The 72,089-nt window shown below is 41.7% G+C and overlaps 2 protein-coding genes across 2 annotated transcripts; both read right to left on the bottom strand.

Annotated features, from left to right (window-relative positions):
- Positions 1 to 14,804: 14,804 nt before the first annotated feature.
- Positions 14,805 to 38,551, bottom strand: LOC311590814 (cell adhesion molecule CEACAM5-like; the record flags this gene model as incomplete). The annotated part of the gene is made up of 9 exons (XM_084770082.1): positions 14,805 to 15,088; positions 16,088 to 16,441; positions 17,512 to 17,814; positions 20,225 to 20,584; positions 31,487 to 31,702; positions 32,728 to 33,084; positions 34,308 to 34,541; positions 36,994 to 37,353; positions 38,488 to 38,551. 9 exons carry the CDS (start codon positions 38,549 to 38,551, stop codon positions 14,805 to 14,807), a joined length of 2,532 nt encoding a protein of 843 aa, XP_084626208.1.
- Positions 38,552 to 45,857: 7,306 nt separating this feature from the next.
- Positions 45,858 to 62,174, bottom strand: LOC311590813 (pregnancy-specific glycoprotein 22-like; the record flags this gene model as incomplete). The annotated part of the gene is made up of 9 exons (XM_084770081.1): positions 45,858 to 46,141; positions 47,181 to 47,537; positions 48,751 to 48,984; positions 50,551 to 50,589; positions 51,394 to 51,753; positions 56,732 to 56,947; positions 57,972 to 58,328; positions 59,556 to 59,789; positions 62,048 to 62,174. The coding sequence occupies 9 exons, from the start codon at positions 62,172 to 62,174 to the stop codon at positions 45,858 to 45,860; spliced, it is 2,208 nt and encodes a 735-aa protein (XP_084626207.1).
- Between the last annotated feature and the right edge of the window lie 9,915 nt (positions 62,175 to 72,089).

Below are 72,089 nucleotides of genomic sequence, written 5' to 3'. Positions count from 1 at the left end.
GGAGGATAGATAGACTTGAAAGAGGACCATTGCTTTGTCTTGTTCTCTTATGCCATGTCTCACACAGGCAAGGACCATGGAAAGATATTCTTATGAAATGGCTCTTTTCTTTCTTTTAATTTTTTTTGTATTTGAATGAATATCTAGGCTGTCTGTGTGTGTGTGTGTGAAACAAAAACATGAATGGTACCCCTAAAGGCAGGAAGAGGACAGTGGATCCCCTGTAACTGGAGCCACAGGTGGTTAGGAGCTGCCGTACGTGTGATGTGTGTGGAAACTGGGGTTGGGTCTCCTACAAGAGCATTCGTTGCTCTTAACCACTCGTCTATCGTTCCATCCCTCCTTTGTGGATGTCTTCAGACATGGGTACGACCGGTAGAAGGTAGCGAGCAAGAACTTGCTTGAATTCAGGCTGGAAGTGAGAGGTGTGTTTGGCAGACTTGAACTAAGGGTATGGGACACTAATTTTCTCCATATGAAACCACTGTTATAAATACACAGGATCTAAGGTCAACCCCGGTAAAAATCGGTTCTGGAAAAAGCACAATGCAGTAAGATGAGAGGTAGATACTATTGTTTTAAATAAGTGACTCTTTTTTTTTTTTTACAGTTTTTTCCTTTATTAATTTATTCTTGTTACATCTCAATGTTTATCCCATCCCTTGTATCCTCCCATTCTTCCTTCCCTCCTCTTTTCCCCTTATTCCCCTCCCCTATGACTGTTCCTGAGGGGGATTACCTCCCCCTGTATATGCTCATAGGGTATCAAGTCTCTTCTTGGTAACCTGCTGCATAAGTGACTCTTGAAACAGAAAGAGCCCTGTCTTATATGTGGGATCTACTAGCAGGGATAAAGCCAAGGCCTGTTCAGTATTTTCCATGAGGAGTGACAGTGGACCACCAGAAACCACATGATTTTCTTGTCCGGTAGGTGAGCTGGGGGTCCTGGATTTCTTCAGAAATTCAACATAGGCAGGTGACTTAGTTCTAGAGTCAACTTTGACTGTCCATTTGCTTTCAGTTCATGGATGAGATGTTCTCTTAAGCTGCTGTGATCAAGATTAACATCTCTAAAAACCGTCTGCTCCCTGCTGCATAGACAGCTGAGATGGCCCTCCAGGGTGGAGACACTGGATACGTGGCTGCAGACAGATATCTTGTTCTTCACATCTGCCTGTGTGAGCCTGAGGTGGCCGTTGTGTTTTCTGTGTCTAGTTTCCCTGTGATGGGACACCTGGTTAATGAATATTGCAATATCTATAATGTGGGCTTAAAGATGAACAGGGACCTGGTACTGACACAGGTCAGCTGTCTTGACCAGCAATGTCAAGTTACTACTTGACCGAAGGAGAGATTTTGTTATACTTAATCCTTGAGGACACTGAGGTGTCATCAGGACTTGTGTTCTCTCTTCCCTCATGTTGGAAGCCTACCTCTCCTGTGAAATCACAAAAGCCACCAGAACAGTTGACTAACAGCCTGGGCACCTGTGCAGCTGTGCTCTCCCTGCTGAGACTCACAAAGAGGAAAAACCCAGGAGACACAGCCTAGGTGTGGTTTTTATGACAGTGCACTGGCTCTTTCCATGAGCTAGGAAGGTTCAGGCACTTAATAAATCATTCTCTGTTAGCACTCACAGGTCATGTTTCAATGCTGCCCATACTCCCTACAGCTTACCTTGAGTCAGGAGATGGGGCAAAGATCTAGAGCCAAGATTTTCTAACAGTTCTGCTTCTAATATGACTTCAAATTGCCCTCAGCCAGACCTTGCCTGAAGCCTGGAAAATTATCTTAGGGATACACTTATGGTGAGTTTCCCAGAATCTTGGCATATTCAGATCCTTTGGTTGAGTTAACTCACATATATCTTTCTCTCAGCAGGGTCAATTTTAAATAAAAATTTCTGATACTGTAGTTTGTCTATACTCTGTGCATCATAAACTAATAGCTCAAACATACTTACAGTACAAAATACTTAAATTTAGTAGGCACAGACCAAACATGAAGCTCTTGCAGCCCAGGCCTTAAGGCCAATAATGAATAAATGGGACGTCATGAGGCTGAGAAGCTTCTGTAAGGCAGAAGACACTGTCAACAGAACAAAGCGACAGCCTAAAGACTGGGAAAAGATCTTCACCAACCCTACATCTGACAAAGGTCTAATATTCAAAATATATAAAGAACTCAAGAAATTAAATACCACCAATCCAAATAAACCAATTGAGAAATGGGGCTCAGAACTAAACAGACAATTCTCAACAGAGGAATAGTGAGTGGCTGAGAAACACTTAAAGAAGTGCTCAATGTCTTTAGTCATCAGAGAAATGCAAGTCAAAATGACTCTGAGATTCCATCTTACACCCATTAGAATGGCTAAGATAAAAAATCCAAGTGATAGCACATGCTGGCAAGGATGTGAAGAAAGAGGAACACTCTTTCACTGCTGGTGGGAATGCAGACTTGTACAACCACTTTGGAAATCTATCTGGCACTTTCTCAGAAAACTGGGAATAGGGCTTCCTTAAGACCCAGCTATTCCACCCCTTGGAATATACCCAGAAAATGTTCCACCACACAACAAGGACATATTCTCAACCAGTACCTACACACTTAAGCTGGTGATTGCTGATCATACCTGCTCATTAGTCATGATTTCTTTCTATTCTCTTTCATCTCCCTTTTAACCTGCTGGCACCAACCTATGGCTGTCCAAGTCACTGTTAAATTAGTGCCAGTCCAAGTGGTCACAGGAAAAAATGTTCTTCATCTTGTCCACAATCTGTCAGAGAATCTTATAGCCCTTTTATTGTTCAAAGGTGTGTCAAATATGAATCTTGGATGTGCCTGCCCTCCTTGGTGGAGATTAGCAAGATGACGTTCATTCTTTCAGAGCTTTTCACTGTGCCATTAACTCTCTAAGGTATCTCTGCTCAGTTGTCTACCTGGATTTCCATTTAGTGTCTCCATATATAGTGTGAGGATGACTCTCTGTCCTCTTCCACTAAGAGGTCTCACTTTCTGACTTTTTTCTTTGTTCCCTTTGTGATACCAGTGAATCCCTAATATCATTTTCTGGATACTTGGTAGTCAGGTTCACTAGAACTAGAGTTTTTTTTTTGAGGATAGGGATTAGTCTGACATTTTGGTAGTTTCAGTTCCAGGAAAATAATCAGACCAGTCAAAAACAGGAAACAATTAAGGAAGAAAGAAAGACAGTTAAAAAAAGCAAGGAAGGAAAAATGAAGGAAGGAAGGAAGGAAGGAAGAAAGAAAGAAAGAAAAGGGGGAATAATGTGTTTCCATAGGTTTATGACATAGTGTCCATGTTTGAGGCTAACAGCAACAATGGTACTCAAATGTTATTTAAATGTTTTTTACAGTTCACTATGTATTATGTATGTATATTTATGAAGGCAAGTGTCTCATTGTGTGTATGTGCATGTTCATGCCTCAAACTTGTATGAAAAGCCATAAGAATATGGAAGGCCAATAGGAGTCTGTTCTCTCCATGTACCATGCAGGAACTGAAGACTGAATTCAGCTTGTCATATCTCCCCACACTGTCATTGGCCCACCTCTTTGATTTTTATGTGGAGAGTCACCCTGCTTGGTTGGGTACATCAGTCTTCAGAACATTGCAGCCAATATGATTGATTTTGAATAGGAAGTGGTTGAAGCTTTTCTCTTCAGATCACCACCTCAACTCAAGGGACAGCTATTAAGCTGTTGAGCATCTGTCCCTCATTCTACTTTCTTCCCCATGATGGCAAACAAAGACATTAAATCTCCTCTTAGACTTCTGTCCTATTTAGGGGACTCTAGCCAATAGGTGTGTGTTGTTTTGTTTTCTTCTACTTTGTGAATTCTTAGTATATATGGATGGCACTGTATTTTCTGATGTGCCTATAATTTTTGTTTGATCATGAAGTTAAGGGAGTATTGCGTCAGGCTCACTTGAATGTGTGGATGTACAATGGCCAGCCCATGTGAAAGATAATGTTGTGGAGTCCACGTAGATCTAAGCAGGCAACTCAAACACCAGATCAATGCAGATGACAAAAGTTTTTTTTTATTAAGCCACTTCTAATCAATCAGGTCCACAGAACAAACTTGGGAGCTTAATCCTGAGCCAGAATGTTACAGAACTTTTAAGCTTGAAAACCACAAACATCTGTGCCAAGTTGCAGTTACATTTTTTTTCCCCACTTACCAGGCTTTTCTTATGTGGTTGATCTATGTCAACTGATACAGAATACAGGTTTTACAGTCCAGTCAATCATATTTATTTGTTCTTTTACTGTAATGAACAGTCATTATCTTTTGAGGATCAAAAACTTAATACTGGACTTTGTGGTTATGGGGAACCATAGGTGAATAATGGAAGTGTGTCAGCTATCGGAAAAACCTCATCTCTCGTAGGGCCTGGGAACTTGGAATCATTTTCATCCCAGGATTAAAATGAAGTAAAAAAGCAAAGCATGGTGGCACATGTACTTACTTCCAGCACTTAGGGAGGCAGAAGCAGGAGGATCTCTGTGAGTGTGAGGCCAGCCTGGTCTACAAAGTGAGTCCAGGACAGCCAAGGCTCTACAGAGAAGCCATGTCTTGAATCCCTACCCTCTAATTGGAGTCTAAAAGCAAAATGGTGGTACTTAGGAAAATTTTTTCTATGCTTGATTCCAACATTCCTCCCTTGTCTTTGTATCTCATTGAAATTCTTGACTATGTGTTTCTAAGTATAGGATATATTGTCGTGGGTTCTTAGGACCATCTGCATAACTGAGTCAATTCTTGACGTTTTTATCAGTTTATCAGACCTCCACTTAATAATGTAAGAGTTTTGAATCCTTGAGATCTCATTGCAGTCAAAGGCTAGGCATTGGGGCATTTTTTTTACAGCAGCTTCCAGGAAGTCTAGTGATTAGCAGCTTGCAGTCTGTACGTGTTCTCTGTATGACATCTATCAGCCACATGGAGACTTATTGAGTAAAAATACAGTCTAGGAACAGAAATAGAAATTTAGGAAAATTAAGAAGTTAAAATTAAAAGCAAACCTCACATTTGGAATTTTTATTTGTCTGGAGTCCCTCAGACCTGTGACAAGTGAATTCAAGCCTTACGATGTTTCAATTTTTCTGAATCTCACACGAGTTTTAGTTTAGAGAAAAAGATATATTAGCATTACCATCTTATTGAGTAGACTCATGCCTTTTTGATATATAATTAGATAGATATAATTAGAAATAAATATACCTTTTTGTTGTCCTTTAATATGAAGAATATCAAAGGCCTGTGTATCAATTAAAATGACAGAGACTAGTCCATAGTCCATTACCTAGACAGTCATTACAAACTTCTATTGTCTCCATAGCTTTGGGGGCAGAGGCAGGTTTCAGGTGCATGAGAAGAAATGGTTTTTTGTGAAGGAGGATTATAGAAGAGAATGACCTTACTATGTCCAGTCAGAGTGGGACAATCAAGTCTCTAGAGTCCTTATTCATAACTTTAAAGAGCCTGATGAATCCAGTTCTCATGGTCAGAGTGATTCTGTAGTGGGACTAGCCACATGCTTCCTTCCTTTATCTGCTCATCAATCCAAGCACTGCACTTTGCTATCACATGTTGCCATTGAATTTCAAGTCAGAGCTCCGGTTTTGCCACAGTATCAGCGTCAACAACAATGACAGATCACTTGGACTGAGCTTCCTCGGCTTGATCTTGTCAGGAGGTAGGGCTACACAGTGGTGCTCAAGTCCTAAGCCATGGTGCAGTGCTCCAAGAGCAGAGCCAGTCTTTCAGTTTCAGTTGTCCAAATTCAGCCCCTCTTTCTGAAAAATTCCTGAAGTGAGTTAACACTAAGTCAAGGAGTGAGCAGCCATTAGATGAAGTTTGGTCTGTTTCTCCAAATATGAAACACAGAACAGCGTTCAAAGCAAAAGGAACTACAGAAATGGACTGATTGGTATGCTGAGGACATCTAGTGGAGGTGGGGAGCAGACAGAAGAGAACCTGATGTCTTCTCCAGATGGACCCAGATATCCCATCAGTGGGAACAAGAACAAAAATAGGCATTCCTCCAATGGGAACAAGAGGGTAAGTGGAATGTCGTCTGGACCCTCTGACCCTAGGATAAGTTGATCCTTCCATTGGACCCAGACAGCCACCAACAAGAAAATAGAAGACAGGTTTACCTTCAGAAGTTTTGGGCTTTCAAATGAAGTCCATCAATGAATGATTATAAACCAGCATCCTGGATAGAGTGAATTGATTCCTGGTCCACACACCAAATGTCATGAGGTCCACTTAGATCCAAATAAACTCAAACAGTGGGTCAGTGAAAATGGCAACTATTTATTGTAGTTAAGAAACACTACAGATATATCAGTAGTGGCTTGATTACAATAGATTTTGTAAATTGATCAGGAGCATTATCAGTCACAATACTTTTTTTTCATTTGTATTAACAATTCATTTTTTCCTTTGTATTGTATTATCATTTCATTGTATTAACTTAGATCTAAGTTGGATCTAAGTGGACCCATATTAAGATTTAAAAATAATGCTTGTTTAAAAAGATGTTAAAGCTTCACCTCCTTACATTCATATACAAGATTATACCTTTCCAGTAGCCAAACTTTGCACCATGAGAGTCACTTGGGGGATATTGGATGTAAACACACAAAGGGGTCACGAATCCAGCTGGAATCTCAGAAGCAAACTATGTATGCTGCCAAGCATGGGGCCAGAGAGGTGACCCAAACACTAAAAGATTATGAATGAATCCCAGATATTGATCATTGCATTTATTGCACTGTTGGAGCTTGGTTTTGACTTGTGCAGATAATGGTTGTGCCCTGTATCTTCCCTCTTGAAATAAAAGAGTATTTTATTTTTAATATTTTGGGAGCACACAATTGGGAGGTTTTAAACTTCTTTAAGAGAAAATTGGAATTTTGTAAAAAAAAAAAAAAAGACTGAGAACTGGGAAAAATTAACCTGTAAGTCCTGCTTGCCCAAGTACAGATAACTTACAGGAATTGTTTTTCCTTTTCACCAGGAGACACAGAGGACAGTTGAGCATGTGGCTGCAGGAACAGAATGATGGAATAGAAGCTTGCCCTGGGAGTCATCAGATTGGCAAGTTTGATATTTATGTGGATTTTAAAGGCACTTGGATTAGAATAGCTCAGATTCTGCCCAGCATAGTGGTTACAGCTTAAAAATAAATTATTGTCTCTCTTTGTCTGTTGTTGGTGAACTAGCTGGTGAAAGAAAACTACTGTCTTAACAATTTACCTTATTAATTAATTTAGAAATAAATTCTTATTCGAACAAATATCTTGGATGCTATTGTTTACAGGAGATAGCAAATCAGATGGTTTAGTTTTGCTAAACAAAATTGTTTCCCTCAACTGACCGAGGTATACTTGATGACATGTAGGTGGGAGGTACACAAGCACAAAATATGTCAGAACGTATGCTGGTCCCTGACTGGATATAAGTAGGAGGTATGCAGGCAGGAAATATGTTGGATATATGCTTGCCTCTGATTGGAACTGATGGTGTGGGACATTTGAACCTTGGTACCTTGGATCTTGGCCTTGAGCAAGAGTGAGGTTGAGACACATCCAAGCCCTGAAAGTCTCATCTTGTGACTGGCAGGGATAAGGAACACATTCTTTCTGTTCTGGGCCTGTATGTTCAAGTGCACTTAGTCTTGTGATACCCACCTCCACTAACCCTGACGGTAATTGCATTTTCTGGTGACGAAGTTTCAGATTAACTCATAAAAATATGTCCATCCTGGGGTTCCTCTCCACTCTAACGAAGCATTCCTAGCACCTCAACCCCAACTGATGATGTACACTCGACTGATAAACCCTACCCATTTACCCGAAGGTTTTTATAGCCCTTATTCTCCCCCTGCCCCAATAAAAGAGCTGTATCAAGTCAACTATCCAGGGCACATAGAGGCATGTGGAGACTGAAGTACCAACTGCTTACCATGCATAGACTGGACTTAGGAGCCCTAGACAGATGTAGCTGATGGGTATCTCAGGCTGAATGTGGTTCCTGTAGCAAGGGGAGTGGGGACTTTCTCTGTCATGAACTCTGTTGTCTGCTTTTTGATCACTTCCCCCTGGTGAGACAGGGGAAATAACAAATTTGGGGAAATAACAAATTCAGTTCTGATGCAGCTTGATGAGCAGGGGAGGGTGGGTAGGGGAGGGAGGAGAGGAGGGGGAAGAGGGAAGAGCTGTGTTACTGAAAATGCTCTATCACTGAAGGAGCTCTAGTGGAGAAGCCTATCTCTCATACCCTGGGTATTCACTATGGAATTGACATCCTACAGGCCCAAAAGCTTCATTCCTTGGAGACAAGCATATATACCACTGGTGCCTGGATACCCCAAAGGGAAAATATAGACCCCCCAAGCTCCAGAATAATAACAGATGGGAAATATTTAGAATCATTATAACCTGAATATTGATTTGCTACATCATGTTTTCTTTGAACAGTGACATATATTCTGAAAGAAAAAATATAAAAATGGGCCTAACGGCCTTGAGAAGTATGTGTCAAAGGTTTTTAAGGTTAGCGACCATGGCTCCTGGGGCACTAGGTGCCTTAAATTTTCAGAGAAACCAAGGCACTCCTTCAGGCATTGCAGAATTCAGGCCACTTTGTGTTTCTCTATGTTCTCTTAGAAGACAACAAGGCATATGATTTGACATGACAATTAGTCTTGGAAACTAAGACTAAAACTAACATCAATCGTCTGTTTCCTAAATAGCTTTAAGACATCAGTGTATCCTGACAACTACAACTGTATTGACCCTGGAAATTGACATTATATTTTGTTTTTGAAAGGCTATAAAATATCTAATTACTCTCAACAAGATTGTGACAGCCTCAGTCTTGTTGTGGTTCCACCAACCTGAGCATGATTAATTCATTGAGCAGCTCTAACAGGAAACCTTGACATAGTAGTAAGCATGGGTTCTTATACCATGGGGGGGGATAGACAGGCTTGAAACAGAACCATTGCTTTGCCCTGGCCTAAAAACCATCTCTTACATGTGTAAAGACCATGTCAAGAAATTTTGTAAAACAAAAGTGGCTATTTTCTCTCTTTGGATTTTTTGTATGTGTATTGTCATATTGGCTTGCATGTATAACTGTGAAACACAAGCATGCCTGGAGCCCAAATAGGCAAGATGAGGATATTGGATCCTTTGTAACTATAGTAACAGATGGTTAAAACCTGCCATGTATGTGCTGGGAACTGAATTTTGGTCTTCCACAAGAGTGCTATTAGCCACTCTAGCTCTCCAGGGTGAATATTTTCAGAGGTGGATCTGTCTGTCAGGAAGAGAACTGATTTTTTCCCCCCTGAATTGACTAGGGCTTTGGGATGCTAACTTTCTCCATATGAGACCATTGACTCTAATTACCAAGGATCTAACTACCAATCCACGTATAGATTATTTCTTTAAGGAACACAATGAGGTAAAATAAAAGGCTGGTGGTTAAAGTGTTTAACATCAGTGACTGCTTTGCAGAGAGAGCCCTGTGTTAGAACCATAATCTGCTAGGACAGACAGAGCAGTGGCCTGTCCTTTATATTCAAGGTAAATAACAGTGGCACACAAGAGATTTCCTCTCTTGTACATGGGCTATGGAGTCCTGGAATCCCGCAGAAATTATCCAGAGGTGGGTGGCTTAGTTTTAGACTCAAGCCTAACTGTCTATTTGTTTTCACTTGGTGAGCAGGATGTGCTTTCAAGCTGCTGCTGGACGAGATTAGGATCTCTAAAAGCAGCTCCTCCCTGCTCCACAGACACTTGAGAAGACCTCCAGGGTAGGGACAATAGGTACGTGTCTGCAGACAGACAGATGTGCTGCGCGTCTGCCTTCCATGGTCTGTGTGATTCAGAGGATACTTAGAGTCAGGATCTATTGGAAGCGTCAAAGCAAAGTGAGGCCTTTTATATTCCTGCAGGTAAGATACCAGCACAGAAGACACATGATTTCCTACTTGGTAGACATGTTGGGAAGTCCTGGTTTTCTGCAGATATTCTCCAGAGGCAGGAGGTTTTTCCTCTATTTCCATTTCCCAGATATGGGATCTATGGTTAATGAATGTTGTGTTGTATATAATGTATCCTTAACTATGAACAAGGATCTGATATTGGTATGCAGCAACAATCCAATATCTGAAAATCCATCAATGTAACCCACAACATAAATAAACTGAAAGAAAAAAGTATGATCAGCTCATTAGATACTTAAAAGCCTTTTAGAAATCCAACACTCCTTCATCTTACAACTATGGGAGAGACCTGGGATACAAGCCACATACCTAACACTATAAAGGAAACATACGTCAAGCCAATAGCCAACATCAAAACAAATGGAACCAAACTCAAGCCAATTCCACTAAAGTCAGGGTGGTCCATTTTCTCCAAATCTATTCAACATAGTGCTTGAAATTCTACCTAGAGAAATAAAACAAGTAAAGTAGATCGAGGAGATACAAATTGGAAAGAAAGAAATCAAACTATTGCTATTCACTGGTGATATGATTGTATACATAAGGGATCCCCAAAATTCTTTGCAGGAGTCCTACAGCTGATAAACCCTTCTGGAAAGTGGATGAATACAAAATTAACTTAAAAATCAGTATTCTTCCTGTGTACACATGAGAAATGGACCTAGGAAAGAAATCACAGAAAGAACATCCTTCAGAATAGCCACAAGTAATATAAAATATCTGTGGGTGATTCTAGTCAGGCAAGTGAAAGACCTGTATGACAAGAATAATAATTTTTGAAGAAAGAAATTGAATAAAATATCATGAGAAGGAAAGATATCCCATTCTCACTGATCAATAGGATTAAAATAGTACAAATGGTCATTTTTTTTTTTACCAATAACAATCTGCTGATCCATGGCAATTCCCATCAAAATGCCAACATAACTCTTTACTGATTTCTAACAAGCAATTCTCAACTTTATATGGAAAAAAACTGAAGGTAGCTAAAACAATTGGGTACAGTAAAAGTACTTCTGGAGGTATGAAAATCCCTGATTTCAAGCTGTACTACAGGTAAACAATTAAAAAAATCTGCATGGTGCTGGTTGATCAATGGGATCTAGTCAAAGACTCAGATATAAACACACATATCTAAGGATAATTGATTTTTGACAAAGAAAACTGAGCCATACAATGGAAACAAAACAAAACAAAACAAAACTTCAACAAATATGCTTATCTAATTAGAAATCTGCCATGTAGAAGAATGCAAACAGATTCATTTTTTTATCACCCTGCACAAAATTGCCGAATAAATTCAGAGACCACAACACAAAAACAGATATTCTAAATCTAAAAAAAAAAAAAAGAAAAAAAAAAGAGCAAGTGATGAACATCTTTGAACATGTTGGCATAGAAGAAAACTTTCTGAGCATAACACTAACTGTTCTGTCACTAAGATCAACAATTAATAAATGGGGCCTCAGGGAATGATGAGCTCCAGCTTACACCCTCCAGAATGCCTATGATAAAAACTCAAGTGACGGCGCATGCTGGAGAGGATGAGAAAAAATGGGAACTCTCCTCCATTGGTAGTGGGAGTGCAGGCTTATACAATGAATTTTGAAGTCAATCTGGAGCTTTCTCCAGAAAATTGTTGATAGTTGTGCCTCAAGACTCAGCTATACCCTGTAAGGAAGTACCTGCCACTACCTGACAGTGTCAAAGGGCTGGAACCATCATTCTCAGAGACTCAGGATAGGAACTAATTCCTGAATCTCTTAAGAAAATGAAAATATTTTACCCCAAAGCATGATGCTGACAATTCAGTGTTCTGATTAGAAAGAACTGAGATTTTTCTTGGACAATGTTCTAGAGAAACTGGGGCAGAGTTCTGTACTTGGTCTGCTCTTTAGAAGTGGTATTGGGATATGAATTTTTTGGGGAGGCTAGCTCAAACTTGCCATTGATGAGATAAGAAAATTGGCCAGTTCACTTAGAGGCTCCACAAGAAGAGTTTGAAGTTTGTCCCTTGGTATGGCTTGAACGAGAAGTGACCCAATAGTTTTAGGCTTATGAACTTTTTTTTTTCGTCGCTTATGGGGCTGTTTGGTGAGGTTTAGGAGACATGACCTCTCTAGGAAGATGGCCAGTGTGGCAAGTTTTGAGACTAAAAAGACCTATACCATTTTCCCTGAAATCACTCTGCATTGTATTTGCTGTCTAAGCTGTAAGCTCTCAGCTTTCTGTTCCCACCGCAATACCCACAGTTTGCTGTCATCCTTCACTACCTTGATGAATCAAGAATACAAATAAATTATTTTCTTTATGAGTTACCTTGGTCTTGCTGTCTTATTAGAGCAACAGTCAAGAAACTAATACTTGCCCGGATGACTTCAGAATGGGTAGCTTCTGGAAGCACTAAAAAGAATGAAAGTAAATGTGACAATATCAGAGGACATCCAAATGTCCTGTTCTTTAGAAGGTCACAATTGCTCTGAGATATATGTCAGCCTGCATTAAATACCATTCAACCAAGAATAAGAGCAAAGTGAAGTTCAGAGGACTTGCATACCAATCACTGTAGCCAGATTTCAACACCAACACATCAAACATACTGAACGCTCCCAACCATCTAAACTCACATACATTAACTGAGCGTGAGTTTGAGACTACACATTTTTCATCACGTGTTAATCCTGAGTTTCTCCAGACAGGGGAAGCCAAACCATACAATTCTAGGCATGAGGCTTGGTCAGCTTCGATAGATGGGAACTAGCACAGGATGACATGGCCAATCTAGGTTTTTATATATGTGGTTCTGTGTCATGAAACCAAAGGGATTGAATAGTTTGTCTTTGGCCATGATGGTATACAAGTAATTCCCAGGTAACTTTTCGATTAATGGGTCATGTTGTTTTGCCTTCACTGGATTCCAGATTCCACATTTATGTGTGAGGCCTCAAGACATTGATTTAGGTGAAAGTTCTGTTGCTCTCAGACAGATTCAGAATGACACCTATGAGGACCTCTGACCAGTTATCCACCACAGTGGAGGCTGTATCATGAGTCTCAGTTTCATGCTTTCATGTTACCAAGTCCTCACCTTCCATCAGGATGGAGGTGTTGCTTCTGATTATGTTTAACAGTGCTACGCAGATAAGAAAAAAGACATTGTCCTGTGCAGGACTTTATTTAATATTCTTTTTAAAATTACATTTTACATATATTTTTGACCTTGGCAAGGTCCTATTTCCACTTATGTTGACCTCTCACCTCTGTGCCAACAAGACCCTGAAGGAAAAATGCATGAGGAAGATGTGAATCACAAGGAGATTCAGGAGGATCTGATCTCTTGTAGATTGTGGGGCTTCCTGTTTGGTATAGGAAAAACAGAGACTTTGTTTTTTCCCCCCTTTTTAAAAATTTATTCTTGTTACATCTCAATGGTTATCCCATCCCTTGTATCCTCCTATTCCTCCCTCCCTCCCATTTCCCCCTTATTCCCCTCCCCTATGACTGTGACTGAGGGGGATTTCCTTTCCCTGTATATGCTCATAGGGTATCAAGTCTCTTCTCGGTAACCTGCTGTCCTTCCTCTGAGTGCCACCAGGTCTCCCCCTCCAGGGGACATGGTCAAAGGTGAGTCACCAGAGTATGTGAGAAAGTCATATCCCACTCTCCACTCTACTGTGGAGAGTGTTCTGACCATTGGCTAGATCTAGGTAGGGGTTTAAAGTTTTACAGCCTGTATTGTCCTTGGCTGGTGCCTTAGTTTGAGCGGGACCCCTGGGCCCAAATCTGCCTATCATAATGTTCTATTTGTAGGTTTCTAGGACCCTCTGGATCCTTCTACTTTGCCATTCTCCCATGCTTCTCTCATCTAGAGTCCCAATAGGATGTCCTCCCCTCTGTCTCAGTTTCCTGGTAAGTGAAGGCTTTCATGGGACATGCCCCTTGGGCTAGTATGCAGATATAAGTGAGTATATACCATTGGAGTCTTTGTTGTGTGTGAGCTGGGTTGCAGACCTTAATTGCAAGCATACGTAGAATGGCCATGCAGCTCAGAGTGCAATGTCCCTCCAGATGCACCGACATCCACTACTCAGCATGAGCTGGTCCTTTCCAAGGCTTTTCTGTCTATGGCTGCCCTGCACACAGGTAGTGATGCAAAATTTAAATGTGCTTCTCTCAGAGGTCACTCAGCCAATCCTCAGGGCTCAATATGTGAATGAAATCTTCACCCAGGAGACCCCAAACAGGCCCGTATTTCATCTGAGTGGTCCAGATAGACCACAACAGAAGCTGCTCAAATCAGGGGGTTTTATGATGACGACACGAACCACTGATCTCATAAAGGTTTGTATGTAGTATTGGTGTTAGGTGAAAATATTGGAGCATAAAAAAATGTTCATCTCTATGCAAACACTGCACCATTTTAATGGGGAACTCACTGCATCTAGTAGTTTGATGCTCCTGAAATTAGCTTCCGTGGGTTCTAAGGGTTGGCTATATATTTAATCCACAACCTAAGTTCTTAAACAGCTCTTTGCAACTGTATCTACTATATTGATGTCTTTATTTTCCTTTAGAAATCAGCTTCACATTAAATCTTTCTACAGTTGGTTGTGTCAGAATTACAGGCATGAGTCACCATTCTAGCCAGAAATGAGTGGTTACTGACAATTTTTACCATATAAATTTCCTCTATTTTGTACTCCATCAATAAAAAAATGTTACTATTCTGCTGTAGAATGAGAAGAGAAAGGTCAAGCTCGCAGCACGGCCAGGCTGATTGGCATACTTTTCTTTGAACTGACTGGATTGGAGGTCTCACACCGATAGACTCCAGCATCTTCTGTCATGACAGGATCTATGGTGAGTCTGCACTTTGTACGGGACAGTTTCATCCTCTCTGTGAGCTGCAGAGCCTGCTCATTGAAGAACCAATGGATGGAGATCCTAGCGTCTGGTGAGTAGCAAGTGAAGGCCACAGAGCTCTGAACTGTGGCTACATGGTTGGTGACTTGTAGGAAAGGATTTGTCACAGGCTCTGCAAAGAAACAGAGGAGAGAACCAAATGACAGTAGCTCTTCAGAGAGCTCAAAAAGCCCCACTGTAATTCATGCCTTATAAAGCCTCTGCAGAGAAGAATTTGGAGATGTCACTATAGCATATCTTGTGCTTTTGATCTGCTATGCACGGCCTGTGTGACCTTGACTCTGCCATTATTTTTCTCTGCCTTCATTGCCCTATACTAGAGACATGGCATGATATCATTGCAATGTTAGTGAGCTAATCTTAGTTATGAGCAACAGGTTGAACTTGGGGTTGGAGAGCTGCTCATATCAGCATCATATTTTACTATTTGCCTGAAGAAGGTGATTCCCTAGGCCGAACCCCTGGGACAAAGGAGAAGTATCAAGTAACTGTCTCCACTGTTTTTCCACCTCCTGTGAAGTCACATAAATTCATCAGAATAGTTGTCTGGTGGTCTGGCCAACTGTCTAATTATACTCAGAAAAGGTGATCCATTTAACTGCCGCTTTCATGGCAGTAGACAGCTGCTCTGCACTTTGAGGTACTTGTACAGGTGGTGAGAATGTTTTCCTTGTCAGTTCTAACAGTAAAATCAAACCTAACAGTCACAGAAATCCTCCTAATGTCACCTGTATTCAAGCCAGAAACAGAGATTTGGAACCACGGCTTTCTGATGCTCATTGTGAGGACTCTAAGGCTTCTTCAAGCCAGTGCCTGACTTATTTCCAAAGAAGCCGTCCTGGGGCCATGTGCATGGTGAAAGTCACAAGAATCAGTGCTGACTCTGAGTTGTTTCTGCTGAGTGATGCCACACACATTGTCCTCTCTGCAGGCAGAGACAGGTAATGGATTCTGATCTATTGCAGTTTATCTCCCCAATGTGTGACCTTCAAACCCCAGTGTGAGAACATAATGTAGTGGGGAAGGAGTAAGTTCAATTCTTTCCAGACATTGCAGTATATGAAGTAGGAAAAGCTACACCAGCAGCTGGAGGTCATGGAGAGTCACTTACTGTATACATGTAGTAGCACACGTGTTACTTCAATTTTGAGATCTCTGTTTAAAGTTTGTAGTGTGTATACTCCCGCATCTTTCTCAGTGACACAGTTAAGCAGCATGGATCCATTAGTGTACACCTTTTCTCTTATGGTTTCCTCAGGACCCCAGGTGGTGGAATTCATGGCTCTGTTGTATTCTACAATTTTAAACTTATCTATCCTTTCCACTGATTTGTACCAAGAAAATGTTTGAAGATCTGGCGCATTATGCACTAGGAGCAGAACGTTTTCCCCTACAGCAACGTTCCGAGGCACTCGCTCAATCATGACTGGAACAGAGGTGCGACGGTAACACTGACTACGTGGGTCTAGAACAGAAAGAGAAAAGTCATTAATTGGGGAACATTGGATTGGTGGGAAGATGGTGACCTTTATGCTAAACAGATGGATTCATCACTGATCCTAGAGATGCATGGTACTCTTTGAGATGATGCATTTCCTGAGCTCTAGAGACCCAAGAACTTCACTTTCTGGCTTTTAACCTTCCAGTTTGGAGTATGGATCCAGTCGTCCTCTGACTTCACCTACTCATAAGCTTGCTGCTTTAGCTTGCAGCCCAAGGACTGTGGATGGGTGAGGGCCAGAAGATGTCTGATCTTCTTTACAGGATCAGTTCTTGAAGAAGGCTTGGATACCTGGAAGACTAATTTTATGTCAACTTGACACAAGCTAGAGTCCTTTGGAAAGGACTTAGAGACTCATTTTAAAATCCCACTACCAATTGGCCTATGGGAAAGCCTGTAGCATATTTTTTAAAATTAGAGATTAAATGAAGGGCTCGAGCCCATTGCAAGCAGTCCCTGGGCTCATAGTCCTGACTGTTAATAAAGGGCAGGTTTACAAAGTCATAAGGAGAAAGCCAGGAAGCCGATCTACTTCAATATCTTTGTATGGGATCCTGGATTGTATTTTTGGTACTCCTATATCTAGACCTAAAAATGGCCCCTGATGGATATGGACAGAAAAGAAATGATTTCCCTTCAGTTCTTAAAAAAGTAAGAAATGAGTCCTGGGGAAAGAGTGTACCACAGTTTCACTTGTAGTCAGGCCTGGAATGTGTGACCTCCAGGTCCTCACCTCTGTGTGATGACAGCATGATTTCCTTAAGTACATGCCTAAAAGTCAAGATACTGGATTGATTCTGACACCTTATGCTGAGTTACTTCTCATCAAGGTCATCCTTGATATGGAGCGGGGAGGAGTTAGACAAGAAAGTTGTATCTATTGCTGTTTGTCTCCATCATGAGTGTAAGTACCTTGTGCTCAAACCCCAACTTGGCACAAAGGGGAGAGAAGAGGGAGGCACAGGGCATGGATGTCAGTCCTGTGTGTCTATGCCCTCACCCTGAACTGAAAAAAATCAGAGAAAATCACTTACTGTCCACTTCAAGTTGTACGTGCACTACTTCATTCTTCAGATCTGTACTCAGAGTTTTCAGGGTGTAGAATCCAATATCACTCCAGGTGAGTTTCTGAAGCAGCAGAGATCCATTGCTGTACACTGTCTCCCTACCACTATATGCAGGTCCCTGAGCACTTGATTTTGTGTCTATTCTGTATCGAACCACCTCGTTGTCATCTGACAAAAGCACCCCTTTGTACCAGAAAAACGCTAGAAGTTTCTGTGGGAGGGCGTGAACCAGTAGTATAACATTTTCCTCTTCTGCAACACTTGGTGGGACTAGATCAACAGAAAGTTTGTCAAAGACGGAGGGGCGCTCACAGACCCAAAAGGGGCCTAGATTGTAGGAGAAAGAGAGAGAGAGAGAGAGAGAGAGAGAGAGAGAGAGAGAGAGAGAGAGAGAGAGAGAGAGAGAGAGAGAGAGAAAGATCCATTAATATTGGCACTTCTGTAACTGGAAACGACAGGCACAGAACTGTTTACAGGTGTGTCCACTGCTTATCCTAGGTGTCCCCAAGGGTCAACATGGTCTTGGGTCGCTGCTCACAGATTTATGCTTCCCTTTAGAGTGGATTGGTGTTAAGGTGTTGCCTTGCTGACCACATCACTTACATACACTGCATCTTTACTCATTGACTCTTTTCTTTTGTTCTATTTCTCTTATAATTCCAGTCAACATCTGATGTCATCTTCTAGCTCCTTTTGATATTGATACCAGTCCTCTAAGACTAGGACAACATAGAACCATGATTTGTCTCATTTTCCCATACTTGTCTTGAAAACGATGAGGTAACCGTGCAGAGTGAATAGATGAATAAATGATATGGAGGATCCTGAAGGCCAATAGAATTATTTAAGAAATCTATAGGTTTGAATCACACAGCTTATTTTTCCATTTGCTGTAAATGTTTATACTTATTAAACTGTTATAAATGTTTGTGAGTTTGGATACAAGGGTGTGTCTTTATAACTTTGGGCATTAGCCCTTGACAAGTGGTGTGCCCTATGTATAGAGGTGCAATGTGTGTATCCCTGGGCAGTATTGTCTGATCTGTCTTCCCTCTGTCGAATATGTATCCCATCAAAGTTCCCAAGCTATGCTGTCCTCATTTTTGAACTGGGGTTTCTCCAAGGAAGGAGCATATCCCAGATTCCATGTACACTGTGTAGGTCTGTCTGTGTTCTCCACTCTCAGGATTGCCCCGTCCCTCTCTGCTTCGATATTCATGTTTCACTCCTCAGGAATACAATGTAAGCAACAATGATGTGCATTCCTGTGCCTGAAAGAACAGAAGTTTAAACTCCAGATGGCTTCTACTCTGTCCTGTCCTTCTTCTGTCAGCACCAAATGGGAGGCTCTTTAAACAAACCCAGATGGGCATCCAGTCTACCCTGTGGTCTCATTCCTCTGGCAACATGAAATATTCTCTCAGGAAAGTGAGAGAAATGTCTGTGAGTCTCCAAAGGGACCCCCTGAGTGATATATGAGGAAAGTAACAGAACTATTTCTGATGAAGACACAAGGCAAGTTTCTGACCTAGGACAAAGGTCCAGAAGTATATTCATCAGGATTCTCACATTCTAAATATATGTGAGTATATAACTAGTTTTTAGGAAGGAGAGGTAGTCTTCATGGTCCCATGTAGGGTTTTATGATAATATTTCCACTTCCTCTGCTTTCTGATCTATGATATGGATCTGCCTGTGTGCTCCCTGGGCATTCTAGGAATCTTCAGGTTTCTGCCTAAGTTATTGTCTTTGGCTATTCTATATTTCCCTAAAGAATTACATAAAGTGTGAAACAGCATACCCCCATCAGTAGTAGACACAGAAAATAACTTTTATGCCTGAGAAGACTGTACTCCTTACTTCCAGATCTTTAGAAGAAGAATAAGTAGAAGCCATGTTACAAGGTAAGATCCTGGATCAGACAAATACTATTTCAAGTATTGACCACCTGTCATGATAGTCTACCTCTTGATCACTGGGCTCAGCTCACATCTGAGGAGCTTTCCAGATCAGTGAAGACTGTTACCATTTGCCTGCCTTAGAGAATTCTCTGATCTAGAGGACCCATGTCCTCTGTCTCCATCCTTGTTGACCCTGATGAGTCTCTCGAGATGATTACAAGTGACATTGCTTAACTGTGACTCTTATATCCATCCACTGACTGCTCACACCAGGCACAGAATTTCACAGAAAAAAAAAACTCCAGAGACTGCGCCATCAGAAATAGAAAATCCACCCTAGTCAAAGGCTTCTCAAGACCACCTGGAGTCAGCCTGGGCCAGAGGTCAGCAGCCAGTTCATACTGGATTCACCTCTCTGTAAGGATCCTATTTTTCCTCAACCAGGCCCAACATTCATTTCTCAGGGTCTTTAACTGGGATACATTGATGGGAAGACTCACAGGAATCTAAATATCCAAGAATGGTATTCTTGGTCTGGTATCCTTGGACTTAGTTACCTTCCATGCATCCATGTGGTCACAAGGTGAGGTCAACTGAAGGATCCTGGTTTACTGCAGTTATTCTCCACCATTGTGTCCTGCACTAAATAAATGCTCATACCCCAGGATGAGGACGCAATGCAGAAGAGAGGTATGTACAGGCCAGTACTTATGTTCCTGTGTGTGTGTCCAATGGAATGGAGCCTACCCAAGACCCAGAGTTAATGAGGAATCACTTACGGTACACGTGGAGGTGCATGGTTGTTGTTGATGCAAATCCTCCATCACTATTTACGGTTCGTAGGGTATAAAATCCTGTGTCTTTCCGGGTAACATTTTGGATCAACAAGGACCCGTTGTGGTAAATTGTCTCTCTACCACTGTATACAGTTCCTGCCATACTCACGTTATATCTCAGTGAATATATTATAATTGTAAGGTTCAAATTATGTATCCCTTGGTACCAGACGAAGCCTATTATATTCTTCGGCAGACCGTTAGTAAGTATAAGGACGTTGTCTCCATCAGCCACTTCAGGTGGCACTGTCTCCACAGTGACATCGGCAGTGGTGGGAGGGTGCCAGCCAGTTAAAATAGAAGCTAAAAGGGAAGAGAGAAAAAATAAAAGCGTCAGTATTGAGTAGGTGTTGTTCATATCTCAGCATAGTTGTGTAATTGGGGATGTACCCATGCTCCTGCTGGAGGTGAGCAACATAGTCTGCATTCCCTCAGAACCTCTGAATATTTTGTTACATTTCTATATGATTTTCTCCTCAGTTGTTTTTATAGCTGACATTATGGGAACACTAAATGTCCCCATATCCATTCTCACATAAATAGTTTTTGGCGTGAGGAGAAATATCTCTCTGACCTTTTCCTCAAAAGGGTCCTCACTTTCTGACTGTTTTCTGTGTTCCTTCTTTGATTCTAGGCAGCCCATGACGTTGTCTTCCAGATAGTATGATATAAGGTCCACTAGAACCAGTGCTTTATGAGAACAGGGATTGTGTTGCTCTTTTTGGAAGGCACAATACCTGCAAAAGGCTCAGACCACTTTGGACAAAGAAAAGTGAAAATGATGGATGGAAGGAAGAAAAGAAGGAAGGAAGGTGGGAAGGGGGAAGGAAAAGAATCTCCATGACTATATAGTTCCCAGGTTTGGTATTAAAAAAATTTCACTCAAGATTCCATCTTACACCCATCAGAATGGCTAAGATAAAAAATTCAAGTGACACCACACGCTGGCGAAGATCTGGAGAAAGAGGAACACTCCTTCATTGGTGGTGGAAATGCAAACCTGTACAACCACTTTGGAAATCTATCTGGCACTTTCTCAGAAAACTGGGAATAGGGCTTCCTCAAGACCCAGCTATTCCACTCCTTGGAATATACCCAGAAGATGCTCCAGCACACAATAAGGGATTATGCTCAACTATGTTTATATTGGCCTTATTCATAATAGGCAGAAAATGGAAACAGTCTAAGTGTCCCTCAGTAGAAGAATGGATAAAGAAACTGTGGTGCATTTACACTATGGAATACTACTCAGCTATTAAAATTGAGAAATTTCTGAAATTTGTGGACAAATGGATTGAACTAGAAATGATCATAATGAGTGAGTTAACCCAGAAGCAGATTCAAATGGTATATACTCACTTTTAATTGGACACTAGCCCAAGGGGCATGTCCTATGAAAGTATTCACTTACCAGGAAAGTGGGATAGATGTGAGAACATCCTATTGGGAATCTAGGTGAGAGAAGTATGGGAGAATGGGGAAATAGAAGGATCCAGAGGGTCCTAGAAATCTACAAGTAGAACATTATGACAGATGGATCTGGGTACAGGGGTTCTGCCCAAACTGTGGTAGCAATCAAGGAGAATACATGGTGTAAACATCAAGCTTCTACGCAGATCTAGCCAAAGGACAGGACATTCTCCACAGTTGAGTAGAGAGTGGGGACTGACATTCACAAAAACTCTGGTGCCACATATTTGACCATGTCCCCTTGATGGGGAGGCCCAGTGGAACTGGAGGAAGCATAGCAGGCTACCAAGAAGAGACTTGATACCTATGGTCATATAGAGGGGGAGGAGGTCCCCCTCAGTCACAATCATAGGGGAGGGGGGTAGGGTGAAAGTGAGAGAGAGGGAGCAATGGGAGAATACAAGAGATAGGGTAACAATTGAGATGTAATATGAATAAATTAATAAAAATTAAAAAATTGTACTGGATTTTAAATGGTTTTACTTTTACTTATGTATTGTGTATTTGTGTTTGTGAAGGCAAGCATCTCAGTGTACACATGTGCCAGTCTAACAAACCACTTATGTGGAAGCTAGTGTTGAAGTGTGTGTATCAGCAGATATATATCCTCAACACCTGTGTAGAGGAGAGGGCAAATCCTGCAGGAGTCTCTTGTTAACATCTACCAGGTGGGAATTGAGGGATGGATTCAGATTGCCCTGTCTCCTCTCATTGAGCCAAATTACTAGGCCACCTGTGTTTGACTTCAATTTGGAGAGTCACCCTGTCACGATTGGGAATATTAGACTTCAGAGCACGGAAGCCAATATGATTAAATATTAACATGGTGTGGCCAAGGCATTTCACTATTCCTCAGCACCTCCTGTCAAGATGCTTAATTTCTAACCCTCTGTATAGCCTGCCCTATGACTTCAAGCAAATGCCCTGGATCTTTCCTAGGACTTCTGTCCTCTATAGAAGACTCCAACAGGACTCTCATTTCCTTCCCACTACACAGTCAGAAGTTAAGTACTCTTACCTGTGAGCAGGACCCATGGCCACGGGGCATGCCCCTTGCTGGGAAACAAAAATGATGCTTCCATCTACCTTCAAATTGTGCTTTCCTTACTCTGAGGGGAAAATCAGCTCCAGCACAGCCTTCAGGATCTGTTGTTCTTCTTCCCTGTGAGCTTAGTGTCCTCACAGGCAGAAGCACTTCCTAGAATCCAGGGGACAATAGTGTTGGGGCCTGTGTCCAAGTCATTGCTCTGTCCCTTCCAGTCTGACTGCTGCCTCACATCCTTCTCAACTTTTCTCTCTTTATGTTTTACCTCCACACAACACATTGAGCAACAAAGATGATACACATCCCTGTGACCTGAGAGAACAACAGCCCATCTGAGGGCTGACATCTGCTATGTTTTGTTCTTTGGTCTCTCAGACACAAACAGGGAGAATCATTTCTACCTATATGTTCTGTTGCTGGAGGTTGTGTCCACAGTTGTCTGGGCCTATGTGTGGACGTTGGAGCCCTCCATGGACTGGTAGGCCCAGATCTACACTCTAGTGTCTCCCTGGACAAGCCATCTCTAAAGTTGTTACTGCATGTCGCAAAGCAAGCTCGGCTGCACTGGGCTTTGGTTTTGTACCCATGTGATCGCTAGCCCCTGGGCCTTTCTCAGGACTCAGGGGTCAGTCTGAGGAAAGTGCCTCAGTGCCTAAGGCAGGGTTTTCAAAGCACAGTGAAAGACACCCATTTTCCTGCTTGTTTTTGCCAGACCCAAAGCTACAGGCTGATGTTTCATCACCCACAGTTCAGTCTCAGTCTAAAATACTGTGTCCCTGATATAGTACCTGGCATCAATTCACAGAGGGGTATGGGTCCAGACTCTAGAGACTGAGAACCCATCCTCTGTGGGCCAGTTGGGTAGCCCAAGGTCAGGCCCATCTTTCTCTGCACTTTGTTGACCTCTCTCACCTAGGGCTCTTCAGGTCTTGTGATCTGTAGCTCCCAGGCTGGTCCCTAGTCTCTGTCCTGCAGAGCAGATACCCTGCATATTTGGTGCAGCCACCTTGGATCCTCTTAAAGCCTTTCAACAGAAAAGAAAAGAGCAAATGAAAAGAAAGTCCATAATGTAAGAAAATACTTTGCAGGTACATATCTGAAAGACTATTAATATTCAGTAATATCCTTTTTTAGTTTCTGAATTTTAAAAAGTTTAATTTATTATAATTTATTCTGATTATATTCTGACTGTTGTCCCTTGCTTGTATCTTCCTGTTCTCACACTTCCTCCCTTCTCTGCCTTGTTTCCCTCCCCTAGTGCTCTGACAGAAAAAAAGAATCTTCTCACCACCATATGACCACACCATATCAGATTTCATCCAGATAGCCTGCTTCCCCTTCCTGTGTATATCCTTTGTTCCTTCCCTCCAAAGTGAAGTGATCAAATAGGGGTCATCAGAGTCCAAGTCAGAGTAGGTCCCTACTCTCTCCACAACCATGGTAAATGATATGTCTATTAGCAATATCGAAATGGGGGAAGGTCTAGGTTTACTTCATGCATTGTCCTTGGTTTGTGCAAAAGTTTCCCCAGGCATCCCTGGGTCCTTATCCACCAGCCTTGATGGTAGCCATGTGGTGCTCCTGAGCTCTCTGAGTTCTTCATTCAGCCATGGCACTCTCAACACTCCACCTGGAGTCCAGCAACAAGACCCTGCATCTATACAGATCCCCTACTGGATGATCAGTGGAACTGAATTGAAGACCCAGAGATGATTCCACACACATTCAGTCACTTGATTTTTGACAAAGAAGCCAAATCTATTCAATGGAAAAAGGATAGCATCTTCAACAAATGATGCTGTCTAACTGGATGTGTATATGTAGAAAAATGCAATTGGGCCCATATTTGTCGCCATGCACAAAACTCAAGTCCAAGTGGATTAAAGACCTCAACATCAAACCAGAGACACTAAATCAGTTAGAAGAAAAATTGGGGAAGAGCCTGGAAAACATTGGCACAGGAGACAACCTCCTGAACAAACACCAAAATCCCAGGCCTTAAGGTCAACAATTAATAAATGGGACCTCATGAGGCTGAGAAGCTTCTGTAAGGCAGGAGACATTGTCAAGAGAACAAAGCAGCAGCCTACAGATTGGGAAAAGATCTTCACCAACCCTCCATCTGACAAAGGTCTAATATACAAAATATATAAAGAACTCAAGAATTTAAACACCACCAAACCAAATAACCCAATTGAGAAATGGGGTTCAGAATTAAACAGAGAATTCTCAACAGAGGAATATCAAATGGCTGAGAAACACTATCCTATGAACATATATAGGGGGAGGAGGTCACTGTCAGTCACATTCATAGAGGAGGGGAGTAAGGGGAAAATGGGAGGGAGGGAGGAATGGGAGGTTACAAGGGATGGGATAGCAATCGAGATGTAATATGAATAAATTGATAAAATATATTTAAAAAAGAAATGCTCAACGTCTTTAGTCATCAGAGAAATGCAAATCAAAACCATTCTGAGATTCCATCTTACACCCATAAGAATGGCTAAGACAGTATGATGGGTCAATCTGGGCCCAGGGATTCTGCTCGATCTATGGCATGAACCTAGGATAATATGTGCAGTCACCATCAAACCCCTACCCAGATCTAGCTAAGGGACAGGACATTGTCCACAGTTAAGTGGAGACTGGGGGACTGACTTTCACATGAACTCTGGTGTCCCATATTTGGCCATGTCCCCTTGATGGGGAGGCCCGATGACTCTCAGAGGAAGGATAGCAGAGTACCAAGAAGAGACGTGATACCCTAGCATCATATTCAGGGGGAGGAGGTCCCCCTCAGTCACAGTCATAGGAAAGGGGAATGGGGTGAAAGTTGGAGGGAGGGAGGAATGGGAGGTTGCATGGGATGGGATAGCAATTGAGATGTAATATGAATGATTTTATATTCAATTAAAAAAGCAGAAAAAAAGTCTGAGTACTCTCAATAAAATTGTCGCAGCCTCAGTCTTGTTGTGGTCCCACCAACCTGAGCGTGATCAATTTCTTGAGCAGCTGTAACAGAAATCTTGACATAGTAGTAAGCATGGGTGCTCATAGCATGAGGCACAGGTAGGCATGAAACAGAACCATTGCTTTGCCCTGGCCTCAAACCCATGTCTCATATGTGTAAAGACCATGCCAAAAATTTTCATAAAATACAGGTGGCTACTTTCTCTCTTAGCATTTTTGTATGTTTATTATTATATGGGCTGCATGTACACCCGTGAAACACAAGCATGCCTTGTGCCCAAACAGGCAAGATTAGCCACTCTAGCACTCCAGGGTCTTTTCAGATTTCAGTCAGGAAGATAACTGATGTGTTTCTCAGAATTGACTAAGGTTTTGAGATGCTAACTTTCTCCATATGAGACCATTTGACTCTAACTACCAAGGATCTAATTACCAATCCCTGTAAGTATTTTTTCTCTAAGGAACATAATGAGGTAAAATGAAAGGCTGATGTTTACGTTGTTTAACATCAGTGACTGCTTAGTAGAGAGAGCCCTGTGTTAGAACCATAATCTGCTAGGACAGACAGAGCAATGGCCTGTCCTTTATATTCAAGGTAAATAACAGTGGCACACAAGAAAACATGATTTCCTCTCTTGTACATGGGCTATGGAGTCCTGGAATCCCACAGAAATTATCCAGAGGTGGGTGGCTCAGTTTTAGAGTCAAGGCTAACTGTCCATTTGTTTTCACTTGATGAACAGCATGTGCTTTCAAGCTGCTGCTGAACGAGATTAGGATCTCTAAAAGCAGCTCCTCCCTGCTCCACAGACACTTGAGAAGACCTCCAGGGCAGAGACAATAGATACGTGTCTGCAGACAGATAGATGTGCTGCACGTCTGCCTTCCATGTCTGTGTGATTCAGAGTGTAGTTGGAGTCAGCATCTATTGGAAGAGTCAAAGCAACGTGGGGTCTTTTATATTCCTGCAGGTAAGATACCAGCACAGAAGACACATGATTTCCCACTTGGTAGGCAAGGTGGGAAGTCCTGGTTTTCTGCAGATATTCTCCAGAGGCAAGAGGTTTTTCTCTATTTCCATTTCCCAGATATGGGATCTATGGTTAATGAATGTTGCGATGTCTATAATGTATCTTTAAACATGAACAAGGATCTGATATTGGTATGGTGAGACGATTAAATACTTGAAAATCAATCAATGTAGTCCTCAATATAAACAAACTGAAAGAAAAAAACATGTTCATTCCATTAGATGCTCAAAAGCCTTTGACAAATCCAAAACTTAATGTGGGGCATATTAGTAGTTGCTCATAGTCAGAGACACAGCATGGGAACTAACTTCTGAATCTCTTAGAAAATGGAAATATTTTTACCACAAAATGCACGATGCTGACAATTCAACATTCTCATTAGGACGAACTGAGAATTCCCTGGCTAATGTTCTACAGAGACTAGAGCAGAGCTCTGTATTTGGTCTGTCCTTTAGAAGTGGTACTAAGACAAAGAATTTTGGATAAGTAGGCTGAAACTTCCCATTTGGGCAGGTCACTTAAAGACTTCATAGGAAGACAGTTTGAAGTCTGTCCCTTGCTGTGGTTTGAGTGAGACACGACCACACAGTCTTAGGTTGTTGAACAATTTAGTCATCAGTTAGGGGGCTCTTTAGTGAGATTTAGGAGACATGACCTCTCTGGGAAGATGGTCAGTGCAGCAAGCTTTGAGACTAAAAAGTCCTGTACCATTTTCAGTTCAATTTCCCTGCATTGTATTTGCTGTCTAAGATGTGAGCACTCAGCTTTCTGTTCCCAACACAACACCTATAGTTTGCTGTCCTCCTTCGCTACCTTGATGAATCATGAATACAAATAAATTATTTTCTTTATGAGTTACCTTGGTCTTGCTGTCTTATTAGAGCAAGAGTGAAGAAACTAATATGTGCCTGGATGAAGATCAGAGTAGGTGGTTTCTGGGGTACTAACAAGAATGAAAATAAATGTGACAGTTATCAGAGGGCATCCAAATGTCCTGTTCTTTAGAAGGCCACAATTGCTCTGAGATATATGTCAGCCTGCATTAACTATCATTCAATCAAGAATATGAGATTAGTGAAGTTCAGAGGACTTGTGCACCAATCACTATAGCCAGATTTCAACATTAACACATCCAACATACTGAACACTCCCAACCATCTAAACTCACATATATTAACTGAGCCTGAGTTTGGGATGACACATTTTTCATCACATGTGCTAATCCTGAGATTCTCCATACAGGAGAAGTCACACCATACAATTCTAGGCATCAGGTTTGGTCAGCTTCGATAGGTGAGAGCTAGCACAGGATTACGTGGCCAACCTAGGTGTTCACATACCTGGTTCTTTGTCATAAAATGAAAGGAATTGAATAGTTTGTCTTTGGCCATGATGGTATAAAAGTAATTCCCAGGTAACATTCAGATTAATGGGTCATGTTGTTTTGCCTTCACTGGATTCCAGAGTCCACATTTATGTGTGAGGTCTCATGACGTTGATTTAGGTGAAAGTTCTGTTGCTCTCAGACAGATTCGTAATGACACCCATGAGAAGCTCTGATCAGTTGTCCACCACAGGGAGGCTATATCTCGAGTCTCAGTTTTATGTTTTCATGTTACCAAGTCCTTACCTTCTATTGGTATGGCATTGTTGCTTCTGATTATGTTTAAGAGTGTAATGCTGATAACAAAAGAGGCATTGCCCTGTGTGGGACTCTTTTGTTTAATATTCTTTTTAAAATTACTTTTTCTTTACATATGCACCTGACACTGGCAAGTACTTCTTTCAGCTTATATTGGCTTCTCACCTCTGTGCCAACAAGACTCTGAAGAAAAAATATATGGGGAGGATGTAAATCATAAAGAGATTCATGAGGATCTGATCACTCATAGATTTTGGGGCCTCCTGTTGGGTAAAGGAAAAACAGAGACTTTGTTGTGTATGAGCTGGGTTGCAGACCTTAATTGTAAGCATACCTAGATGGCCATGCAGCTCAAAGTGCAATGTCCCTCCAGATGCACTGAAATCCACTTATTCAGCATGAGCTGGTTCTTTCCAAGGCTTTTCTGTCGATGGTTGCCCTGCACACAGGCAGTGATTCGAATTTTAAATGTGCTTCTCTCAGATGTCACTCAGCCAATCCTCAGGGCCCAATATGTGAATGAAATCTTCACCCAGGAGACCCCAAACAGGCCTGTATTTCATCTGAGTGGTCAAGATAGACCACAACATAAGCCCCTCAAATCAGGGCTTCATGATGACTGACATGAACTACTGATCCCATAAGAATGAAGCATGAATCTAGGAATGAACTCAAAATGTTACGAATCCAGGTAGGATTAGCAATGGAGGCACCTATTTTTCTATGGAGTTTAATGCCCATTCTTTAATATACATGGGCCATGTAGAGATCTTTCCTGAGGTTTGGAGGGATACTGATGATGCGATGATGTATAGAAATTAGGGGCAAGGGACATTCTAAAATGGGCTGGATGGGCTGGATGTGTTTAACAAGTGTGTGATACAGGCGGTAAACCTTAAACCCCTACCCAGATCTAGACAATGGACAGAACACTCTCCACAGTAGAGTGGAGAGTGGGATATGACTTTCTCACATACTCTGGTGCCTCACCTTTGACCATGTCCCCCTGGAGGGGGAGACCTGGTGGCACTCAGAGGAAGGACAGCAGGTTACCAAGAAGAGACTTGATACTCTATGAGCATATACAGGGGGAGGTAATCCCCCTCAGTCACAGTCATAGGGGAGGGGAATAAGGGGAAAATGGGAGGGAGGGAAGAATAGGAGGATACAAGGGATGGGATAACCATTGAGATGTAACAAGAATAAATTAATAAAGTAAAAAAAAAACAAGTGTGCGTTTGTTTCTGACGCCTGGCAAAAGCTAGAGATACTTGTAGAACCATAAAAAATTACCTCCCCTATCAGCTTGATAAATGGGTATGTTTATGTATCCTTTTTCCTGGACTATACGTTTATGTGTGAGGGCCCCGTCCACTGTGGGTGGTACCATTCCTAGAGAGGTGGTCTTGGATGATGCAAGATAAAGCTAACTGAGCAAACCATTGAGAACAAGCAGTAAAGCATCATTCCTACATGGTCATTGTTGGTTCCCCACAGGCGAAATGATACAAATAAATCATAACATAGAAGCAATCAACTGATCAAAAGTTGTGTTTTAACGTGGTTAGCATTATTGATGATCTCTAAGTAGATTAACTCTGTTTTTAAAAATTTGACATTAATATAAGAAGTTAAATTTGAGAACCTATAGTCCATTCTTAAGACTGCTATGCATTCCATGAGCACTCAATAGTGTTCTAAGTGTGGAGTGACCTGGGTGATGACGAAAAATTACTAGAATCCCAGAAGCAAGAAAGATAGAAATATGAAGAAACACAAAACTGATACCAGGAGTAGTTTATAAGACCAAATCAATAAAGACTTTTGAAAATTTAACACATTTCATGATTAAAACAAGAAACAAATGATAGAATAGTATGCCAGTGTAGTTCGAAGGTCCATGGAACCCCATAGCCAACTCTGTACTCAATGGGGACGTTGACAATTTTTCCTCAAATCCAGATAGACACAGGATGCTGTTGTGGTCACTTAAGTTCAGCATTCCCTTGTGAGTCCTATAAAGACCAATTACTAAAAAAATAAAAGAAATAAAAGATGGGGAATCAACTGGCTGCAAAATACGTCCTCATACGACATAAAATTCATTCTAGAAAATCCTAGAGATTCTACAGAAGTTTCTGGAACTCGTGAGCAAAAGAATCAACTGAGATGTACATATGGAAACTAACATTGACCACAAACCATTAGATTCCCTGTTCTGTCACATGTATAGAGACAGAAGCACATGTGTCTCTATAAATGATTTGGTAATAGATAATGGTGATGATCACATGACAGTATGAATGTGTATCATGCTACCCAGCTGTATCTCAAAATAGCTAAAAGAAACATTCATATATATATATGTATGTATGTATATATATATCAAAAATATGTATAAACTGGAAAAATAATAATGTGTGAATATGCACTGTGAATACGAGTCCCACGAAAGAAAGAACCCAGTCTATCCATCTGTTATGGATTTTACATCTGTACTTAAAACAAATTGCACCTCAAAATTATTTAGTAACCAGTTATGTGCACAGTGAAACATGGGCAGTCCCTTCTCTGGTCACTCTTCCCCTCTTCATGTGGATGACTGGTATCTAGATAGCATTGGTGTTAGGTGAAAGTATTAGAGCATATGAGAAATGTTTATCTGTATGCAAACCCTGCACCATTTTAATAGGGAACTCACAGCATGGATTCTAAGGGTTGGGTACATACGTAATCCACAACTTAAGTTCTTCAACAACTCTTTGCAACTGTATTTACTATATTGATGTTTTTATTTTCCTTTAGAAATCAAGCTTCACTTTAAATCCTTCTACATTTGGTTGTGTCAGAATTAGACATGAGTCACCATTCTGGCCAGAAATGATTGGCCACTGACAATTTTTACCATATAACTTTCCTCTATTTTGTACTCCATCAATAAAAATGCTACCATTCTGCTGTGGAACGAAAAGAAAGTGGTCAAAATCCCCGCACAATTAGGCTGAATGGCAGACTTCTCTTCGAACTGGCTGGATTGGAGACCTCACACTGATAGTCTCCAGCATCTTCTCTCCTGACAGGGTCTATGGTGAGTCTGCACTTTGTAGGGGACAGCTTCATTCCCTCTGTGAGCTGCAGAGTCTGGTTATTGAAGAACCAGCGGACGGAGATTCCAGTGTCTTGTGAGAAGCAAGTGAAGACCACAGAGCTCTGAACTGTGACTATATTGTTGGTGGCTTGTATAAAAGGATGTCTCACAGGCTCTGCAAAGAAACAGAGGAGGGAGCCAAATGACAGTAGCCCTTCAGAGAGCTCAACAAGCCTCACTGTAACTCCTATCTTATAAAGCCTCTGCAGAGGAGAATTTGGAGCTCTCACTATAGCATATCTTGTGCTTTCGGTCTACTATGCATAGCCTGTGTGACCTTGACTCCGCCATTATTTTGCTGTGCCCCCATTGCCCTATAGTAGGAACATGGTGTGATGTCATTGTAATGTTAGTGAGCTAATCTTAGTTATGAGCATCAGGTTGAACTTAGGGATGGAGAGCTGCTAATATCAGCATCATATTTTACTATTTATTTGAAGAAGGTGATTCCCTAGGTTGAATCCCTGAGACAAAGGAGAAGTACCAAGTAATTGTCTCCATTGTTGGGGACACTGACTTCCTGTGAAGTCACATGAATTCATGGGAATAATTGGCTGGTGACCTGGACATCTGTCCAATAAGACTCAGAAGAAGGAGATGTCCAAGTGATCTATTTAACAATAGCTTTCATTGCAATAGAAATCTGGGTCCACACTTTGAGGTACTTTTACAGCCAGTGAGAACTTTTCCCTGTCACTTCTAACAGGAAATAAAACCGGTGGTGAAAAGAACCTTCCCACTATCACCTGGATTCAAGCCAGAAACAGAGATTTCCAACCGTGGCTTTCTGATGCTCTTTGTGAGGACTCTATGGTTTCTTCAAGCAGTGCCTGACAAATTTCCGAAGAAGCTGTACGGGGCCATGGGCATGGTGAAAGTCACAAGAATCAGAGCTGACTGTGAATTGCCCCTGCTAAGGTATACCACACGCATTATCCTCTCCATAGGCAGAGACAGCTGATGGATTCTAATCTATTGCCATTTGTCTACCCAATGTGTGAGCTTCAGTAAGTGCCCAAACGCTGTGTGGGAACACAGTACAGTGGGGGAAGGAGTAAATTCAGTTAAATCCAGATATTGCAGTGTATGAAGTAGGAAAAGTCACACACCTCAGCTAGATTGGCATGGAAAGTCACTTACTATATACATCGAGTCGCACACGTGTTACTTCCATTTTGAGATCTCTGCTTAAAGTTTCTAGTGTGTAGAATCCTGCGTCTTTCTCAGTGACGTCCTGAAGCAGCATGGATCCATTAATGTACACCTTTTGTCTTCTCGTTTTCACAGGACCCAACGTCATGGAATTCATGGCTCTGCTGTATTCTGCAATTTTAAAGTTATCTATCTTTTCCTTTGATTTGTACCATGAAAATGTTTGAAGATCTGGCGCATTATGCACTAGGAGCAGAATTCTTCCCCCTACAGCAACGTTCCGAGGCACTCGCTCAATCATGACTGGAGCAGAGGTGAGAGTGTTACAGCAAGTAGAAAAGGAGGCTAAAAAGAAAGAGAAAAGTCATTAATTGGAGAACATTGGATTGGTGAGAATGGTGACTTTTATGCTAGACAGATGGGTTCATCACTGATCCTAGAGATGCAGGGGTGGGTGTCTCTATCCTGCATGCTGGAGGTCAGCAACATGACCTCAATTTCCTCAGTGCCTCTGAATGTGTCCTTTCCTCTGCAAGGGACTCTCTTTGTTTGTCTACATGGTTGTCCCCTCACTGCTGTCTATCAGGCACTGTACACCCACATTCATGGTAATCTTTGAGATGATGCCCTCTATGAACTCTGGAGACTGAAGAACTTCACTTTCTGGCTTTTAACTTCCAGTTTTCTGTATGGCTCCAGTGAACCTCTGACTTCACCTGCTCATAAACTTTGTGCTTTGGACTGCAGTCCAAGGGCTGTGGATGGGTGAAGGCCAGGAGAAATCTGATCTTCTTCACAGGATCAGGTCTTGAAGAAGGCTTGGATACTAGGATGACTAGTTTTACGTCAACGTGACACAAGCTAGAGTCCTTTGTAAAGTTAGAGATTCATTTTAAAATCCCACTGCCAATTGACCTATAAGAGAGCCTGTAGCATATTTTTTAAAATTAGAGATTAATACGAGGTGGTCCAGCCCACTGTGAGCAGTCCCTGGGCTCATGGTCCTGAGTGTTAAAAGAGGGCAGGTTTACAAAGTCTTAAGGAGAAAGCCAGGAAGCAGATCTCCTTCAATGCCTTTGTATGATATCCTGGAAGCACTTTGGGTACTCCCACATTTAGAGCTAAAAATGGCTCCCTGGTTGACATGGACAGAAAAAAAAAAGATTCCCTGCCAGCTCTTAAAATAAGAAAGAAATTAGTCCAAAGAAAAATATGTACCAGAGTTTCACCTGTACTCAACCTAGAATGTGTGACTTCCAGGTGCTCACCCCTCTGTGATGACAGCATGGGTTTCTTAAATACATGCCTAAAAGTCAAGATACTGGACTGATTCTGACATCTTATGCTGAGTTCCTTTTCATCGTCGTCATCCTTGATATGGAATGGGGAGGAGCTAGACAAGAAAGTTGTGTCTACTGCTGTTGGTCTCCATCCTGAGTGTTCTGTACCTTGTGCTCAAACCCCAACATGGCACAAAGGGGAGAGGAAAGGGAGGCACAGGGCATGCATGTCAGTCCTGTGTGTCTATGCCCTCACCCTGAACTGAAAAACCACAGAAAATCACTTACTGTCTGCTTCAAGTTGCACATGCACTACTTCAGCCTTCAGGTCTATAGTCAGAGTTTTCAGGGTGTAGAATCCAATATCATTCCAGGTGATGTTCTGAAGCAGCAGAGATCCATTGCTGTACACTATCTCTCTACCACTATGTGCAGGTCCTTCTACACTTATTCTTCTGATTGGTATGTATCGGGTCACCTCATCATCCTCAAACAGAAGCACCCCTTTGTACCAGAACAACGCTAGAAGGTTTGGCGGGAGATTGTGAACCAGTAGCATAACACTTGCCCCTTCTGCACCAGTTGGTGGGACTGATTCAACAGTTAACTTGTCAGATGTGGGAGGGGGCTCACATATCCAAGGGGAGGCTAGATTGGAGAGAGAGAGAGAGAGAGAGAGAGAGAGAGAGAGAGAGAGAGAGAGAGAGAGAGAGAGAGAGAGAGAGATCCATTAATATTGGCACTTCTGTAACTGGAAATGACAGGCACAGAACCGTTTACAGGTGTGTCCGCTGCTTATCCTAGGTGTCCCCAAGTGTCAACATGGTCTAGGGTCGCTGATCACAGACTTGTGCTCTATTTAGAGTGGGTTGGTGTTAAGGTATTGCCTTGCTGACCACATCACTTATACACACTGCATCTTTACTCATCGACTCTTTTCTTTTGTTCTGTTTCTCTTATAATTCCAGTCAACATCTGACGTCACCTTCTAGCTCCTTTTGATATTGCTTCCAGTCCTCTAAGACTAGGACAACCTAGAACCATGATTTGCCTCATTTTCTCATACTTGCCTTGAAAGCAAGGAGATAACTGTGGAGGAGGAGTAGATGAATAAATGATTTGGAGGATTCTGTGTGCCAATCAACTTATTTAAGCAATCCATAGGTTTGAAATATACAGTTGAATTTTCCCCTTTGTTGTATATATTTGTACTTACTAACCTGTCATAACTGTGTGTGAGTTTGGGTGTGTCTTTACACCTTTGGGCATTAGCCATGACACATAGTACACCCTATGTATAGGTGTAAAATGGGTGTATCCCTGGGCAGTATTGCCTGATCTGTGTTCCCTCTGTCGAATGTGTACCACATCATAGCTTCCAAGCTCTGCTGTCCTTCTCCTCTTTGACCTGAGTCTTTTCTGAGGAAGGAGCAGATCCCACATCCTATGTACCATGGGTGGGTCTGTGTTCAAACACTTCTGCCTTCTCTACTCTCAGGATTGCCCCATCCTTCTTTGCTTCTCTATTTATGTTTCACTACCCCAGAACACACTGTAAGTGACACGATCAATGTGTGTTCCTGTGCCCTGAGAGAACAACAGTTTAAACTCCAGCTGACCTCTACTCTGTCCTGGCCTTCATCTGTCAGCATGAAAAGGGAGGCTTCTTGCCCAAACCCGGATGGGCATCCAGTCTACTCTGTGGCCTCATTCCTCTGGTAACATGAAATATTCTCTCAGGAAGGTGAAAGAAATATTTCTAAATCTCCTTAGGGACTCTGGAGTGATTTAAGTGGAAAATAATAGAAGTATCTCTAATGATGACACAAGTCAGGGTTCTGAGCCAGGACAAAGACCCAGAAGTATATTTACCAGGATCCTCACAGATATATGGGGGTAAGTAACCAGATTTTTGGAAGGAAGGAGATGTAGTCTTCATGGTCCCATGTAGGGTTTCATGAAAATGTTCTCACTTCCTCTGCTTTCTGGTCTGTGGTATGGGTCTGCCCATGCACTCCCTGGGCTTTCTGGGATGCCTAAGATCTCTGCCTAAGTTATTGTCCTTGGCTAATCTATCTTTCCCTAAATAATTACACAAAGTGTGAAACGACATACCCCCATCAGTAGCAGACACAGAAAGTAACTTTTATGCCTGAGAAGACTGCACTCATTACTTCCAGATCTTTAACAGAAGTAGAAACCGGTTTACAGGGTAAGATCCTGGTTCAGACAAATACTATTTCAAGTACTGACCACCTGTCATGATAGTTCACCTCTTGATCACTGGGCTCAGCTCACATCTGAGGAGCTTTCCAGATCAGCAAAGACTGTTACCATTTGCCTGCCTTAGAGAATTCTGTGAGCTAGAGGACCTTTGTCCTCTGTCTCCATCCTTGTTGACCCTGATGAGTCTTTCTCTGGAGATGATTACAAGTGACCTAGCTTAACTATGACTCTCACATCAGTCCACTGGCTGCTCACACCAGGCACAGACTTTCACAGGAAAAAACCCAGAGACTGCGCCATCAGAAATAGAAAATCCACCCTAGTCAAATGCTTCTCAAGGCCACCTGGAGTCAGCCTGGGCCAGAGGTCAGCAGCCAGTGCTACTGGATTCACTTCTCTGTAGGGATCCCATTTTTCCTCTACCAGGTGCAACATTCATTTCTCAGAATTGATAACAGGGAAACACTGATGCTGAGAATCTAGATGTCCTAGAATGATATTCTCGGTCTGGTATCCTTGGACTTAGTTACCTTCCATGCATCCATGTGATCACAGGGTGAGGTCAACTGAAGGATCCTGGTTGACTGCAGTTATTCTCCACCATTGTGTCCTGCACCTAATGCTCATACCCCAGGATGAGGACACAATGCAGAAGAGAGGTATGTACAGGCCAGTACTTATGTTCCTGTGTGTGTGTCCAATGGAATGGAGCCCAACCAAGACCCAGAGTCCACAAACAATCGCTTACCTTGCACGCGGAGGTACGTGGTTGTTGTTGATACAAATTCTCCACGACTATTTTTGGTTCGTAGGGTATACGACCCTTTGTCTTTTTGGGTAAAATTTTGGATCAACAAGGACCCATTATGGTACAGTATCTCTCTACCACTGTGTAGAGGCCCTGGCACACTCGTATTATATTTCAGTGAATATAGTGCAATGACATGGCTCATATTCAGTACTCCTTTGTACCAGGCGAAGGCTATAATATTCTTTGGCAGACCGTTAATTAGTAGGAAGACGTTTTCTCCATCAACCACTTCAGGTGGCACTGTCTCCACAGTGACATCAGCAGTGGTGGGAGGATGACAGCAGGTTAAAATGGAAGCTAAAATTGAAGAGAGAAAAATATTAAAAGCGTCCATATTGAGTAGGTCTGTTCATGTCTCAGCAGAGTTGTGTGAATAGGGATGTACCCTTCCTCCTTGCTGGAGGTGAGCAACATATTCTGCATTCCCTCAGAATGTTTGAATATTTCCTAAAATTTCTCTCTGTTGTTCTCCTCAGTTGTCTCTACGGGTGAAATTATGGGGACACTAAATATCCCCATATCCATTCTCACATAAATAGTCTTTTCTGTGAGGAGCAATACCTCTCTGACCTTCTCCTCAAAAGGGTCCTCACTTCCTGTCTTTTCTCTCCACTCTTTCTTTGCCTCTAGTCAACCCATGACTTTGTCATGCAGGTAGTGTGATGTAAGGTCCACTAGACCCAGTGCTTTGTGAGAACAGGGATTGTGTTAACCTTGTTGGAAGGCATAATTCCTGCAAAAGGCTCAGACGACATTAGAGAAAGAGAAGGAAGAATGACAGATGGAAGGAAGAAAGGAAGGCTGGAAGGGAGGATGGAAAAGTATGTCCATACCTAAATAGTTCCTGGGTATTCTAATAACAACAAAAACTGTACTTAATTTGGAATTGTTTTACTTTTACTTATGTATTGTGATTGTGTATTTGTGAAGGCAAGCATCTCAGTGTACACATGTGCCAGTCTAGGCAAAGCAACTATGTGGAAGCAAGTGTTGAAGTGTGTCCATCAGCACATACATATCCTCAGCACCTGTGTGGAGGAGAGGGCAAATCCTGCAGGAGTCTCTTGTTAACATCTACCAGGTGGGAACTGAGGGATGGATTCAGATTGCCCTGTCTCCTCACATTGAGCCAATTTACTAGGCCACCTCTGTTTGACTTCTATTTGGAGAGTCACCCTGTCACAATTGGGAATATTAGACTTCAGAGCATGGAAGCCAATATGATTAACTATAAATATGGAGTGGCCGAGGCATTTCACTATTCCTCAGCACCTCCTGTGCAGATGCCGAATTTGTGACCCTCTGTATAGCCTGCCTTATGACTTCAAGCAAATGCCCTTGATTTTTCCTGGGACTTCTGTCCTCTATAGAAGCCTCCAACAGGACTCTCATTTCCTTCCCACTACACAGTCAGAGGGTAAGTACTCTTACCTGTGAGCAGGACCCATGGCCAGTGGGCATACCCTTTGCTGGGAAACAAAAACGATGCTTCCATCTATTTTCTAATTGTGCCTTCCTTACTCTGAGGAGAAATTCAGCTCCAGCACAGCCTTCAGGATCTGTTGTTCTTCTTCCCTGTGAGCTTAGTGTCCTCACAGGCAGAAGCACTTCCTAGAATCCAGGGGACAACAGTGTTGGGGCCTGTGTCCAAGACACTGCTCTGTCCCTTCCACTCTCAGTGCTGCCTCACACCCTTCTCTAATTTTCTCTATTTATGTTTTCCCTTCAAACAACAGGTTGAGCAACAATGATGATACACATCCCTGTGACCTGAGAGAACAACAGCCCGTCTGAGGGCTGACATCTGTCATGTTTTGTCCTTTGGTCTCTCAGACACTAACAGGGAGGAACATTTCTACCTATGTGTTCTTGTGACACAGACACTCAGCTGAGCACCCAGTCTGTCCTGTGTTCTAAATGCTCTTATTCAGATTCCTTGATTGAGTTACTTCATACATAGCTTCTTCTCAAGATGATTAATATTAAACAAAATATTCTGATACTGCAGTTTGTGCATACTCTGTGTGTCCTAATATTATGCTAAAACCTACTTTGTGTACAACATACTGAAGGTTAGTAGGCACAGTCCAAATATGCTGCTTCTGTTTGTGCAATGTAAAACACTTCACCTATCAATCAGTAATTAAAAAAGAACCATTGGCTCTCTTTCTGTGTGCTTCCTCAGTTTCAAGCTCAGCGTTTGAGATTTGCAGGGTTAAAAATCATCTCATGTCCATGTTGATCGTGTTGTGAAACTGGGAAGATGTATTAGTGTACATTGTGTCCCTGACATTGAAGGCAGGACTCAACACTCTTTTATTGGTGGCTATTGCAAACTGTGGGAGTCTGTGCTGTTAACCACAGTTAACCATTTATTTCAGTAAAGGGATTGAACACACCTGGGTGATTAAGAACAAAGAGATCGCTTTCTCCATTGTCTGCACTGTGCAGAAGTGATTCAATGGCAAATTGAGCAATACAGGGAGGGTACAATCAAAAATGAGCCTATGAGCTGGAGACATGGCCTACTGGTTTACAGTGCTGGCTGCTCTGTAAACGACTTGGCTTCAATTTCCATGAGCCACAGGGCATCTCACCGTTCCAATTTTAGGGCATTGAGCCCTATTCTAGACTCTTTCTGAAACACACCAGTACACATGCAGATAAAAAAATCTAATAAAAATAAATAAATCAATAAGCATCACTTAAAATTAAGTTAAAGTCTACAGGCTTATTGTAGTCACATAATTTTCACTCTTCCCTCCCATGCTCTTCCACTTCCGCTCAACTATTTGACTTCTTTAATGACTGTTGTAACATGTATATTAATAAGTATATATTCAATCTGCTGTACCCATTTGGCTTTGCTCATGTACATACTGCTTATATCTGATCACCTTTGATTGGAATGACTATCAGGGGCTCATCCTAATTCTCCCGTTTGTAGCACTCATTAATTGCCTGTGGTTCTTCACCCAGGAGTATCATCTTTAGTGACAACTTTGGAATTTAGGTCTCTTTAAAAACTTCCAAATATAAGAATGTATTTTCACTTTAATCCCACTGGGACGATATGGGGCTACTTCAGGACTTCGCAGAAGCTAATTATAATTTGCCTCATGCTCTAGCAGAGGCATGTTTCTGCCTGGTGCACATAGTTTGCTCAATTGTGTGACATTTGAAATTCTGGCCACATTTAAGAAGGCATATAAATGTCAGAGCCCAGAGAGGTGGGGACAATGGTTGCTGGTAATTTAGGAAGTTTGGTTGTTGTTAGTAGCAGTGGTCAAAGAAGAAACAAAAGGAAAGGGATTAGCTCCAGGGACTTTTCTTTTTTTTTTTTTAATTCAAGTTATTTTTCACTATTATGTAGGATTCTTTAAATGTTTTCATTTTCAAATTTTGCAATCCAAGTAAAACAAGTAGTTTAAAATCTATATACATACATATATAAAGATGAATATACATAAAGAGGGATATAAAAGAAAAAATAGAATTTTCTTTTTTTTCCAATTACATTCTTCTTTTTTTTTCTTTTTTTTCAGATGTTTTTTTCCTTTATTAATTTATTCTTGTTACATCACAATGGTTATCCCATCCCTTGTATCCTCCCATTCTTCCCTCCCTCCCATTTTTCCAGGGACTTTCCTTATTTCTCTTTCCCTTTTATTCTTGTACCTCTCCTATCTAGTGTTATGGGGGTGACACAAGTGGTGGAGGGACAAAGTGGCAGGAAGGAAAGGAACCCACAAAGTAGCAAAAGTGGCTACAAGTCATGCCATATGTGGAACTTGAATGTAAGGACAAAAATGAAAATTAAATTTCAAATGCTATAGAGGAAACGGCAGGAGATGAGGCAATGAATGCATTGTGGTTGTTGCAGCTGTGATATCCCTTGCTTTGCTCTCGGGGAAAAACCATCTGAAATAGAAAAATGAAAGGGGTCACTCTGCTGTCTCCTTTCAGAAAGGGGAGCAGAGTTTTCTGTGTAACTGGAGAGACTGTGAGTAGAAGTGGAAGCTCTTGGAGAAAAGAGAGAGAACAAAAAGGCCCAGATCCAGTGGCTGAGCTAGAAAATGGCAGTTTCCATTGGGAGGACAGAGGGAGAAAAAAAATGTGCTGAGTGGCAGTTGGGACAGAGAAAAAGTGAAAAGGTGGGAGCAGGATGTAATGAAACAAACTACTTCCACCAAAAGTATTCATGGTAGCCTGTGATTCTGCAAGCATCACAGATCTACCATCAGTCACACGACATGTGCCTCCTAATGGTGTGTCTGTAGCTAGAGGCCTCTAAGAACAAAATTCCCAGTGCTTTAGTTGCCCCTAAGCAAAGAGACTGTGATGAATCCGAAAGCCTCATATGTCAAAATGTCCAATGTGTTAACTGTGATAAATGCAGTATTTTGTAGCTATGAAATCCCTCCTAGCACTGCTTACATTTTGTTCCATGAATTTGGGTCTGTTACGCCTTTAATTTAATCTAATTCTGGAATGTTTTAAATTTATTTCTTTATTTTTTCTCTGACCCAGTCGTTACTGAGTAGAGAGTTTATTTAGTTTCCATGAGTATATAGTATTTCTTTTGTTTGTGTTGTTGAAATCCAGCTTTAATCCATGGGAAAATACACGGTGTTATTTTAATTTTCTTGTATTGTTTGAGGCTTCCTTTGTGTCTGACCATGTGTTCAATTTTGAAGGTGCTGAGAAGATGGTATCTTCTGTTGTGTTTGGTTGAAATGTTCTGTAGATATTTGTTAGGCCTACTTAATTCATATCATCAGTTCATTTCATTATTTCTCTGTTTGGTTTTTGTGTGGATGACATGTCCATTGATGAGAGGGATGTTGAAATCTCCAACAATTAATGTGTGGGGTTCTATGTGTGATTTCTGCTTCAGTAATGTTTCTTTTACATGTGTGGGTGTCCTTGCATTTTGGAAAGAATATATGTTCATAATTAAGTCATCAACTTGATGGGTTTTTAACTTTGATGATTATATAGTGTTTTCCTCCAACTTTTTTTATTTCTTCGTGTTGAATGTCTACTTTATTATGTATTAGAATGGCTACTCCAGGTTGATTCTTTGGTGTTTGCTTGGAAAAAGATTTTCAGCCATTCGTTTGAAATGAAACCTTTTCATTACCCTGGCTCCTCCCTGCTCCACAGACACTTGAGAAGACCTCCAGGGCAGAGACTATAGGTACGTGTCTGCAGACAGATAGATGTGCTTTCCATCTGCTTTCCGTGGCCTAGGTGATTCAGAACACTATTAGAATCAAGATCTATGGGAAGAATCAAGGCAAAGTGAGGTCTTTTGTATTCCAGGAGGTAAGATACCAGCACAGGAGAAGACATATGGTTTCCTATCTGGTAGGTGAAATGGAAAGTCCTCGATATCTGCAGAAATTGTCCAGAGGACGGGGTTTTTTCTCTATTTTCATTTCTCAGATATAGGACCTATGAGTGTTGTGATGTCTACAATGTATCTTTAAATATGAACAAGCATCTGACTTTGGTGTGTAGGGATGATTCAATACCTGAAAGTCCATCAGTGTAATCCACAATATAAACAAACTGTAAGAAAAAAACCATAATCTTCTATTAGATGCTGAAAAGCCTTTGACAAATCCAACACTCCTTTATGTTAAAAGTATTGGGAAGACCTGTGATACAAGGCACATACCTAACACAATAAAGGAAATATACAGCAAGATAAAAGCCAACATCAAAAGAAATGTAACAGACCTCAAACCAATTCCACTAAATTCAGCAACAACGCAAGGCTGTCCCCTCTCTCCATATCTATTCAACATAGTGCATGAAATTGTATCTAGAGAAATAACACAAGTAAAATAGATCAAGGTGATACAAACTGGAAAGAAAGAAATCAAAGTATTGCTATTCACAGGTGATATGATACTATACATAAGGGACCCAAAAATTCTTCCCAGGACCCCTACAGCTGTTAAACACTTCAGGAAAGTGGATGAATACAAAATTATCTTAACATCAGTATTCTTCTTGTATATACAAGATACATGAGCTAAGAAATAAATCACGGAAACAACATCCTTCAGCATAGCCACAAGCAATATAAACTATCTGGGGAGTGATTCTAACCAAGCAAGTGAAAGATCTGTGTGACAAGAATAATAAATTTTTGAAGAAAGAAATGGAAGGAAACACAAGCAAGAAAGCTATCTCATGCTCATGGATCAGTAGGATTAAGACAGTAAAAATGGTCATTTTATCAACAGCAATCTACTGATTCAGTGCAATTCCCGCCAAAATGCCAACATAGTTCTTTACTGATCTCTAACAAGCAATTCTAACTTTATATGGAAAAAAACCAACATAGCTAAAATAATCTGGTAGAATAAAAGTACTTCTGGAGGTATGACAATCCCTGATTTCAAGATGTACTACAGGGAAACAATAAAAATTTGCATGGTATTGGCTGATCAACTGAATCTAGTCAAAGAGTCACATATAAACGGACATAATCTATGGATACTTGAATTTTGACAGAGAAAACTGAACCATAAAATGGAAAAAACCTTCAACAAATGTGCTAATCTAATTGGACCTCTGCCATGTAGAAGAATGCAAATAATTCATATTCATCAGCCTGCACAGTACTTATCCAAAATAATCAAAGACCTTGACACAAAAACAGATACAGGAAAAGAGCAGGTGGTGAACATCTTTGAACATGTTGGCATAGAAGGAAACTTTCTGAACAGAACACTAACAGTTCTAACACTAAGATCAACAATTAGTAAATGGGGCCTCATGAAATGATGAGTTTAACTTACGAGTGTCAGAATGGCTATGATCAAAAACTCAAGTGACAGCACATATTGGGGAGGATGTGGAAAAGGAGAACTCTACTCCATTGCCGGTGGGAGTGCAGGCTTATACAATCAATTTGGAAATCAATCTGGAGGTTGGTCAGAAAATTAGAAATAGTGGTACCTCAAGAGAAAGCTATACCCATTAAGGAAGTACCTGCCACTATCTGACAGTGTCAAGGGCTGGGAGACATCATACTCACATTCCTGGCTGGTTTCATAGATAGTCAAAAGAAATTGGGGAAGCAAGGGGGAAGAGGCTTGGAGGTGAAACTTCATATTGGGACTATTAGCATTTGCTCATACTCAGAGACACGAGGTGCGAACGAACTTCTGAATCTCTTAGAAAATGAAAATATTTTACCCCAAAGCATGATGCTGACAATTCAGCATTTCAATTAGAAAGAACTGGCCGATCTAGGTGTTTATATGGGTGAATCCGTGTCATGAAATCATAAGGAACTGAATAGTCTGTCTCTGGCCATGACTGAATACAAGTAATTCCCAGGTATCATTGGAATTGATTGGGTCATGTTTTGCCATCACGGGGGCCCAGATTCCACATTTATGTGTGAGGCCTCATGACATTGATTTAAGTGTGATTTCTGTTGCTCTCAGGCAGATTTTTAATGACACCTATGAGGGGGCTCTGACCAGTTACCCATCACAGAGGAGGCTATATCATGAGAGTCAGTTTCATGTTTTCATGTTACAAAGTCCTCACCTTCCTATGGTATGGAGTTGTTACTTTTGATTGTGTTTAACAGTGCTATGCACATAATAAATAAGACATTTCCCTGTGTGAGACTTTTTAGTTTAATATTATTTTTTATTCCCTTTTTAAAACATATGCACCTGACCCTGGCAAGGTCCTATTTCCACTTATGTTGGCTTCTCATCTCTGTGCCAACAGGACTCTGAGGAAAAAAATCCATGAGGAGGATGTGAATCAGAAGGAGATTCATGAGGATCTGATCACTCATAGATTGTGCATCCTCCTGTTTGGTAAAGAAAAACAAAGACTTTGTTGTGTATGAGCTGGGTTGCAGACCTTAATTGTAAGCATACCTAGATGGCCATGCAGCTCAAAGTGCAATGTCCCTCCGGATGCACTGAAATCCACTATCCAGCATGAGCTGGTTCTTTCCAAGGCTTTTCTGTCCTTGGCTGCCCTGCCCACAACTCGTGATGGCAATTTTAAATGTGCTTCTCTCAGAAGTCATTCAGCCTCACCTCAGGGCTCAATATGTGAACAAAAGCTTTACCCAGGAGACCACAAATAGGCTTGCATTCAGCTCAGTGGTCCCGATAGACGACAGCATAAGCTACTCAAATCAGGGGTGTTATCATGACTGACATGAACCACTAATCTCATAAGAATGAAGCATGAATCTAGGAATGAACTCAAAATGTCAAAGGTCCAGGCAGGATTTACAACGGAGCCACATATTTGTCATGGAGTTTAATGTCCATGTCTAATATACTTGGAGCATGTAGAGATCCTTCTTGTGGTTCAGATGGATACTGGTGATGTGATGACATATAGAACTAGGGGCAAGAACATTCTGACATGGGCCTGACAGACCAGATGTGTTCAACAAGTGTCCTAGCTAGTTTCTATTACCTGACAGAAGCTAGAGATGCCTAAGGAACCATAAGGAATTTCCTCCACTATCAGCATGATAAGTGGGTAGGTTTAAGTATCATTTTTCCTTAACTGTTAATTTATGTGTGAGAACCTCGCCCACTGTGGCTGGTACCATTCCAAGAGAGGTGGTCTTGGATGATGCAAGAAAAAGCTAACTGAGCAAACCATTGAGAACAAGCAGTAAAGCATCATTCCTTCATGGTCGTTTTTTATTTCCCACAGGCAAGATGATACAAATATATCTATTTTGTACTCCAGCAATAAAAATTGTACCATTCTGCTGTAGAATGAGAGGAGAAAGTTCAATAATCCATCACATCCAGTCTGATTCCATGACTGGTCTTTGAACTGACTGGATTGGAGGTCTCACACTGATACTCTCCAGCATCATTCAGACTGACAGGATCTATGGTGAGGCTGCACTTTGTAGGAGACAGCGTCATCCTCTCTTTGAGCTGCAGGGTCTGGTTATTGAAGATCCAACGGATGGAGATCCCAGTGTCGGGTGTGAAGCAAGTGAGGACCACAGAGCCACGTACTGTGACTACAGTGTGGGTGACTCTTACAAAAGGAGTTGTCACAGGCGCTGCACAGAAACAGAGCAGAGGGCCAGATGACATTAGTCTTTCACACAGCTTATCAAACACCATTGTATGTCACACCTTATGAGGCCTCTGAAGAGGTCAATTTGGACCTGTGACTATATCATAGATGGTGATTTTGATCTGCCTTGGTTGGGCTGTGTGACCTTGATTCAGCCATTATTTTTACCATGCCTCAGTTTCTGTTTACTAGGCACATGATGTGACATCATTACAGTGTTAGTGAGTTAAACTTAGTTATGAGCAATGGGGTTGAACTTGGGGGTGGAGAGCTGCACATCTCAGCATCCTATTTTACTATTTACCTGAAGAAGATAATTCATTAGGCTGTACCCCGGAGGACAAGGAGAAGTATCGAGTAACTCTCTCTACTTTTTGTCCACTTTGGGACACTGAGCTTCCCCAAAAGACACATAAATGCCTCAGAATAATTGACTGGTGATCCTGAGACCTGTCTAATGAGACTCAGAAGAAGGAGATGCCAAGTTTGTCCATTTAACTACAGCTTTCATGGGAGTAGACAGCTGGGTCCACACTTGGAGGTTCTTGTACAGCCAGTGAGGACATTTTCCCTGTCAGTTCTAACAGGAAATCAAACAAAAAAGTGACAAAAACTCCTCAGTGTCACTTATATTCAAGCCAGAAACAAAGATTTGGAACCATGGCTATCTGATGTTCATTGTGAGAACACTATGGCTTCTTCAAGCAGTGCCTGACTTATTTCCAAAGAAGCTGTCTTGGAACCATGTGCATTGTGAAAGTCACAAGAATCAGGTGGTAACTCTGAATTGCTTCTGCTGAGTGATACCACACACATTATCATCTCTGCAGACAGAGACAGGTGATGGATTCTGATCTATTGCAGTTTGTCTATCTAATGTATGACCCTCAGTAAGTGCACAAACCCCAGTAAGGAGCACAATGCAGTGGGAGAAGGAGTAAGTTCATTTCATTCCAGACATTGCAGTGTATGAAGTAGGAAAAGCCACACCCATCAGCCGGAGGCCATGAACAGTCACTTACTATATACACGGAGCTGCACATGTGTTACTTCAATTTTGAGATCTCGGCTTAAAGTTTGCAGTGTGTAGATTCCTGCATCCTTCTCAGTGATGTCCTGAAGCAGCATGGTTCCATCAGCATACAACTTTTCTCTTCTGCTTCGTGCAGGACCCCAGCTGGTGGAGTTCGTGTGTCTGTTGTATTCCGCGATTTTAAATATCTCTGCCCTATTCCCTGATTTGTACCAAGCATATGTTTGAAGATCTGGCGCATTCTGCACAATGAACATAATGGCTCCCCCTGTCAGAGGAGTCCGAGGCACTTGTTTGATCACGACAGGAGCAGAGGTGAGAGGGTTACAGCAAGTAGAAAGAGAGGCTATAGTAGAAAAAGAAAAGTCGTTAATTGGGGAACATTTGAATGTTGGGAAGTTCGTGAACTTTATGCTAAACGGAATGATTCATCACTGATCCTAGAGATGTAGGTGTGGGTGTCTCTATCTGATTTGGTGGGGGTCTGCAACATGACCTCAATTTCCTCAGTGTCTCTGAATGTGTCCTTTCCTCTGCAAAGAACTCTCTTTGTCTCCATGGTTGTCCCCTCTTTGCCCTTTATCGGGCACTTTACACCTGCCTGCATGGTTCTCTTTGAGATGATGCCTTCCCTGAACTCTAGAGACCCAAGAACTTCACTTTCTGGATTTTAGCTTCCAGTTTGCAGTAGGGCTCCACTCAGCCTCTGATTTTAACTATTCATAAGCTTGGTGCATTGGCCTGCTCTCCAAGGACTGAGGATGGGTGAAGGCCAGGAGAAATCTCATCTTATTCACATGATCAGGCCTTGAAGAAAACTTGGACACTAGGAGGACTAGTTTTATGTCAACTTGACACAAGCTAGAGTCTTTTCGAAAGTTAGAGATTCATATTAAGATCCCACTATCAAATTGGCCTGTGGGAAAGACTGTAGCATATTTTTAAAATTTGAGGTTAATAGGGAAGGGTCTATCCCACTGTGAGATGTTCTTGAGTTCATGGTCCTGAGTGATAATAGAGAGCAGGTTGACTATGTCATAAGGAGAAATGCAGGAAGCAGAGTTCTTCAATTTTTTTTTGCTTGAGATCCTGGATTGTATTTACAGTGTGCCAATATTTAGAGCTTAAAATAGCCCCAGATTGCTATGGACAGTCAAAATCATGATTCCCCTGAGAAGAGGAAAGAAATGAGTCCTGGGGAAAATGTACCACAGATTCATCTCGAGTCAGGCCTGAACTGGGTGATTTCCAGGTGCTCACCCCTCTGTGATGACAGCATGGTTTCTTTAAGTACACGCCTAAAAGTCAAGATACTGGACTGATTCTGACATCTTGTGCTGAGTTCTTTTTCATCAAGGTCATCCTTGATATGGAGTGGGGAGGAGTTAAACAAGAAAGTTGTATCTATTGCTGTTTGTCTCCATCATGAGTGTATGTACCTTGTGCTCCAATCTCAACTTGGCACAAAGGGGAGAGGAAAGTCAGGCACAGCGCACGCATGTCAGTCCTGTGTGTCTCTGCCCTCACCCTGAACTGAAAAATCACAGAAAATCACTTACTGTCTACCTCAAGTTGCACATGCACTACTTCAGCCTTCAGGTCTGTAGTCAGAGTTCTCAGGGTGTAGAATCCAGTATCATTCCAGGTGATGTTCTGAAGCAGCAGAGATCCATTGCTGTACACACTCTCTCTACCACTATGAGCAGGTCCCTGTACACTTATTCTTCTGACTGGTATGTATCGGGCCACCTCATCATCCTCAAACAGAAGCACCCCTTTGTACCAGAAAAACACTAGAAGGTTTGGTGGGAGATTGTGAACCAGTAGCATAACACTTGCCCCTTCTGCCGCAGTTTGTGGGACAGATTCAACAGTTAACTTGGCAGAGGTGGAATGGTGCTCACATCTCCAAATGGATTCTAGAAGGGAGAGAGAGAAAGATCCATCAATATTGGGACCTTTGTAATGGGCAAAGATGGGGTCATTCACAGTTGCCTCCATTGCTTAGCCTCAGTCTCCCCAAGCGTCAATATTTTCCTCAGTCACTTCCTTCTCCATTTAGAGTAGAGTAGTGTTAAGCTATTGCCTTGCTGACCACATCCCCTGCACACTGCACACACTGCACCATCACTCATTGACCCCTTTTTTGTTGTTCTGCTTCCCTTATATTCCTTGTCACCACCTGGCTTCACGTTCTAAGTCCTTTTGATATTTCTTCCAGTCCTCTAAGACTGGCGAAATGTAACCATGATTTTTCTCATTTTCTCGTACTTACCTTCAAAAACAGTGACACAACTTTGGAAAATGAATAGGTGAATAAACAAAATGGAGGACCCTGTATGCGTATAGATGTATTTAAAAAATACATAGGTTTGGGAACACACACTTGAATTTTTCCTTTTGCTTTAAATGTTTACATGTATTAACCTGTTATAACTGTGTGTGAGTTTGTATGCACGGTGTGTCTTTATGCTTTTGGGCAGGAGACCCTGACAGGTGGTGCACCCTAAGTATAGGGATACAATGAGCTTATCTCTGGTTTCTATTGCCTTATCCCTCTTCTCGCTCTTGAATGTCTACTGCATCACAGCTTCCAAGCTCTGCTGTCCTTCTATTCTCTGAGCTGAAACTTCTCCAAGGAAGGAGAATACCGAAGATTCCATGTACTGTGGGTGGGTTTGTGTTCAAATACTTCTGTCTTCTGTGCTCTAATATTGTCCAGTCCCTCTCTGCTTCTCTCTTTATGTTTCACTCCTACAGGAGAAAATGTAAGCAACATGGTGAATATGCTTTCCCGTGCCCTGAGAGAACAGCAGTGTAACCTCAAGCTGACTTATACTGTGTCCTGGCCTTAATCTGTCAGCACCCAATGGCCGGCTCTTTACATAAACTCAGATGGGCATCCAGGTCCCGCTGTGCTCTCTTTCCTCTGGAAACATGATATTTTCTCTCACCAAGTTGAAAGCATGTCTTTGAGGCACCCAAGTGACCAGCTGAGTGATATATGAGGAAAGTAACAGAACTATTTCCAATGAAGACACAAGCAGGGTTCTGACCCAGAACAAAGGCCTAGAAATCTATTTGTCAGCAGTTTTACAGTCTAGATGTATGGAGGTTAGTAACCAGAGTCATGGAACGATAGGTGGTCTCCATGGTCCCATGTAGGGTTTCCTGATAATGCTTCCATTTCCTCTGTTTGCTGTTCTGTGTGATGGGTCTCTCCATGTGTTTCCTGGGATTTTGAGGGTCCCTCAGATTTCTGTCTAGTTTATTGTCCTTGGTTAATCTATCTTTCCCTAAAAAACTCCATAACAGGGGAAACTGAACATAATCCAACCAGTAGCGGACATAGAAAGTACCTTTTATGTCTGAGAAGGCTGTGATCATGACTTGCCGGTCTGTGGGAGAAGAAGTAAAAGCCTGGTTACAAGGTACCATTCTGGTTCAGACAAATACCTCTCCAAGTATTGATCACATGGCATGATAGTGCACTTACTGATCACTGGGGGGAATGTTTGCTCACCTCATGCCTGAGGAACTCTACAGTTCAGTAAAGGCTGTTCCCATTTGCTTGCATTAGAGAATTTCCTGATCTAGGGGACCCGTGTCCTTTGTTTCCATCCTTGGGGACAGTGATGAGTCTCTGAAGATGATTACACGGGCCCTGCTTTAACTATGACGCTCATGTCAGCCTACTGGTTGGGTTCACCTGGCACAGACTTTCACAACTGAAAACCACATATCCTGCCATCAGAAATTGAAAATCCACCCTATTATTTTGCTTCTCATGGCTATCTGGAGTGGATTCTGGGACAGAGTTCAGCAGTCAGAACTTACTGGATCCACCTCTCGGTGAGGATCCCATTTTTTCCTGAACCAGGCCCAACATTCAGGGTCTTTAACAGGAATATATTAATGGTAAGAATCACAAAATTCTAAATATCTTAGAATGATATTCTTGGTCTGATAACCTTGGACTTAGTTCCCCACCATGCATCCATGTGATCACAAGGTGAAGTAAACTGAAGGATTCTGGTATACTGCAATTATTCTCCAGAATTGTGTCGGTCACTAAAAGCTCAAACCCCAGGATGAGGACACAATGCAGGAGAGAGATATACAAAGGCCAGGCCTTATGTTCCTGTGGATGTCTAATGGAATGGTCCCCACCCAAGACCCAACACTCACAAATAATCACTTACCGAGTACTAGGAGGTACAGGTGTGATGTTGATACAATATATCCACTACTATTTATGGTTCGTAGGGTATAAAATCCTTTGTCATTCAGGGTAACATTTTGGATCAACAAAGACCCGTTGCGGTAAATTGTCTCTCTACCACTGTGTGCAGGTCCTGTCACACTCACATTATATTGCAGTGAATAAAGTGCAATTCCATGGTCCAGATTCTCCACCCCTTTGTGCCAGACTAAGGCTATAATATCGTCTTGCATATTGGTAGTTAGAAGAAGCACATTTTCCCCCTCAATGACATAGAGTGGCACTGGCTCAATAGTAACAGAGTTAGTGATGGAAGGGTGCCAGCAGGTACAAATAGAAGCTAAAAGAGAAGAGGAAAAAAAATAAAACTGTCAATATTGAGTAGGTGTGTTCTTCTCCCGGTATAGGTGTGTGAGTATGGATGTACACATCCTCCTTGATGGAGGTGAGCAACATACTCTGCATTCCCTCAGAAACTCTATGTCTTTATGCTTCTGCAGGATTTTCTGTTCAGGTGTCTCTATGGCTCCCTCATTAAATGTCTCCATATCCCTGCTCACATAAGTAGTTAATTGTGTGAGGAACAATATTTCTATGACCTTCTCCTCAAAAGAGTCCTGTCTTTCTGGCCTTTTTCTTTGTTCCTTCTTTGGCTCTAGTCAGCCCATTACTTGGTCATTCAGATAGTCTGACATGAGGTCCACTAGAACCTGTGCACCATGAAAACACAGATGGTGTTGGCATTTTTGGAAGGCTCTGTTCCTGCAAAAGGCTCAGACAACACTGGCGAAGGAAAAGGAAAAAAGATGGATGGAAGGATGGAAGGAAGGAAGAGAGGAAGGAAATAAGTCTGGGAAAGTATCTTCATGGGTTTATCTAAATAGTTCTCAGGTTTGGTACTAATGTCAAAACCTTTCCTCAATTTGAATTTTTTTTTTACATTTACTTATGCACTGTGTATGTGTATTTGTGAAGGCAAGCATCTCAGCGTACACATGTGCCAGGCCATGAGAAGCAACTCTTTGGAAGCAAGTGTTCGAGTGTGTTCATCTGCAGATGCATGCCTCAGCACCTGTGTAGAGGAGAGCAATGGTCCTGCAGGAGGCTCTTGTTACCATACACCAGTGTTAATTGAGGAATGGGTTCAGATTGCAGTGACTCCTCATAGTGAATCATTTTACTAGCCCTCGTCTGTTTGATTTCTGACTGGAGTGTCACCCGTTATTAGACTGCAGAACATGGCAGCCAATATGATTGACTATAAATATGGATGGGATGAGGCCTTTCACCTTTCCTCAGCACCTCCTGTCTAGATAGTGAGCAATCGGACCCCGCATGTTCTGTGCACTGTGACTGCAAGCAACAACACTGAGTCCTTCTTGGGAATTCTGTCCTCTATAGGTGACTCCACCATGACTCTGATTTTCCTTCCCACTAAACAGTCAGAGAGTAAATACCCTTACCTGTGAGTAGGAGCCATAACCAGGGAGCACACCTCTTGCTGGGAAACACAAAGGATGCTTCCATCTACCTTTTCACTGTTCTTCCTTCCCTCTGCGGAGAAGTTCAGCTCCAGCACAGCCCTCAGGATCTGTTGTCCTTCTTCCCTTTGAGCTTAGTGTCTTCACAGGCAGGAGAACTTCCTAGACTCCAGGGGACAATAGTGTTAGGGCCTGTGTCCAAGCCAATGCTCTGTCCTTTCCACTCTCAGTGCTGACTCACATCTTTCTCTAATTTTCTCTCTTTATATGTTACCTCCAAGCAACACATTGAGCAACAAAGATGATACACATCCCTGTGACCTGAGAGAACAACAGCCCATCTGAGGGCTCATATGTCCTGTGTTTTTGATTTGGTTGTCTCAGACAGAAACAGGGAGCATCATTTCTACCTATGTGTTCTTGTGACACAGACACCCAGCTGAGCACCCAGTCTGTCCTGTGTTCTCAATGCTCTGTGAAGGTGAGGTTTACTCACATCTGGAAGGATTGAGATAGGTATGTGATGGGAACAGGGTAAGGATCATTAGGAATGAATAGAAATCTTTTATTACTAGTGTCACCAGTCAAAGATCTGATCCAGAAGAAGCAGCCAGGAGCAGTTGGGTGAGTATTTTAGTGTCCTCACTATTAGAGAAAGGGTTGCATGTATATCCTGGTAAGGATTGTGAGCTTGGTCTTTCCATGGAAGATTTCAAGATAAATGCAGCCTTTGTGTTGAGGGAACTGCTGCCCTCTCTCATCTTCCTTAGTCACTTTTGCCTCTTGTGTAGGTGATTAACTCAGAAGGAGCCCTTTGCTTTCAATTTTTCAAATGAAAGACTTGGGAAACTTTTGTTGATATTAAAAAGAAATGACACTAAATGTAGAGCCTGCACCTTAAGTTGGTGATATAACTGTTGCATTTAACTACTTCCTTGACTTTGGACATAGCGAGCTGAGGATGTCTGATCTTGAGGACCAGGAACACTGATTCAAGTGCATAGGTAGTGTAGTCTTCCCTATACAATGTTTTAAGTGTTTTTTCTCTGGATGGGATTAAAAACACCATGAATCCTATCAGATAATGTAGGCAAAGAAGATATTTGCTTTCCTGTCTGGGTCAGAGAGTCTGGGTCAAAGGAAAAAACATGTTGTTTGGCAGCTCATTCTCTTTTTTTATTATTAATTTATTCATATTACATCTCAGTTGTTAGCCCAACACTTGTATCCTCCCATTCCTCCCTCCCTCCCGTTTCCCCCCTACTTCCCTCCCCTATGTCTGTGACTGAGGGGGACCTCCTTTCCCTGTATATGCTCATAAGGTGTCGAGTCTCTTCTAGATGACCTATTATCCTTCCTCTGAGTGCCACCAGGTGTCCCCATCCAGGGGACATGGTCAAATATGGGGCACCAGAGTTTGTGTGAAAGTCAGAGCTCCTTCTCCACTTAACGGTGGAGAATGTCCTGTCTATCGGCTAGTCTGGGTAGGGGTTCGAAATTTACTGCCTATATTTTCCTTGGCTGGTGCCATAGTTTGAGGAGGACACTAGGGCCCAGACCCGCCTGTGGTTGTCCAGGACCCTCTGGATCCTTCTATTTCCTCATTCTCCCAGGCTTCTCACACCTAAAGTCTCAATAGGATGTTGTCCCCTCAGATCCACTTTCCTGGCAGGTAAAGTTTTTCATGGGGATGTACCCCTTGGACTAGTGTCTCGATATAAGTGAGTATATACCATTTGACTCTTTTTGCTTCTGGGTGAACTCACTCATTATGATAATTCCTAGTTCAATCCATTTGTCCACAAATTTAGGAAATTCCTTGTTTTTAATAGTATTTTAAGTAGTATTCCATAGTGTAAATGTACCACAGTTTCCATATTCATTCTTCTACTGAGGGACACATAGGCTGTTTCCATGTTCTGGCTATTATAAATAAGGCAGCTATGAACATGGTTGAGCATATGTCCCTGTTGTGTGGTAGTGCATCTTGTGGGGATATTCCAAGGAGTGGAATAGCTGGGTCTTGAGGAAGCCCTATTCCCATTTTTCTGAGAAAGTGCCAGATAGATTTCCAAAGTGGTTGTACTAGTTTGCATTCCCACCAGCAACGAAGGAGTGTTCCTCTTTCTTCACATCTTCACCCACTGTGGCTGGTACCATTCCTAGAGAGGTGGTCTTGGATGATTCAAGAAAAAGCTAACTGAGCAAAGCATTGAGAACAAGCCATAATGCATCATTCCTTCATGGTCGTTTTTTATTTCCCACAGGCAAAATGATACAAATATATCATAACAATAGAGGAAATCAATTGATCAAAAGTTGTATTTTCAAGGTGGTTAGCATTATTGATGATCTTCAATTAGATTAACTTTGTTTTTTTTTTTAAAGAATTTGACATTAATATAAGAAGTTATATTTGAGAACCCATAGTCCATTGTCCAAAATACTCAGAATTCCATGAGCACTCAATAGCATGCTAACTGTGGAGTGACCTGGATGAAGAAGAAAAATTACCAGAATCCCAGAACCAAGACAGGTGAAAGTATAAAGAAACACAAAACTGATACCATGAATAGTTTGTAAGACTAATTCAATAGCGACCTTTGAAAATTGAACATAATTAATGATGAAAACAAGAAACAACTGATTGAGTGCTATGCCAGTGTAGTTGGGCTGTCCATGGAAATTCATAGCCAACTCTGTACTCAATGACAGAGTACACTGACAACTTTTGCTCAAACCCAGATAGACACAGGATGCTGTTGTGGCCACTTATGTTCAGTATTCCCTTGGGAGTCCTATAAAGAACAATTACTAAAAACAAAAATAAAAGATGGGGAATCATTTGGGTTCACAATATGTCCTCATATGACATAAACTTCTTTTAAGAAAATCCTGCAGATTCTACAGATGTTTCTGGAACTTGTGAGCAAAAGCAACCACCTGAGCTGAACATTTGGAAACTAAAATTGACCACAGACCATTAGGTTCCCAGTTTTGTCACATGCATAGAGACGGAAGTGGATGTGGCTATACAAATGCTCTGGGAAAAAATAATGATGACGATCACATGACAATGTGAATGTGCACCGTGGTACTCAGCTGTATCTCAAAATAGCTAAAGAGAGAATTCCCACATTTATCTAAAAAATATGGATAAACAGGAAAAATAAAAATGTGTGAGGACACACTGTGAATATGAGTCCCCAGAAAGAAAGAACCCAGTCCATCCATGTGTCATGGATTGTACATCTCTCCCTAAAACAAATTGCACCTCAAAATTATTTCATAAGTACTTATGTGCACAGTGATCCATAGGCAGTCCCTTCTCTGGTCACTCTCCCCCATTTCATGTGGATGACTGGTGTCTAGACAGCATAGGTGTTAGGTGAAAATATTACAGCAGATGAGACATGTTTAACTCTATGCAAACACTGCACCATTTTAATAGGGAACACACAGCATTTAGAAGTTTGAAGCTCTTGAGATTAGTTTCCATGGATTCTAACGGTTGGGGACATATTTAATCCGCAACTTAAGTTCTTCAACAACTCTTCACAACTGTATATACTACATTGATGCTTTTATTTTCCTTTACAACTCAAGCTTCAGATTAAATCACATTTGGTTGTGTCTGAATTACAGACATGTGTAACCATTCTGGCCAGAAATGAGTGGCTACTGACAATTTTTACCATATAACTTTCCTCTATTTTGTACTCCATCAATAAAAATGCTACCATTCTGCTGTGGAATGAGAGGAAAGTGGTCAAAATCCCCGCACAATTAGGCTGAATGGCAGACTTCTCTTCGAACTGGCTGGATTGGAGGCCTCACACTGATAGTCTCCAGCATCTTCTCTCCTGACAGGGTCTATGGTGAGTCTGCACTTTGTAGGGGACAGCTTCATCCTCTTCGTCAGCTGCAGAGTCTGGTTATTGAAGAACCAGTGGACAGAGATTCCAGTGTCTTGTGAGCAGCAAGTGAAGACCACAGAGCTCTGAACTATGACTATATTGCTGGTGGCTTGTATAAAAGGATTTCTCACAGGCTCTGCAAAGAGACAGAGGAGAGAGCCAAATGACAGTAGCCCTTCAGAGAGCTCAACAAGCCTCACTGTAACTCCTATCTTATAAAGCCTCTGCAGAGGAGAATTTGGAGCTCTCACTATAGCATATCTTGTGCTTTTGGTTTACTATGCACAGCCTGTGTGACCTTGACTCCGCCATTATTTTGCTGTGCCCCCATTGCCCTATAGTAGGAACATGGTGTGATATCATTGTAGTGTTAGTGAGCTAATCTTAGTTATGAGCATCAGGTTGAACTTGGGGGTGGAGAGCTGGTCTTATCAGCATTATATTTTGATATTTGAAGAAGGTGATTCCCTAGGTTGAACCCCTGAGACAAAGGAGAAGTATCAAGTGACTGTCTCCATTGTTGGTCCAGTTGGGGACAGTGACTTCCTGTGAAGTCAGATTAAATCATGAGAATAATTGGCTGGTGGTCTGGTTCTGGGCACCTGTCTAATAAGACTCAGAAGAAGGGGATGCCAAGGTGTTCTATTTAACCACAGCTATCATGGCAGTAGAAACCTGGGTCCATACTCTGAGGTACTTTTACAGCCAGGGAGAATTTATTCCCTGTCACTTCTAACAGGAAATCAAACAGAATGGTGAAAAAAACCTTCCTACTATCACCTGGATTCAAGACATAAACAGTTATGTGCAACCATGGCTTTCTGATGCTCTTTGTGAGGATTCTATGGTTTCTACAAGTAGTGCCTGATTAATTTCCAAAGAGACATGGGCGTGGTGAAAGTCACAAGAATCAGTGCTGACTGTCAATTGACCCTGCTAATTTATACCACACGTATTATCCTCTCTGTAGGCAGACTGGTGACGGATTCTAATTTATTGTCTTTTGACTACCCAATGTGTGACCTTCAGTTGTGAAGAAACCCCCATTTGGGAACACAGTACAGTGGGGGAAGGAGTAAATTCAATTAAATCCAGATATTGCAGTGTATGAAGTAGGAAAAGTCACACACCTTAGCTGGATGTCATGGGAAGTCACTTACTATATACATGGAGTTGCACACGTGTTACTTCCATTTTGAGATCTCTGCTTAAAGTTTCTAGTGTGTAGAATCCTGCGTCTTTCTGAGTGACGTCCTGAAGCAGCATGGATCCATTAGTGTACACCTTTTGTCTTCTCGTTTTCTCAGGACCCAACGTCATGGAATTCATGGCTCTGCTGTATTCTGCAATTTTAAAGTTATCTATCTTTTCCATTGATTTGTACCAAGAAAATGTTTGTAGATCTGGTGCATTATGCACTAGGAGCAGAATGCTTCCCCCTACAGCAACGTTCCGAGGCACTCGCTCAATCATGACTGGAGCAGAGGTGAGAGTGTTACAGCAAGTAGAAAAGGAGGCTGGAAAGAAATAGAAAAGTCATTAATTGGAGAACATTGGATTGGTGAAAATGGTGACTTTTATGCTAGACAGATGGGTTCATCACTGATCCTAGAGATGCAGGGGTGGGTGTCTCTATCCTGCATGCTGGAGGTCAGCAACATGACCTCAATTTCCTCAGTGCCTCTGAATGTGTCCTTTCCTCTGCAAGGGACTCTCTTTGTTTGTCTACATGGTTGTCCCCTCACTGCTGTCTATCAGGCACTGTACACCCACATTCATGGTAATCTTTGAGATGATGCCTTCTATGAACTCTGGAGACTGGAGAACTTCACTTTCTCTCTTTTAACTTCCAGTTTGCTGTATGGCTCCACTGGACCTTTGACTTCACACAACCATAAGCTTGGTGCTTTGGCCTGCAGTCCGAGGACTGTGGATGGACAAAGGCCAGGAGAAGTCTGATCTTCTTCACAGGATCAGGTCTTGAAGAAGGCTTGGATACTAGGAGGACTAGTTTTATGTCACGTGACACAAGCTAGAGTCCTTTGGAAAGTTAGAGATTCATTCTAAAATCCCACTGCCAACTGACCTATGGGAAAGCCTGTAGCATATTTTTTAAAATTAGAGATTAATATGAGGTGGTCCAGCCCACTGTGAGCAGTCCCTGGGCTCATGGTCCTGAGTGTTAAAAGAGGGCAGGTTTACAAAGTCTTAAGTAGAAAGCCAGGAAGCAGATCTCCTTCCATGCCTTTGTATGATATCCTTGAATGCACTTTGGGTACTCCCACATTTAGAGCTAAAGAATGGCTCCTGGTTGTTATGGACAGAAAAAAAAAGATTCCCCTTCAGATCTTAAAATAAATAAGCAAGGAGTCCTGGGGAAAATGTATACCAGAGATTCACCTGTAGTCAAGCCTAGTGTGCGTGACTTCCAGGTGCTCACCTCTCTGTGATGACAGCATGGTTTCCTTAAGTACATGCCTAAACGTCAAGAAACTGGACTGATTCTGACATCTTACGCTGAGTTCCTTTTCATCTTCATTAATGTCATCCTAGATATGAAGTGGGGAGTAGTTAGACAAGAAAGTTGTATCTATTGTTGTTTGTCTCCATCATGGGTGTTCTGTACCTTGTTCTCAAACTTCAACTTGTCACAAAGGGGAGATAAGGGAGACACAGGGCATGCATGTCAGTCCTGTGTGTCTATGCCCTCACCCTGAATTGAAAAATTAGAGAAAATCACTTACTCTCTACCTCAAGTTGCACATGCAGTACTTCATTCTTCAGATCTCTAGTCAGAGTTTGCAGGGTGTAGAATCCAATATCAGTCCAGGTGACATTGTGAAGCAGCAGAGATCCATTGCTGTACAGCATCTCTCTACCACTATGTGCAGGTGCCCGCATACTTAAGTTTAAAGGCATCGTGTATCGGGACACCTCCCGAACCTCTGACAGAAACACCCCTTTGTACCAAGAAAACCCTAGAAGATTCGGTGGGAGATTGTGAACCAGTAGCATAACACTTGCCCCTTCTGCAACAGTTGGTGGGACTGATTCAACAGTTAACTTGTCAGATATGGAAGGGTGCTCACACACCCAAAGGGAGGCTAGATTCAGGGAGAAAGAGAAAGAGAGATCCATTAATATTGGGACATTTATAGTGCGAAATGATGGGCACTGAGTCATTTAGAGGTGTGTCCATTGCTTATCCTAGGTGTCCCCAAGTTTCAACATGGTCCTGGGTCACTGTCCACAGATTTGTGCTCCCATTTAGAATAGATTGGTGTTAAGGTGTTGCCTTTCTGACCACATCACCTACACACACTGGATCTTCAGTCATCGACTCTTTTTTTGTTGTTCTGTTTCTCTTATAATTACAGTCAACATCTGATGTCACCTTCTGGCTCCTTTTGATATTGCTTCTAGTCCACTAAGACTAGGACAACATAGAACCATGATTTGTCTCATTTTCTCATACTTGCCTTGAAAACAAGGAGATAACTTTGGAGGATGAATAGATGAATAAATGATTTGGGGGATCCTGTGAGCCAATAGAATTATTTAAGCAGTCCATAAGTTTGGAATATACAGTTGAGTCTATCTGTTTGTTGTATATATTTATACTTACTAACCTGTCATAACTGTTTGTGAGTTTGGGTGTGTCTTTATACCTTTGGGCATTAGCCCCTGACACATAATACACCCTATGTATAGGTGTAGAATGTGTGTATCCCTGGGCAGTATTGCCTGGTCTGTCTTCCCTCTGTCGAATGTGTACCCCATCATAGCTTCCAAGCTCTGCTGTCTTTCTCATCTTTGACCCGAGTCTTTTCTGAGGAAGGAGCAGATCCCACATCCTATGTACCATGGGTGGGTCTGTGTTCAAACACTTCTGCCTTCTCTACTCTCAGGATTGCCCCGTCCCTCTTTGCTTCTCTATTTATTTTTCACTCCTCCAGAACACACTGTAAGTGACAAGATCAGTGTGTGTTCCTGTGCCCTGAGAAAACAGCAGTTTAAACTCCAGCTGACCTCTACTCTGTCCTGGCCTTCGTCAGTCAGCACGAAAAGAGAGGCTCCTTGCCTAAACTCAGATGGGCATCCAGTCTACTCTGTGGCCTCATTCCTCTGGTAACATGAAATATTCTCTCAGGAAGGTAAAAGAAATGTCTCTGAGTCTCCTTAGGGACTCTGGAGTGATATAAGTGGAAAGTAGCAGAACTATTTCTAATGAAGACATAAGTCAGGGTTCTGAGGCAGGACAAAGGCCCAGAAGTATATTCACCAGGGTCCTCACATTCTAGATATATTGGGGTAAGTAACCAGATTTTTGGAAGGAGAGGTAGTCTTCATGGTCCCATGTAGGGTTTCATGAAAATGTTCCCACTTCTTTTGCTTTCTGGTCTGTGGTATGGGTCTGCCCGTGTGCTCTGTGGTATTTCTAGGATGCCTCAAATCTCTGCCTAAATTATTGTCCTTGGCTAATCTATCTTTCCCTAAAGAATTACATAAAATGTGAAACAACATACACCCATCAGTAGCAGACACAGAAAGTAACTCTTATGCCTGAGAAGACTGTACTCCTTACTTCTAGCAGAAGTAGAAACCAGGTTAGAAGGTAAGATCCTGGTTCAGACAAATACTATTTCAAGTACTGACCACCTGTCATGATAGTTCACCTCTTGATCACTGGGCTCAGCTCACATCTGAGGAGCTTTCAGATCAGCAAAGACTGTTACCATTTGCCTGCCTTGGAGAATTCTCTGATCTAGAGGACCTGTGTCCTCTGTCTCCATCCTTGTTGACCCTGACGAGTCTCTGGAGATGATTACAAGTGACCTAGCTTAACTATGACTCTCACATCAGTCCACTGGCTGCTCACACCAGGCACAGACTTTCAAAGAAATCCATCAGAAATAGAAAATCCACCCTAATCAAAGGCTTCTCAAGGCCTCCTGGAGTCAGCCTGGGCCAGAGGTCAGCAGCCAGTGCATGCTGGATTCACTTCTCTGTAAGGATCCCATTTTTCCTCTACCAGATGCAACATTCATTACTCAGGGTCGATAACAGAGAAACATTGATAGTTAGAATCACAAGAATCTAGATATCCAAGAATGGTATTCTTGGTCTGGTATCCTCAGACTTAGTTACCTCTTCCGTGCATCCAGCATTTATGTTCCTGTGTGTGGCAAATGGAATGGAGCCCACCCAAGACCCAAATTAGTAAAGAATCACTTACTGTACACCTGGACGTGCGTAGTTGTTGTTGATACAAATTCTCCACGACTACTTATGGTTCGTAGGGTATAAAATCCGTCGTCTTTCCGGGTAAAATTTTGGATCAGCAATGACCCATTGCGGTACATTGTCTCTCTACCACTGTGTGCAAGCCCTGTCACACTTATATCATATTTCAGTGAGTACAGTGCAAGTACATGGCTCATATTATGTACCCCTTTATACCAGGCCAAGGCTATAATGTTCTTCGGCAGACTGTTTATTAGTAGAAGGACATTTTGTCCTTCAACCACTTCAGGTGGCACTGTCTCAACAGTGACATCAGCAGTGGTGGGAGGGTGCCAGCCAGTTAAAATAGAAGCTAAAAGGGAAGAGAGAGAAAATAAATGCATCAATATTGAGTAGGTGTTTTCATGTCTTAGCAGAGGTGTGTGAATAGGTATGTACCCTTCCTCCTTGCTTGAGGTGAGCAACATAGTCTGCATTCCCTCAGAACCTCTGAATTTTTCCTTACATTTCTATACGATGTTCTCCTCAGTTGTCTCTATGGGTGATATTTTGCGGACACTAAATAGCCCGATATCCATTCTCACATAAATAGTCTTTTCTGTGAGGAGCAATACCTCTCTGACCTTCTCCTCAAAAGAGTCCTCACTTTCTGTCTTTTCTCCCCACTCCTTCTTTGCCTCTAGTCCACCCATGACTTTGTCATCCAGGTAGTCTGATGTAAGCTCCACTAGACCCAGTGCTTTGTGAGAATAGGGATTGTGTTGACCTTGTTGGAAGGCACAATTCCTGCAAAAGGCTCAGACGACATTAGAGAAAGGAAGGAACAATGACAGAGGGAAGGAAGAAAGGAAGGCTGGAAGGGAGGAAGGAAAAGTATGTCCATACCTAGATAGTTCCTGGGTTTGCTAATAACAACAAAAACTGTACTCAATTTGGAATTGTTTTACTTTTACTTATGTATTGTGTTTGTGTATTTGTGAAGGCAAGCATCTCAGTGTACACATGTGCCAGTCTAGGCAAAGCAACTATGTGGAAGCAAGTGTTGAAGTGTGTCCATCAGCAGATACATATCCTCAGCACCTGTGTAGAGGAGAGGGCAAATCCTGCAGGAGTCTCTTGTTAACATCTACCAGGTGGGAACTGAGGGATGGATTCAGATTGCCCTGTCTCCTCACATTGAGCCAATTTACTAGGCCACCTCTGTTTGACTTCTATTTGGAGAGTCACCCTGTCACAATTGGGAATATTAGACTTCAGAGCATGGAAGCCAATATGATTAACTATCAACATGGATTGGCCGAGGCATTTCACTATTCCTCAGCACCTCCTGTGCAGATGCTGAATTTGTGAACCCTTGTATAGCCTGCCCTATGACTTCAAGCAAATGCCCTGGATCTTTCTTGGGACTTCTGTCCTCTATAGAAGACTCCAACAGGACTCTCATTTCCTTCCCACTACACAGTCAGAGGGTAAGTACTCTTACCTGTGAGCAAAACCCATGGCCAGGGGGCATACCCCTTGCTGGGAAACAAAAAGGATGCATCCATCTATCTTCTAATTGTGCCTTCCTTACTCTGAGGAGAAATTCAGCTCCAGCACAGCCTTCAGGATCTGTTGTTCTTCTTCTCTGTGAGCTTAGTGTCCTCCTAGGCAGAAGCACTTCCTAGAATCCAGGGGACAGTAGTGTCGGGGCCTCTGTCCAAGTCATTGCTCTGTCTCCTCCACTCTCAGTGCTGCCTCACATCCTTCTCTAATTTTCTCTATTTATGTTTTCCCTTCAAACAACAGATTGAGCAACAAAGATGATACACATCCCTGTGACCTCAGAGAACAACAGCTTATCTGAGCGCTGATATCTGCTGTGTTTTGTCCTTTGGTCTCTCAGACACAAACAAGGAGAATCATTTGTACCTATGTGTTCTGTTGCTGGAGGTTGTGTCCACAGTTGTCTGGGCCCATGTGTGGACCCTGCGGTCCTCCATGTACTGGCAGGCCCAGATTTATACTCTACTCTAGGGTCTCACTAGGGTCTCACTGGACAAGCCATCTCTAAAGCTGTTGATGCATGGCAAGAATCAAGCTCGGCTGTAGTGGGATTTGGTTTTGTGCTCATGTGGTCGCCAGCCCCTGGGCCTTTCTCAGGGATCAGTGTGAGGTAAGTGCCTCAGTGCCTAAGGCAGGGTTTTCAAAGCACAGCGAAAGACACCCATTTTCCTGCTTTTTTGCCAGACCCAAAGCTACAGGCTGGTGTTTCATCACCCACAGTTCAGTCTCAGTCTAAAATACTGTGTCCCTGGTATAGTACCTGGCATCAGCTCACAGGCAGGTATGTGTCCAGACTCTATGGACTGAGAACCCATCCTCTGTGGGCTAGTTGGGTGACCCAAGATCAGGCTCCACCTCTCTCTGCACTTTGTTGACCCTTCTCACCTAGGGCTCCTCAAGTCTTGTGATCTGTAGCTCCCAGGCTGGTCCCTAGTCTCTGTCCTGCAGAGCAGATACCCTGCGTATTTGGTGCAGCCACCTTGGATCCTCTTAAAGCCTTTCAACAGAAAAGAAAAGAGCAAATGAAAAGAAAGTCCATAATGTAAGAAAATACTTTGCAGGTACACATCTGAGAGAGTATTAATATTTAGTAATATCCTTTTTTAGTTTCTGAATTTTAAAAAGTTTAATTTATTATAATTTATTCTGATTATATTCTGACTGTTGTCCCTTGCTTGTATCTTCCTGTTCTCACACTTCCTTTCTTCTCTGCCTTGTTTCCCTCCCCTAGACCTCTGACAGAAAAAAAGGATCTTCTCACCACCATATGACCACACCATATCAGATTTCATCCAGATAGCCTGCTTCCCCTTCCTCCGTGGATCCATTGTTCCTCCTCTCCAAAGGGAAGTGATCAAATAGGGGTCAACAGAGTCCAAGTCAAAGTAGGTCCTTACTCTCTCCACAACCATGGTAAATGATATGTCTATTGGCAATATCGGAATGGGGGAAGGTCTAGGTCTACTTCATGCATTGTCCTTGGTTTGTGCAAAAGTTTCCGCAGGCATCCCTGGATCCTTATCCACCAGCCTTGTAGCCATGTTGTGCTCCTGAGTGCTCTGAGTTCTTCATTCCTCCATTCTTCCATACCACTCTCAGCACTCCACGTGGAGTCCAGCAACACGTCCATGCATCTATCCAGATCCCCTACTGGGTGGAGTACCTCAGAGGACTTCTGTGTTGTGGTAATAGTCACTTATAAGTGAGTACATACCATGCAGGTTTATTGTGGTCTGTGTTATCTAGCTCAGGATGATCATTTGTAGTTCTATCCATTTGTCTGCAAATTTCAAGACTTCCTTGTGTTTAGTAGCTGAGTAGTATTCCATTGAGTAAATATTCCAGTTTCTTAATCCATTCTTCAGTTGAGGGACATATAGGCTGTTTCCAGTTCCTGGCTATTACAAATAAGGCTGCTATGAACATGTTGGGCAAAGGGCCTTAAAAAAAATCAAAATAGCAAATGTTTTTTTTCTTCTCCTTTATTAATTTATTCTTGTTACATCTCAATGGTTATCCTATCCCTTGTATCCTCCCATTCTTCCCTCCCTCCAATTTTCCCCTTATTCCCCTCCCCATGACTGTTCCTGAGGGGGATTACCGCCCCCTAATTCTGGTAAGTAAGGTCATTTGAAAAGGGATTGTTGGCAAGGCTTTACTAGAAACAATTTTTCCCCCCAGAAATAATACATAAAGAAGGCCTCAACCTTCTGGAGTATGTAGAAGGTATGGCAAAAGCTGGTGTTGGACTAATGAATTCATCTCAAGAAAAGATAGAAAGGTAATCCTTTGCCATCAGGAAATGCCCAAGGGACTATCTGGCAGACACCAATATCAAATTCTATTCAATCATTTCCTCTCAGTATCAGAGAAACTCATCCACAGAGCAACTAAAAGATATAATGCCCATTGTTAAAAAAACAACATTGCTCTGGGTATAATCAAGGACAGAAAGTGTCAGTAGAAAAAACACAAATTTTAAGAGAGACCAGGAAAAAAAAGTATTTTTGCAAACTGCTATAAATGATCAGAGACCTAAGCTAAAGATATAAATAAATGACATTGAAAGAGAAAGTTTCATAGACATGGTAGAGTGCATAAGAATAATCTCACCAAAATCTTGGCATCTGAATTGACATCTTCAGGAAGTTATCATCAAGCTTTAAGGGGTTGGAACTTTATCTCAGATAAAGCAAAGTGCTAGATGTGTCAAACGTATAAGGGCCTGAATGACAAATATAAAAATTAAAATCATATGAGTCTAATATAGCCATGAATTATTGGACACATGATTTGTTGCAGCAATGGAAAACATGGATTAACATTCCTCAAGTCTCAGAAACTGACCATAACATAAAGAATGCTCCTGAGAACAATATTAGAAGTTTTTTTTATCATGAATATGCACAGACTATTCCGGTTATAGATAAGTAACACAACAGCTTCAGAGAGACATTGGATATTAGAAAAATGCTCAATTATATCAGCTTGTATATTTTAAAGATGTATTGACTCAGAATGGAAAACTGAGACATGTGTTATGTTGGGACAGTGTTTTGCCCTTGTTTCCACATGAGAAGAAAAGCTTTGGATACCATAAAAATTGATATGCATTAGATTCAAACAGGAGAGCTCGTTGGAATTAGGAGATGTGGTAGTTCCTCAGGCACCATGGTAATTTTGTCCAAACTAACATTATAAAGAATAAAAAAGGCTTTCATTTGATGAGGAATGAAAAAAATATTTTCAAATGATAATTTACCAAAGGCACATTTACTTGTCTTATTGGCATGAGATGAAAAATAGGTTCTATTAAACCACATGTCTTACATCCGTGCTAGAAAGTTAGAATGTAGATTGTCACATTGGCCACACAATCTTGGATATCAACTATTGAGTTTTATTTGTAAATATAAATATAGTTGTATTGTTATTAAACCACAGCTAAGAGACTTGAAGTGTTTAAAGTAAATCGAAAGGACCAGTACAGTTCAAACTTACATTCCAAGTCTCACAGAGTTGGAATAATTTGGACGTAAGACCAAATATTTGAGCAGAGTGGTGGTAGCTTGTGCCTTCATCTCAGCAGAGACAGGCTGATCTCTACCAGTTAGCTGTTTTCTAAGTTCTACAGTTACAATGAACAGGATGGTGGTGGCTCACACTTTTAATTCCCTCACTTGGGAGACACATGCCTTGGATCCCAATTCTTGGGAGACAAGGCAGGCACAGAGGAATTGCCGTGAACTAAATGTAAAGGCCACCTGCAAAGTGAACGTTATTTGTGACCTAAAAATAAACACACTAAGATGTATATTTAGTTTTAAAGTTTCAAGAGTTTTTAAAATTTTTTATTTCAGTTCAGATAAAATCCCTTTTTTTTCCTGTTACCAAAACGTTTTGTCCCAGGAAAGATATAACACACCAAAAGAGGACACCCACTCTCAGAGTTAGTGTTTGGGCAAGGAACTGAGTCTAAATAGGTTTACACCCTTTGTCCCTACTAACATAATTTCTCTCCTACCTAGGATTGATGAGTTGGAAGAGAGGTAGAAGCATTAAGGAACCCCAAACTATGTACGTGTTAAAAGGCCCATACTACTTAAACATGGAATGTATCTGAGTATATGAGATGATGGTTATATCTCTATGGCAACACTGCACCATTTTCACAGCTGACTGGGAGCATCTAAAGGTTTTTGTGGGTTATGGAATTAGTTCCCAAGGATTCTAGGATTGCCTATGCATTTGAGCCATAAACTAAGCTCTTAAGGCATTTGCATTTTTGTTTGCTACATTTATGTCTTTGTTTTTTTTGGAGACACAGTCTCACTTTCAACCCTAGCATGTCCTTGTACATACATTTATCCCAGGACTACAGGCATGACTCACTATGCTGGCTGTAACTGAGTGAGAACTGATAATTTTCACTACATATCTATTTTCATTTGGTACCCCATAAAGAAGTACCCCCACTCTGATGTAGGATGAAAGGACAATTCACTCATTCACCACTTCCAGGTTGAATAGAAGACCTGTCTTTGCACTGATTGGATTGGAGGCCACATGATGAAATTCTCCAGCATCTTCTGTCCTTAATGGATCTATGTTGAGCCCACACTTTGTTGGGCTTATTCTCTCTGTCAGCTTCAGGATTTGGTTATTGAATATCCAATGGATGAAGATTGCAGTGTCAGCTGGAGGCAGGTGAAGACCACAGAGCTCTGCCCTGTGACTGTGCTTTTGGTGACTCAAATAAAGGGCTGTGTCACAGGCTCTGCAGAGAAACAGAGGAGAGGACCAAATGACAGTCATCCTTCAGAAAGTTCAACCATCCTCTGTACAGTTCACTGTTAACAAAATCTTCAGAGAGGAGAAGATAGAGTTTTAAATGTAGATATATCCTTTGCTTTTGAGCTGCCACCAGGGTGTGTGATCTTGATTCAATCACTGTTTTTCCGGTGTCCCGCTTTCCTTATAATAGAACATATCGCAAATCATCATTGTCTTGTGTGTGAGTTAAACTTGCATTGGCTTGGCCTTGGGATGGGAGAGTTGCATAAATTAGCAGTATCTGTTTCTGCTTATCTGCACAAGAGAATTCTGTAGGCTGTACCCAATGACAATGTCTGGAGTAGCTGCCTCCTCTATTTATATCATGAGGACACTTGTTTTGAATTCTCCCAAGACCATTACAACAGTTGCTTTTGTTCTGGCACCTGCCCACTGAGACTGAAAAGATGCACAGGTGACCTACATAAGTGCAGTTCTCTTCTAGGTGTATCACTGTCTCCACACTCTACGGGATTTAGACAGTAAAGAATCATGCCACGTCGACTCTAACAGGATATCAAGACCAAGAACTCACAAAAATTTCCCCAGTGTCAACTGGAGTCAATCCATGAGCAAATCAAAAGAAAAATATCAAAATTATTCCTAACAATATTCTTCTAATCCCATACAAAGGTGACTGGTATAATTACCATTAGAGAGATTTCATGCAGAAACTGATGAAAACACACAGCCAAACATTATGTGCTCCTCAATGTATCCTCAGTGCAGAAGGGAAGGAGGTATTGCAGAATCCAGAGGGGCCAGGAACAACACCAGAAAACCCACAGAATCAGCAATACACAGAATTAAAAAACGTGGACTCATAGGTACATCCGTCAAATCCTGAATACTCTTATATATAAGAAGGCCAAGAAATAAACATAAAAACCAACTTTTCTAAGATGATTGGGGTCTTTAGTGAAGAAATCAATAAGTCTATTAAGTAACTTCAGGAAAATATAAACATTAATTGGAGAAAATGAATAAATAATTTTTTAAAAACCAAGAAACAAGGTCAAAATATTTTCTGGCTTCTGTTGGTGACATTATGCCTTGGCTGTTGTTCATCTTGTTGTTATTGGGTTTTGTGTGTGTGTGTGTGTGTGTGTGTGTGTGTGTGTGTGTGTGTACTCTGACTCTCTAGACATTTTGAGCTGAGAGGGTTAAAGGTTTAGGTACCAATTTCTGACTTTATCTTTGTTGTATAAGTGTCTTGTTATTTGTTTTTAGTTTCTTTTGTAGTCTTCTGATCTGTGTGGCCATGGATTCTCCCATCATTATGATTTCTGATAGACTATGGAGTCTCTGTCCATGTTGGAGGCTGGGAGAAAGAATTGGGACAGGTGATAAGGTGAGAGGATGCCAAGATAGTGAGAGATTGAGTGAGTTTAGCCTTCAAGAAGCCTATCTGGATTTCTACTCTGCTTCATCTTTGGAAGTGTTGGGATTCTCAACTCCAGTTGAAGTCAACTAGGAGGGTGAAGGGCAGGGTGAGCTTTAGGGGATAATGCTAAAATAGTGAGAGATTGGGAGAGATTACGAGGCAGGCAGCTTACCAAACTTCTTCCAGTCGTTGAGGTCTGTAGTAGAGCAGAGAGTCTATGCTCCTGTTGGAGGATGAAGCACAGCAAGTAGGAGAGGGTGGGACTGAAAATAGTGTGAGTACACCCTGTGTTAGATAGATAGTGGGGACATTAGGGACGTTAGCATCCTACCTTGGCTTATCCCAATCTCTAGAAGAAGTGCATGTTTCCACTCCAGACTGGTTTCTGGTATAGTAAGGAGTCTCTATCCATTTGGGGCCTGAGGCATGGTGATTAGGAGGATAAAGGACTGGGGATAGGGCAGGCAAAGGCTGAGACTTGGGTAGTTTGTTGTGCAAGCAGCCTACCTGGACTTATTTCAGTCTGTGAGATGTCTATTAAAGCAGGGAGTTTATGTCCCTGTTGGGACTTGGGGTGCTGCCATGACAATTCATCTTAGACATTGATCTTCTGTGCCCTGACTACCTAGGGATGTAGTTGTATACTGAAGTCTAAACGTACACTGGTCTGGGAAGTCTCCTTCTTACCCCTTCTAATAAGGCTCCATATGAATCCCATCCAGACTCTGCCTGAAGCCTGAGGATATATTTTAGGGTTACATTTAGGGTGAGTTTCCCCACAATACTGCCTTATCAAGATTCTTTGGTTGAGTTATTTCACACATAGCCTCTTCTCAAGATGGTAACATTAAACAAAATATTCTGATATTGCCATTTGTGCATACTCTGTGTGTCCTAATTAAATGCTAAAACCTCCTTTGGGTGCAAAATACTGAAATTTAATAGCCACAGTTCAACAACACTGCTTCTGTTTGTGGAAAATAAAACACTTTACCTATCCATCAGAAATTAAAAAGGAACCATTGACTCTTTCTCTGTGCTTCTTCTGTTTCAACTTCAGCATCTCAGATTTGCAGGATTAAAATTCTTGTGTCCATCTTGACTGTGTTGTGAAACTGGGAAGGTGTATTAGTGTACACAATGTCCCTGACATTGAAGGCAGGCCTTAACATTCTTTTATTGGTAGTAAGGGCAAACTGTGTGAGTCTGTGCTGTCAACCACAATTAACCATTTGAATGAGTAAAAGGATTGAACACTCTTGGGAGATTAAGAAGAAAGAGAACATTTTCTCCATGGTCTGGACTGTGCAACAATAATTTAATGGTAAATGAGCAATACAGGGAGGGTACAATTGAAAATGAGCCTATGGGCTGGAGACATGACATATTGGTTGACAGCACTGGCTTCTCTGTAAAGGACTTGTCTTCATTTTCCATGAGCCGCAGGGCATCTCCCCACAGACTTTTGCTCCAGTTTTAGGGAATCTGAGCCCTAGTCTAGACTCTTTCTGAAACATGCTGTTAACACCAGATAGATCACACCTGACTGCCTTTAGAAATCAGCTCAGATTCTAGAGCAATTAAGGATCATGTATGGGAATGCCTTTCCTAATCTCTTTTTCTAGAATCTTTGTATCAACTTTTTAAAATTTTAATTTATTAGATATGTAGTGTGTGTGCTCAAAAACCCTGTGAGGCAAATGGGCTGTGTAGAATCCTTTGGATCTGGAGATAGGTGAGGTTCTAAAGACTCAGAAGATGTGTAGTGGAAACTGAACTCAAACTCTTGGGAGAGTAGCAATTAATCATAGACACTGAGCCATATCCTTGGGCCTCCTTTCTAATTTTCCTCTTCTGTCACCTTTTTGGTTGAATTCAACCCTTGCCATTTTTAGATGATAAACTGGCTTCTAATCTATTGCAACAAGAGCTATGAAAATGCAGTAATCTGCCAGGAATATTTTCTGGGATGGAGCAGTGCCTGAAAAAAGCCCAAACACATGTCAATGAGTGAATGAATGGATGGATGGATGAGTGTATCAGCATACTGCTTTTAGATGTAGTCTCATATCAGCAGGTATCAAAATAGGCTGATAGTCACAGTTTTATTTTTTTAAGTTTATATTATTTCTGTGTATTTATGTGCATGAGAGAGGAAAAACGACAATATGTGTGTGTTATTCATGTATGTTTCAGTGAGTGGTATACTATTACTGAACAGATAAAGAGGTTAGAGGACATCAGGGACTTGGTTCATCTTTCCCACTATGTG

Source organism: Acomys minous, assembly GCF_964271855.1.
Source record: "Acomys minous genome assembly, chromosome: 20".
In the NCBI taxonomy this organism is placed as follows: domain Eukaryota; kingdom Metazoa; phylum Chordata; class Mammalia; order Rodentia; family Muridae; genus Acomys; species Acomys minous.
This window is presented reverse-complemented; position numbering and strand designations above follow the sequence as displayed.